Source organism: Pleurodeles waltl, chromosome 2_2 (genome assembly GCF_031143425.1).
Source record: "Pleurodeles waltl isolate 20211129_DDA chromosome 2_2, aPleWal1.hap1.20221129, whole genome shotgun sequence".
Taxonomy (NCBI): domain Eukaryota; kingdom Metazoa; phylum Chordata; class Amphibia; order Caudata; family Salamandridae; genus Pleurodeles; species Pleurodeles waltl.
The window spans coordinates 1,158,365,180-1,158,437,268 of record NC_090439.1 but is presented as its reverse complement, the minus strand read 5'-3'; the positions used below and the strand labels follow the sequence as shown (position 1 = coordinate 1,158,437,268).

The window sequence follows — 72,089 nt, the reverse complement described above, 5'->3', positions numbered from 1 at the left end:
CCAATACCTTTCAGATGATGCATTATGGGGCCTATTAAATGTCTTACATTTTTTTGCACACAGTTTGAGCTGTCCTTTCTGAACACCATGGGCCATATTTATACTTTTTGACGCAAAACTGCGCTAACGCAGTTTTGCGTCAAAAAAATTAGCGCTGGCTAACGCCATTCTGAAGCGCCATGCGGGCGCCGTATTTATTGAATGGCGTTAGCCGGCGTTAGCCGACCGGCGCTGCCTGGTGTGCGTGAAAAAAACCGACGTACACCAGGCAGCGCCGGCGTAGGGGAAAATGGCGTTTGGGCGTCCAAAAATGGGGCAAGTCAGGCTGAGGCAAAAAAATCGCCTCAACCCGATTTGCGCCATTTGTTTACGACGCCCAACCCCCATTAACATGACTCCTGTCTTAGCAAAGACAGGAGTCATGCCTCCTTGCCCAATGGCCATGCCCAGGGGACTTATGTCCCCTGGGCATGGTCATTGGGCATAGTGGCATGTAGGGGGGCACAAATCAGGCCCCCCTATGCCACAAAAAAAAAATACTTACCTGAACTTACCTTAATGTCCCTGGGGTGGGTCCCTCCATCCTTGGGTGTCCTCCTGGGGTGGGCAAGGGTGGCAGGGGGTGTCCCTGGGGGCAGGGGACGGCACCTCTGGGCTCATTCTGAGCCCACAGGTCCCTTAACACCTGCCCTGACCCAGGCGTTAAAATCCGGCGCTAATGCAGGTTTTTTTGCCCCACCCACTCCCGGGTGTAATTTTTGCCCGGGAGTATAAATACGACGCATATGCATCGGAGTCATTTTTTTAGACGGGAACGCCTACCTTGCATCTCATTAACGCAAGGAAGGTGTTCACGCAAAAAAATTACGCTAACTCCATGAACTTTGGCGCTAGACGCATCTAACGCCAAAGTATAAATATGGAGTTAGTTTTGCGTCGAATTTGCGTCGAAAAAAACGACGCAAATTCGGCGCAAACGGAGTATAAATATGCCCCCATATTTTTATCTTGGCATAGCTACTCAAGATGGATCCAGCTGGAGAGCTGCATCACAGATCTGTCTCTTGGTCCCTCCCAGCTGGTAAACTTCACTTCTGAGTTCACAGTCAGAGGCATAATGTCATATGGATACTAGCCTGGTTACTGGAGTTACATGGACTGGTTCTCCTGGGATTTACAGTCATGCTGCTCTAAGTACTACACACAGTGTACATAGGTCACCTGCATTTCCTTTGCAAGTTAACCTACAAGGATTTTTTAAACTATGCACATTGGGATGGTGATTTGAATTGGGTAGACAGGGCCTTCTGGCATTAGCAAACTTGTGATTCCCTGAACTTCATGGGCTTGTTATATATCATTCCCCTAGGTATGTACTGTTCATGTGTGAATTTCCATACAAAAGCTATTTGTTCAAGTGTACACTTGACTGGTGCTTGGAGTGACAGTAAGGTATCCTGCTGTGAGTTGTAGCCATTAAACTCCTCGTATCACACACACTATACAGATGTGATCCTCTTAGGTGAGTATACTTTGATGGGCGAGTAGAGGGACAAGTCTCATTATAGCAGAATACACTGTGGTGGCTGAGTGGAGTTACACTACTAGTGGCGTTTAGTCTTATCCTTCTTGACAGTACCTGTACTACACCCACACTCTATACAGGTATGATCCTCTCAGGTGGTCACACTTCAATAGGGAGTTCAGGGAGAAGGACATTGTAGCAGAGGACAGTGTTGTGACTGAGTGGAGTGACACTACTGGTGCCTCATGGCCTTGGCATTCCTGTCAGTGCCTGTACTACACACACTATACAAATGTCATCCTCTCAGGTGGGTACACTTCAGTGTGGAGTCGACAAACAAGGTAACTTTGAGTGTGATACACTGTTCTGGTTTTAAGAATGGTTGATCATTGCCTGCTGGGCTCACATGTTAGAGACCAGACAGGGGTCTGTGTACAGGTGGACTCTGGACTGTTGAGGGGGGTGACAGTGTAGGTGACAAACGGTGAGCTATGATCATGCGTGACAATACATTTTGGTGAGATATATTTTTGTGTTGTGACTTACCTGACTCCACTACCCCAGGTATTCCAGTCAAGCCCTCTGGATGCAGGATGACAAAGACCTTCTCCTCCCATGATGTGAGTTGTAAAGGTGGAGGTGGAGGACCACAGCCAGTCTTCTGGACCTGCAGCTGGTGCCTGGATGCCATTGAATGGACCTTCCCCCTGAAGTTCTTCCACCTCCTACTGATGTTGTGCGCGGAGTGGAGCTACAGCATTGACTCTGTCGACTATCCTTTGCCACATTTCCATTTTCCAGGCGATGGACTTGGGCTCCAAATAAATGTGGCTCCACTCTAGTGATTTCATCCACCATGACTCTTACTTAACTCATCTTCAGTGAAACGGGATTTTTTGGGGGTGACATGGTGGTGATAAAAAATAAATTGTTGCTAGGAAATGGACAGGTAACGGGGAGTAAATGGAGTAGGTGCAAATGGATGCAATATGAGTGTGTTAGGGGTGTGGGATATGTGCTTGTTAAAAGTTGGAGGTGTGTCTATTCTATGGTATTATATTTTTTGTAGATGTGTGTGTGTTTGGAGTTGGAGATGCAAAGGATTGCCGTTTGTGAAGGGGTGTGTTTTGTAGTGTGCTTTGTAGGTGTGTCAGGTGTAGGAATGTGTGTGTCAGTTGTGTTATTTTTAAATTCATCCAATGCGGTGTAATGTATTACTGTGATGACCATGAACCGCCGTGGCTTGGACCGCCATGGCTGACTGCCACTGCGACTTTGTACTTGTAATAAGTTTGGTGGTTGGTTGACGGGCGGATGGTGCTGGTGGTTGGACCACCTATTTCCCACCCTCCAGAGTACTGGTGGTGTAGGTTTTTTGGCTGGCTTTTATTGATCCTACCTGTGTAACTCGTAATACGTCCATCTGCAAGACCACCAGCATGGCGGTCTGGTGGTCTGACCGCCAAACTCGTAATGAGGCCCTATGTGTAACTGTTAAATGGTCAGGTATGTGTAGGTCTTGAAATCTTTTTGGGGCAAGTGGGGTTTCACTGATGACTTTTTTAGTGTCTGCAATTAGACATGTTAGAGTGGGGATAGGCGGTAGGTGGCCTATTATGTGTTAGGGACTTTGGGTAGTATGTCTTTTAGGATTTTAGCTGTGGGTTCTTGGGAGCTAGTGCTTACCTCCCTTATAACTGGTTGTGCTCTTTTACATTAATTACAACATTATAGTTTAATCTTTGCATTTTTCTATTAATATTAAAAAAAACTTTTATTATGTTTACTTACTTGTATGTTTTGTTCTGATGTTCTGTACAGCATTACAGCTTTTCCTTTGAGCTCGTTTTGACTTGGAGCGGGTGTTTTCAGTTAAAAGAGGAAAAAAGAGTTAGATTATTGCAAAATTGTAATTTTCTGCTAATTTGAGGAAGTTTAGGGAGTTCGATTTTTTTTGCTCGATGTTTGGGAAAGTTTCTTATTATTTATGTATAGTTATTTGTTTATTTATTCTTAATACTTCGTTAAAGTTGTTATTTTCTGGCACTCATTGGTTTATTAGTCTTTTTTTTCTTTACGGTAGGCTATGTAAAAAGATAAATGTTACAGAGTGTTACTATTTATTTAATCTTTTATACTCATAATGTAGTAACAGTTAACGTTTAGTATTACGTACTTGTTTATGTAGTTGTAGAGATGTATTTTTTAAAATGTTCTTGTTTGATAGAATCTGCAGAGTTTCCTCTTCTTGCAATGTTTGTTATTTTGGGGTATTTTTTGAGTTAATTAGTGTGCCTTTAATATTGTTTGCTTAATTGTGTGTGTGATTTAATTGGTTAAAATTGTTTGTAGTGTTACTGCATTGCCTGGTTTAGTATAGTTTGAACTTTTTCTATCAGTTAAGTCTTTGTTTGATAAACGCTCAGGTTTGCTTTATTTTTGGTTTATTTATTTGTTCATATATAATAATATATAATTGTATTTGTGTTTAAATGTTTATAGTCAATAATAATGTGTTTGGTGTTTTTATTTTATGGTTTGTAGGTGTAGGATATTTTTTAGGGGAATGCTTCATTTTTTGTTAATGTTATATATTTTAATTTAATTGTAGATTTTTTTAGGTTTAGAGTTTAATTTAAGTGATTGTTTTATGTTAAAATAGCTTTTTTGGTGTATTTCTTACAAATGTATTAGTATGTTGATGATAATTTTGTAGTCAATATTGTGGACATGTTACATGTTTATTTATAGGTGGCAATATGTGTCTTTCCGATATTTTTGTTATCGATATATATAAAAATTGATATTTTCGACCATATTTGTGCGCTTGAAATTTTTGATTTTTATAGTTACGTATATGGAGTCGATATTTTTGTTCTCAACTAAATTTCCAATATTTGTGTGTTTCGATAATTGTTGGATCGATAGTATGTCAGTGATCCATACACTAAATTGAACACAAATGGACACGCCACTGAGGCTTTCCTACGTTGATCACATGTCATGTTGTTTCAGCTGTGAAGAGTATACACTGTAATCTGAAGGTTTTACCTTCTCTGCTTAGACACATTACTTATGAACCATAAAGATCTGAAATACATGATTCCCACAAGCGGTATCCTAAGGGGCAGATCATACTGTGGTTCACAGATACACATGCTGTGGCTCCTGATGACAAGATGTTTTACCTTTCTTCCTGTGTGGTGCATCAAACAATGTAGAACATTCCCCACTATTGCATCTGGAGGCTTAGCGTGGCATCTTGCAGAAGTGGGTGAATGGCCCCCTGCACTTGTTCTCTGCCAGCCTTTTCATGGTGGTGAAACTGCCATGAAAAGGCAGGCAGAGAACAAGCTGTGTTCAGCGCTGTCTTGGCTGATTACAACCAGGTCCGCCATCAGCCCATCGGGATCTAGGATCCTGGTGGGGACAGCGGTAGGTTGGCGGGTCTGCCTGCCAACCTCATAATGTGGCGATCTGACTCAAAATCGGACCCTTAATGCACGCAAAGAAAGTATATTGCTTATTTTCCGGTAACTAATGTGAGGCAAACCTACCTGGAAGGAGCACACTCCACTGTACTGCAGATTTAACTACATACCACCTATCTAAAAGCACCATACTGTACTGTACAATATACTACACTATGTAACATGCATCTGGAAGGATAGCACTGTGCGCACTCTACAGCACATACCTGTAAAGAGCACACTCCACTGTACAATAAAAGGCACTGTACAGCATCTACCTGAAAGGACCACAATGTACTGTACTGCTCTAGACAGTACCTACCTGGAAGGAGCACCCTGTACTGTACTCTGCATTATGCAACACCTATCTGGAAGGAGCCCTCTGTAGAGTGCACTGTACAGGTACCTATCTCAAAGGACCACACTAAACACTGCACTAGACAGCACCTGTCTGAAGCAGTGCATTGTACTGTACACTGCACAGCAAATATGGCATTAGGCAGCACCAGTCCAAAGGAAGCACACTGTACTGTACAATATCCTGCACTAGCCAGCATCTATCTGGAAGGAGCGCACTATATTGTACAATACACTGCACTATACCGCACCTCTGTAGAAGGAGCGCACTGTACTGTACAATATACTGCTCTAGGCAGCACCGGCTTGGCAGAAGTGCAATGTACTGGACACTGCACTAGACAGCACCTGGTCTAGAGGGCATGCACTGTGTTGTACGCTACACCAGACAGCAGCTATCTCAAAGGAGCACACTGTATGTTACACTGCATTATACAGCCGCTATCTGAAATGAAAACACTATATCGAACAACATACTGCATTATACAGCACTTTTATGGAAGGAGTACACTATACTGCACTAGACAGCGCCTATCTGGAATGAGTGCACTGTACTGTACAACACACTGCATTATACACCACCTACCTAAAAAGAGCAAATTATACTGCACACTATAATTGGTAGCACGTACCTGGGGGGAGCACACTGTACTGCACTAGCAGCACTTATCTGGAAGGAACACACTGTACTGCACTGGCACCACCTACCTGGAATGATCACATTGTACTGCACTAGACAGGACACATTTGAATGGACTTTTATTTTATACTGTACTAAACATCACCTACCTGAAAGGAGCACACTGTACTGTGAAATATGCTGCAGTGTACAGCACCTACCTGCAAGATGCGCACTGTACTATACCATATACTGCACTATACAGCAGCAAACTCGAAGGTGCACACTGTATTGTACTGCACTAGACAACACATATCTGGAAGGAGCACATTGTAATGTCACTGCAGTAGGCAATATCTGTCTGTAAGGAGTGCACTGCACTAGAGCGCACTTATCTAAACTGCACCAGAGAGCAGCTATCTGAAAGGAGCACACTGTACTGTACAATATGCTGCACTGTACAGTGCCTATCTGGAAGAAGGGTGCTGTACAGTACTACACTAGATAGCACCAATCTGGAAGGAGCACACATTTGTGTACTGTACACTGCACTAGACAGCATCTATCAGCACAGAGCGTACTGTACTTTACACTGCACTAGGTAGCAAACATCTCAATGGACTGAACTGTATCTCAGGAAACGGCAGCTACCTGAAAGGAACACAATTTAATGTATAATATACTGTCCTATACAGCACCCATCAACGTGAAAATAGTACATTGTGCTGTACTGCACTGCATTACACTGCACCCAGCTGAAGAAGCAGAGATGTGCTATACACAGAGTTTTATTGTAGAAGGAGCATCAAAAACACAAGGTGCTATATGTGGAAGATGAGATGTATTGGATCCAGTAGATACACGAACTTGTTAGTGTAGTGCACTACAGAGTACAGTGAAGACAGTGCAGTGTGCTCGAGAGCCTCCTGTACTAAACAGAACACTGTACGAGATTATAGATTGCACTACACAGCTCGCTGTACTACAGACTTTGGCACCAGCACCAACAGAACCAAAGGAGATTTCACCTCACTAGCACCATCCGCAGGACCTCTGCAATACACAGCAGCTTCGACCTTCAACAAACCCATCAGAAATTGACACCCGTCTTTCTAGCTCGCTCAAAGTGACCCTGACCACATGGTCCATCACCACCACAGATAAAACATCAGCCACCATACAGTCAATCTACACCTGGGACCCTTCAGACCCCTGCCTCCACCATGCCTTCATCAAAGGACTTCAAACCATTCAAACCCATACTGGGTGCCTCCATCTTTACAACCACCTTCTGTGGTGCTTGGAAAGACTCCACTGTCCTCCCGTGCTCAAGAAACACAGACCTATCACAGACTTGCTAACTACAGACGGATCTCCATACCATGGTACTAGACCAAATACTTAACGAAACTCATCAACAGACACCTCACCGACCACCTCATTGACCAACAACTCCTCAATGCAAACAGCCTGGATACAGACACAAACACAGTACAGATGCAACCATTATCACCACCACAGATGACATCCGCATAATCCTAGGCTGAAGAGATACGGTAGCCCTCATCCTTCTAGACCTCTCTGCAGCCTCCTATAAAGTGTCCCATTCCATCCTCATCAACACCTGCATGACAGTGGAACCCATGTTCCGCTCTCTGATGGATTTGCTGCACTCAGGTCAATCAGTTTGGCCCCCTACTCTCAACCTCATCTGTGGAGCACCACAAGGATCATCACTGAGCCTGACCCTCTTTGTTGCATACATAATCCCTCTTGCCAGCATCATCCTCGCCCATGATATTGGCGTTCTTTCCTACACCAATAACCATCAACTTCTACTCTCCCCCTCAGACAAGACTTCCAACATCAGCAACAAGTTCACTTTCTGTAGGACTGAATAAGCCTACTGGATGAAGACCAGCTGTCTCAAACTGAACACGACAAGACAGAAGCTGTGATCTTCAGAAAGAAAACCTCATCGTGGATCTCCTCATGGTAGCTGGCTAAACTGGGCCCAACACCCTGGCCATCCACCCAGGCCAAGAACCTCAAGATAGCTATCAACAGCAATCTATAAATGACCACCTAGTACAATGCTGTCATAGCCTCCTGTTTCCACACTCTGAAGATACTGTGGAAAATCTTCAAGTGGCTTCCAACCAGTACCAGAAACAAATTCCACTCATGCCCTTGCCACTAGGGAAGCTGGCCTAAGGGAACACCCTCTATGCTGGAATCAGTAAACATCTCACCAGACGAATACAAACCATTCAAAACGTATTCATTATCAACCTCCCATGCCACACACACATCACAACTTACGGATCTTCACTGGCTCCCCATAAACAACAATCTCAGTTCAAACTTCTCACTCATACCTTCAAAGCATTACAGAACACGAGCCCAGCGTACCCCAACAACTTCATCTTTTTCCACACACCGTCCAGGCACCTTTGCTCAGCCGCATTCCTACTTACACACACATCCTTCGCATCACATTACATACAAATCCGTCAAACAAGCTTTTTCCTACATCACTCCTAAATTGTGACACAACCTTCTATTACACATCAGAGCCTCCTCCTCAATGCTTGAATTCTGCAAGATGTTGAAGACCGTCCTCTTCGTCTAGCTATCCGCGTGCCCTAGATGAGGCTAGACTCCCACTTGTCCAGTGCTCAGGATATCCAACCCCAAACCCCCCACCCCCCCAGGTAAAAGCATTGCTTTACAAATCCTCATAACATAGAGGGGACACTGCAGACAGTACACTTATGCTACATAGAAGAGTGCACTAGGCAATTCCCTGTACCGCAAAACACACTGCTACTAGTACACTGTGCTAGGCACCCACTGTACTACACAGAACACTTCACCAGATGGTAGACGGCACTAAAGAAGGTCACTGTTCTGCAGAACAAACTATAAACAGTACACACTGTGCTAGGTGTCCACTGTACCGCCTACCTGGACGACATTGCTGTGTTCATTTCTACGTGGGAGGAACACTTGTAACACCTCTACAAAGTGTTGGAGGCCCTGCAGAAAAAATGCCTCACTATTAAGGCAAGCAAGAGCCAAATAGGGCAGGGTTCTGTGGTGTACTTGGGACACCAGGTGAGGAGTGGCCAGGTGACACCCCTACAGCCATAAAATGAAACCATTCTGGCTTGGGAGCCTCCCAAGACTCAGACTGAGGTGAGAGACGTTTTAGGTCTCACTGGATATTATATGAGGTTTGTCAAGGGGTATGGCACAATAGTTGCTCCCTTGACTGAGTTAACTTCTAAAAAGCAGCCCAGAAATGTGATCTGGACTGAGTCTTGCCAGACAGCTTTTGATGCCCTGAAGGCTGTCGTGTCCACAGCACCTGTGCTGAAGGCACCCGACTACTCCAAGGAATTTGTTGTGCAAACAGACACCGCAGAGCATGGAATAGGAGCAGTACTCTTAAAGCTTAATGAAGAAGGCCTAGATCAACCTGTAGCCTTCATTACCAGGAGGTTACTTCCCAGGGAACGTAGGGGGAGTGCAATTGAGCATGAAGCTTTTGCTGAGGTCTGGGCACTGAAGAATTTAAGACCCTAACTGTTTGGGACTCACTTCTGGGTTCACACAGACCACGGGCCCCTCAGATGGAAAATGCAGATGAGGGGTGAGAATCCCAAATGGTTGAGGTGGTCCATCTCCCTTCAGGGAATGGACTTTACGGTGGAACACCACCCTGGCACCGACCACGCCAATGCTGATGGTCTGTCCAAATTTTTCCACCTTAGTGATGAGAACTCCCATGAGGTTGGATAGTTGCTCTCCACTTTCAGCTGGGGGGGATACGTGTTAGACTTGGCATCCTTGGCGTTGTCTCTCCTAACTTTTTGCCTCTGCTTCCCAGGCTGTTTCTGTGTGCTGGATCTTCCACTCAAAAAGGATAGGAGGGTAGTCCCAATGCTACTCTATGAAAGGGTCAGGCCTCACAGCAGTAGAAAAAGAACTTAAGAGTTTTCTACTACCAGGAAATATAAACCACACATATACATGTCCTGCCTTTTACCTACATAGCACCCTGCCCTAGGGGTTACCTAGGGCACACCTCAGGGGTGACTTATGTGTAGATAAAGGAGAGTTTAGGGCTTGGCAAGTACTGGTAAATGCCAAGTTGAAATGGTTGTGAAACTGCACACATAGGCCCTGCATTGGCAGGACTGAGACATGGTTAGGGGGCTACTTATGTGGGTGGCACAATCAGTGCTGCAGGCCCACTAGTAACATTTGAGTTACAGGCCCAGGGCACATGTACTAGGGACTTACAAGTAAATCAAATATGCCAATTGGGAATGAACCAATGTTACCATGTTTTTGGGAGAGAGCATATGCACTTAAGCAATGGTAAGCAGTTGTAAAGTGTGCAGAGTTGTAAAGCCAGAAAAAACAGAGTCATAAAAGTGGAGGGAGGCAGGCAAAAAGTTGGGAGATTACCACGCTAAAGCTGTCAGGTCTAACAAAGTGTAAATGAGATTCCTCTTGATATCATCACCCCAGCCCCTCCAACTGGCGTCTGATTCTAGACAAAATATCTGGCTGAGCGACAAAAATGGCCCTACCGCTCCATACTGACATGCGGTCTGACCACCATTGGACTTTGGCTTTGGTCCGGAGGTTGAGTGTGATGAGATCTGAGTATCTCACGCCACTTTGGAAGTGTTGTATCTTCAAGCGCTGTAGAGCACTGTAGTGTAGCGGGCTGGGAAGATCACTTGGATCGAGGAGGCCACGAGACCTATTATCCTGACCAATTTTCTCAAAGAGAATTGGTCTCTGTGAAGGATTGACTTAATTTCCTTCTAAACCGCTTTTAACTTTTGAGAGGGGAGGGAGAAAAGGGAGGAAGAGGAGATGATCTGGAATCCGAGAAATTCCATGCAATGGGAGGGAATAAGGGCCGATTTCTTTTAATTGATGATGAAACCTATATCCTGCAAGAGTTGGATGGTCCAATCCAAGTGAGTCAAGAGGAGTTGTGTTTCTTGGGTCATGATTAGAAGGTTGTCTAAGAAAATATTCAGATGAACAGCCTTGGAGTGTAGACTCCACGGGGCGCATGGCCTTGGTAAAACACCATGGGCGGAAGAGAGTCCGAAGGGAAGACCCTTGAAGTGGAACTACTGCTCTTCCCATCTGAACTGGAGAAATTTCTGGTGTGGTTGCCAAATCAGGATTGAGAGATAAGAATCCTTCAGGTCGAGGCAAACCATCCAGTCGCCCTCGCAAAGAATATCTCTCTGGAGGTGGATTTCTTCCATCTTGAAATGACAATAGAGAATCCAACCGTTGAAATCCTTCAAGTTTGTGACCAGACGGGAGGCTCCTCCTTTCTTCGTTACTATAAAGCTATTACTGCAGAAACCTGAGGGGTCTGGGAGGTCGCTTTTGTTAGGGGTTGGTCTATTTCTTGCTTTTAGAAATGGGGTACTTGGTTGGCTAGGGTAGGTATCTCAGCCAGGCAGGGACCACCACTCTAGTCAAGCCGATTGCGCTCCTGCGGCAAGAAATACGGTAATCCGGGACATATCTGTCCCAATCTAGGGGCTCCTGTGTTCCGAGTACAGCACATGTGGCAATGCAACAATAATGTTGGCAGGACCGGGGACCTCTGTCGACGGACGCCACCCCGACCTGCTACATGTGACGCAAAAAGGGCCCTGCCTCGGTAGGACCCACACTCACTGCCCCGGTGAGAGACCTGAATCGGTCCCTGCGCTCAGCCCTGCACCGTAGGAGCCTGGGGGAATGTGACGCCATTACTATGGGGCAGAACTGCTCCAATCCCCCCCTCACCTAGGAAGGGAAAAGATTGCACAGCAGCCGCCCGCGTGTGTGTGGCACGACTGCCACTTATCTCTGGCCGCTGCATCCATGAGGCAGCATGCCGGGAGCCCTCCAGGGCCTCCTCCTTCCTCCTCAGAGTGCAATGCCCAGGGACAGCCTCAAGTAAAGTGGCTGTCAGCCCACAGCTCCGTAGGTTCAGTCTGGGTCACGGCGGTGAGGATCCCCAGAAGTCAGTGCCTCCTGTGCCCTGGGGTCACTTCCCTAAGTGCTTGTCCACGCTTTCACAAGGGGGGTCCTTACGACCCCTCCTGCTCACCACGTGCCTCACAAGGGCAGAGGACACTCTACTTGGGCCTAACTGCAGACAACAGCACTGCCGTCACAGGAAGGAAGGGGTGCACACAGGGCTGCAGGGCCCAAGCAAGCAGGCCAGCAGAAGGGGTCAGAAGCAGTGGCAGTCCCTCTTAGTGACCTAGCGGGGGACAGGTCAGACAACAGCAAAGCAGTCCCAAGGCGGTTCCTGATGAGTCCTTTCAGCATCTAGTGCCCAGTCCATCAAAGTCCATCAGTGTCTCTGTTCTCCTGCTATGGGGGATAACACCCTGTACTTATACTCATTTTGCACACCTTCCACAAAGGTGGAGAGGGGCTTCCGAGGGGCTTCCAACCAGTTCTAACCAGTTCCAGGAATGTCCCCTTCTCCTCCAACACTGGCTCCAGAGATCATTAGGGGGTAAAGAGCCCTTTCTGTGAGGCCAGGGCACAGCCTTTACAGATGCATGTGTTCCCCGCCTCTACTACCCAGGGAAACCATTCAGTATGCAGATGCAAAACGGTCACACCCCCACCCTCCCTATGTGATGTCTGTCTGAAAAGTATGCACATAGCCCAGCTGTCACTCTACCCCAGACGTGGATTGGAGTCAAGCTGCAAAAGCACCAGAGTTGTAAGCAAAGAGAAATGACCACCTTTTAAAAGTGGCATTTCTGCAATGGTAATAAAAAACCCAGCCACACAAGTAAGCAGCATTTCTCGCTACCATTCCAACCATAGCACACCTCATAAATCAGAAGATACCAGTTAGCCATGTGAAAGGGCATTTCCAATGCAATCCTATGAGAGAAGCAGCACTCACAGCAGGGAGAAACCAAAGAGGCTGTGTGTCACTACTGGGACAGGCCACATGACCATGCACATGTCCTACCTCTTACCTATGCAGCACCCTGCCCATAGGGCTAGCTAGAGCCTACCTTAGGCTAGCTAGGGTGACTTAAGGGGGATATTGTAGGAGGCTGGCCTGGCTTATAGTGGGTACCTGATGGTACTTACACCTTGTGCCAGGTCCAGTTATCCCTTATTAGTGTAGAAGAGGTGTTTCTAGCAGCTTAGGCTGATAGAGGTAGCTATAGTAGAGCAGCTTAGGCTGAACTAGGAGACATGCAAAGCTCCTACTATACCACTTATATCATATAGCTCTATATCATAAGAATCACAATACTCAGAGTTACTAAAAATAAAGGTACTTTATTTTAGTGACAATGTGCCAAAAATATCTCAGAGGATATACTCCCTTAGGAGGTAAGTAAAATACACAAAATATACACACAAACCAAGAGCAGGTAATTAAACACTTAGAAAAGTAGTGCAAACACTGTAGATTACAATAGGATGCAATAGGCCCAGGGGCAACACAAACCATATACCAAGAAAGTGGAATGCAAACCACTTATGGGCCCCATAGTGTAGTGTGTAGAGGGTTGCTGGGAGTGTAAGAAAACACCAAGGGTGCCCAAGATACCCCACCCAAGACCCTGAAAAGTAGGACTAAAGTGACCCTACTTCCCCAGAAACACACTAACGTCGTAATAGGAGATTCTGCAAAGACCACAACAGACTGCAAAGCACTGAAGACGGATTCCTGGACCTGAGGACCTGCAAAGGAAGGGGACCAAGTCCAAGAGTCACAAAAGGGTTTAGGGGGAGCAGGAGCCCACTAAACCCCGAATGAAGGTGCAAAATGGCTGCCTCCGGGGGGAAGAAGCTGAAGATTCTGCAACAACAGAAGGTACCAGGAACTTCTCCTTTACACAGAAGATGTCCCACGGAATGCTGGAGGATGCAGAGTTGTTTCTTTGGAGAAAGACCGCAAACAAGCCTTGCTAGCTGCAAAGGCCACAGTTGAAGAAAAAGGGTGCTGCCCGGGCCCAGGAAGGACCAGGAGGTTGCCACTTGGAAGAGGAGACCGAGGGGGCCCTCAGCAACACAGAGAGCCCATGCACAAGAAGGCAGCACCCGCAGAAGTACTTGAACATGGGTTCAAGATAACTGAGCACGGCGGTCGTCTCAACACTACAAAGGAGGGTCCCACGAAGCCAGTGGTCAACTCAGCGAGTTGAGCAATGCAGGACGGAGTGCTGGGATCTGGGCTGTGCTGTGCACGAAGGATTCCTTGCAAAAGTACACAGAATCCTTAGCAGCTGCAGTTCATGCAGTACACAGGATTACTGTCTGGCGTGGGGAGGCAAGGACTTACCTCCTCCACATTTGGACAGATGGACCACTGGACTGTCGGGGTCACTTGGATCCAGCACCTGTGTTCCAGGGACCATGCTCGTCACAATGAGAGGGGACCCAGAGGACCGGTGAAGCTGAAGTTTGGTGCCTGTGTTAGCAGGGGGAAGACTCCGTCAACCAACGGGAGATTTCTTCTTGGCTTCCAGTGCAGGGTGAAGGCAGACAGACCCCAGAGCATGCACACCAGGAAACAGTTGAGAAAGCCAGCAGGATTAGGCGCTACAATGTTGCTGGTAGTCTTCTTGCTACTTTGTTGCAGTTTTGCAGGCGTCCTGGAGCAGTCAGCGGTCGATCCTTGGCAGAAGTCGAAGAGGGAGTTGCAGAGGAACTCTGGAGAATTCTTGCATTCGTTATCTGAGGAAAAGCCCACAGGAGAGACCCTAAATAGCCCTCAGAGGAGGATTGGCCACCTAGTGAGGTAAGCACCTATCAGGAGGGGTCTCTGACATCACCAGCTGGAACTGGCCACTCAGAGGCCTCCATAGCGCATAGCATCCTCTCTCCACTTCAGTTCCCACCAGTTCAGGGGATCTATCCTGCCACTGGTCTCCCTGTCTGAGGTCTACACCCATAGACTGGACAGGGGTTAGGGGGAGGAGAGAGGGGATAGGGGCGAGGCTCTCCTCCCCCTATCCCTCCTTCTAGGGTCCACAGCCTTCTCCTAGGAGTGGTGCCAAAAGAGTCCAGAGCAGTCAGGGTGCTGGCAACAGCTGTCCTGCACAATTCTCCCACCAGCCCAGGGTCACCACCCTGCAACTTGCCTCCCAACCCAGGATCTGCACCATTGGATTGAACTGGGGTCCGAGGTGAGTCTCTCCCTCGCCGGCCCCCCTTCCAGAGTTCTGCACCCCCCCCCCCACCATGGAGAGTACCCCTAAAAACCACACCGGGTGGGACGATTGGGCAAACCGATCCCCCCACCTGGACAAAGTTTACCCCCGAACCTGACCATCCAACTTAGGGTCTGTACCCTTGGACTAGACCACTGCCTGACAACCCAGGCCTTCCTGGGGAGCATGTCTACCACCCCTCAAGGGAAACACCATCCCTCAGAGCAGCACAATGGTATGTCTGGTGCTGGTCTCCCAACCCCTGCCCATCTGGCAGAGCATGAAGCCTCACTAGATGAGAAATTGTATCACCAGGGCCACTCCTGTGGGGACTCTGGCCTCAGAGCTGACCCTTGACCCTTCCGGTTCTCCACTGGGGACACCAACGCCCTCTCAACCCCTCTTATGGCCTCCCACCTCCTTTACTCTGGAGTGGTACTACCCAACACCAGGACTGGAAACGCTGGTGACAGCCACCCGCCCAAGTCCTCCTGACATCATGGGGTCCCTCTCAGCAGATGGCCCTATGGTACAGGCTAGGCTCCCTCCCTGGGGTTCTCTCATGGAACATTCCAGGCTCTGGGTATGGGTCTCGGGCATATTGGGACTCAACCAACCCGCATTGTCTCTCGTCTGAGACAAGACATGGGATCCCTCACCCATCCCACTACACTGGGACCTACCTAGGACACTGGAAGCCGAATACCTAAGCCACTCCCTTCAGGAGCATCCCCAATTGCCTTACCAGACCCTCTGGCACTCACCCAGAGGTCTGCCTCCTGAGCAAGCTCCCTGGGGTCAGAGAGCTCACATACTGACAAGTGTTGGCATAGACCTGAAAAACAACAATGAAGCAGGTGCTCTCTGACAATCAGATTGACAACCCTTCAAAACTGTCTACTGTGCTACCCATCCACCCAGTGCCATGCAGCAATTCTCCACAAAGTGCCCCCAAGACTGGTGGGACAGTTTCTTACTGCCCCTGAACCTCAATATGTAGTCCTCAGGAGTGAAGCAATACTTCCTTATCAGCGCCTCCTTCATAGGGGGATATTCCTTCCTGTCACTCCCTTCCAGGGCCAGTAGGGCATCCCTCCCCTCCTCAGGAATATATCTCCCCAGGCCAGTCCCCCAATCCTTCTCAGGGATTGTGCGCACTACCAGAGCCTCCTCAGATTCCCTCAACCACTGATATATGTCCTCTGCCTTTTCGAACCCAAGCGCCAGGTCTGTGGGCATTGTCCCTGCCACTGCACTCAACATTGCTGCCACCACTGGACTCCACTTCCAGCGCTGGGGAGTCCAGACTTTTCAGAGTGCACTCAGCAGTGAGTTTCTCCCTGGCAAAGGCCCTCTCTGCCTCTGCTATCCTCTACTGGACTTAGTGTGAGAAAGTAGCCTCTTTCTAGCATGGTTACCCCCATTTCTGGCCTGTGTGTGAGTGTGTGTCAGTGTGTTTTTACTGTCTCACTGGGATCCTGCTGGTCAGGACCCCAGTGCTCAGTTTGTGGCCTATGTGTGTGTTGTCAGTAGTGCTTAACTATGTCACTGAAGTCCTGCTAACCAGAACTTCAGTGCTTATGCTCTCTCTGCTTCCAAATTAGTCACTATAGTTTAGTGACTTCATATTCCAATTCCAATTGGCACACTGGATCCCCCTTATAAGTTCTTAGTATATGGTACTTAGGTACCCAGGGCATTGGGGTTCCAGGAGATCCTTATGGGCTGCAGCATTTCTTTTGCCACCCTTAAGGAGCTCAGACAAACCCTTACACAGGACTGCCAATGCAGCCTGCATGAAACAGTGCACACACTATTTCACAGCCATTTTCAATGCACTTAAGTACCTTATAAGTCTCCTATATGTCTAACCTTCATTGACTGATGGCTAGGTGCAAAGTTACTAAGTGTGAGGGCACCCTTGCACTAGCAAAGGTGCCCCCATGTTGTTCAGGGCCAACTCCCTGGACTTCATGAGTACAGAGATACCATTACACGCGTGCACTACATATAGGTCAATACCTATATGTAGCTTCACAATGGTAACTCCGAATATGGCCATGTAAGGGCTATTTAGGGTCTCTCCTGTGGGTTTCTCTTCAGATTCAGCTTGCAAGTTTCCACCAGGAATCCTCTGCAACACCTGCGTCATTCTCTGACCATCGGATCAACCGCAGACTGCTCCAGGAACCGCTGTAACTGCAACAAAGTATCCAGAAAGGCTACTATGACTCTGCAACCTCAGCTCCAGCCAGCAACTGCAACACTTTCCAAGGTGTGCCCGCTCTGAAGACTCCCTGTCTTCACCCAGACCCAGAGGGACTGAAGGAATCTCCTGTGAAGTGACAGAGTCACTTCCCTGGTCCAGCATGCACCCTTCTTCATGACTACCAGTACTCTGGGACTCCTCTCCTGTCAACGAGCCTGATCCCTGGAACCCAGGTGGTGGACTGAAGTGACCCCTACTGTCCAAAGGTCCAGCTGTCCAACTTTGGTGGAGGTAAGAGCTTGCCTCCCCGTGCTGCGACAGTACCTCTGTGCACCGCATCTTTGCCAGCTCCTGGTCTTCTGTGCACTTTTTCCAAGAATCCTTCGTGCACAGTGTAGCTCAGGTCCCAAGCACTCCGTCCTGCGACGCTCCACTCACTGTGTTGTTCTCCGGCGACGTGGGATCTTCCTTTGTTATGCTGCACCAACTGCATTTTGCATCTCCTTTGTCCCTGTGTCCTGGGACACTCGTGGGTGTTGCCTGGTCATCTGTGGGCTCTCTCCGGTGTTGGGAGCCCCCTTTGCCTCCTCAGTCTGAGTTGAGGCCGCAGCGCCATTTTGACACAAACCGCAATCTTGCTTGAACCAAGGCTCGTTGGACAAGTCCAGCGACGCACATTGCCTGCATCCAACAACTCGAGGTGGGACACCTCCTGCACCATGCAAGAACCTGCAGCCATCTTCTTTGGTGCTCTTCTGCAGACTTCTTCTAACCGGAGAATCCTCTTTTGCACCATCTTCTAGGTTGGCAGGAGCTCCTGTCCTTCCTGGAATCTTCTGCGACTTCTGGACTTGGTCTCCTCTCTTTACAGGTCTTCAGGTCCAGGAATCAACCATTTGTTGATTGAAGTCTTGCTTAGTTCTTGCAAAATCTCTTATCACAACTTGTAGTGTGTCCTAAGGAAACTTGCAGTACTTTACTCCTACTTTCTTGGGCTCTTGGGTGAGGTACTTTACTTACCTTTGGTATTTTCTTATACTCCCAGCGCCCCTCTACACACTACACTTGCCTAGGGGGTAATTTGAGATTCACATTCCACTTTCTTAGTATATGGTTTGTGTTGCCCCTAGGCCTATTGCATTCTATTGTATTTTCTACTGTTTGCATTATCCTATGCTTGTTTACTTACCTGATTTTGGTCTCTAGTGTATATATTGTGTATAATACTTACCTCCAGAAGATGTATTGCCTCTAAGATATTTTTGGCCTTGTGTCACTAAAATAAAGTACCTTTATTTTTGGTAACACTGAGTATTGTATTTTATTGTTCATAAGTACTGTGTAACTATAGTGGTATTGCATGAGCTTTGCATGTCTCCTAGTTCAGCCTAAGCTGCTCTGGTACAGCTACCTCTATCAGCCTAAGCTGTTAGAACACTACTACATTTCACTAATAAGGGATAACTGGACCTGGTGTACGGTGTAAGTACCCAAGGTACCCACTACAATCCAGGCCAGCCTCCTACACTAAGGCCTTCTCTACCTTGGCCTTTCTCTTCTCCACAGCTGGACGTGCCAGCTGCAACTTCAGGTCCCTCTCTTCCTGGTTATATCTGAGCTCCTCAGGCGACAAGGAATGGGAGGTGACGTTGCTCCCAACATTGGGCCCAGCAAAGGATTCCCTAGCTACGGGGACCTCCCTGTCACCTGGCGTCCCCGCTCGGTCATTCCCTCCTTCCAGGTCAGTCTCTTCACTGCGTACTAGCACCATCACTCAACTCGGGGTCTTCCTCTGGGTACCCTCAGAAGCACTACCCCCCTGGGTATCTGTTGGCAATCTTATGCCACCCTTGACAAAAAATATAAGGTTTTCATGAGGTCCCCACTCTCTGGTAGTCCCCTCTCCCTACAGAAAACCTTTAATTTCTCCTGAGTGTAATCAAACAGGTTGACTAGGACAAAGGTTAAACCCATTTTGGCAAGGTATCAGAGAACAAGTCAATAACAAAACACCCAGGGGTAAGAGCTGAAACCAGGAAAAACGACCAATGATAGAAATCAGGAGAACATAAAACACGTAGTAGTCTAAGTGCAATTTGTGGTGCAATAATCAGTCGCAATGGTGTTGTGCAAGAGCAAGTCCGATCCTCACCGCTGATCACCAATGTTAGAAACGGGGTTCCTGGTTGGCTAGGGTAGGCACCTTAGCGAGGCAGGGACCATCACTCTCGTCAGGGCAAGAGAGCTACACTTCCAAGATAACCCCTGCTCACAACGTTTGTAGCTTGGCACGAGCAGTCAGGCTTATCCCAGAGGCAATGCGTAAAGTGTTTGCATAACAAACATGCAGGAAAACGGCCTTCTTGGCATGGTTGCCCCCCACATGTTGCCTGACTTTGATTGAGAGTGTGCTGGGACCCTGCTAACCAAACTAGCAGTAGTCAGATTGGTACAGTTACTGGCATTCTGCAACAATAAGCAGGTGTCATATAATCATCATCCCCAAACCGACATGCACAGAGTGGAACATTCCATCCCCAAACCGACATGCACAGAGTGGAACATTCCATCCCCAAACCTACATGCACAGAGTGGAACATTCCATCCCCAAACCTACATGCACAGAGTGGAACATTCCATCCCCAAACCGACATGCACAGAGTGGAACATTCCATCCCCAAACCTACATGCACAGAGTGGAACATTCCCAAATCACAGGTCACCGGTCTCACCCCGATAAATGCACACATTAGGAGAACATTTTCATATGGCGTGAGTCGTAGCATTATTCTGCAATGCCCCCCTCTGAAGATTATACATGTACCCAGTGGCGTAGCGTAGGGGGTGCAGGGGGGGGCGGCCGCACCGGGCGCAACATCTTGAAAGAGACTCGAGTGCTAAAATCCACGGTTAGGGGGCGCAAATTACTTGCCTTGCCCCGGGTGCTGACAACCCACGCTACGCCACTGCATGTACCCCCCTCTTCCTCCCACCCAAACATGGCGAGCACGCGACAGGCAGTAAAATCAGGTCACGAGTAACAGTGCAGCAGGAGTAAGGAGGGCATGAGACAAGACCGTCTCCTTCGAGGGCGCTCGCGCTCCTGCCCTCTGGTAACAAATAAGTAATCGGTGACCACGTGTCCCAGGCTAGGGGCTCCTGTGCTCCGAGTATAGCGACAGTAATGCTGGCAGGACCGGGGACCTCCGGCGAGGGTCGCACCCCAGCCTGTCCCGCCTCGGGAGCACCCAGAGTCACCGCAGGAGACCTGACAGCAGGGGCCGGAGGGTGTGGCGCCCTCACCTGGGGCGGGACGGCTCCCGCCCGTCTCCCAGGAGACCGGACAGCGGGGGCGGAGGGTGTGGCGCCCTCACCTGTGGCGGGACGGCTCCCGCCCCTATCCCAGGAGGGTTAAGGCCTGCAGTGCAGCCCCCCGTGCCTCCGGCAGCAATGGGCCGAGATCGGCGCAGGGACACGGTGTCTACGGGGATTGGCGAGAAATGTGGCTCCGTATTTATGAAAACCTTGCGTCGCATTTGCGTCATTTTTTCACGCAAAAGCGGCGCTAATATATTTTGTAAGTTAGCGCCGCGTTTGCGTCAAAAAGTGACTCAAATGCGGCGCAAACTTTTCATAAATATGGGCCGTAGTCCTCTATAAAGTTTAATTTTGTTGGCTGCTGTGTGTGTGATTGACAACCAACACCAAAGATGGAGCATAAACCGAAGCCTCTGGTGCTGCCTTAGAATCACAGACCCTCCCATCTTAGAGAGCAGCAGGGAGATCCAACACACAGGAGGAGGGGGCACAGACACGCCCACTTTATACACACAGGCACCCCCATCTTAGAGAGAAGCAGGAAGATCCAACACACATGAGGAGGGGGGGCACAGACACCCCCACTTTACACACACAGTGACCCCCATCTTAGATAGAAGCAGGAAGATCCAGCACACACAGGTGGGGGGGGGGGGGGCACAGACACCCCACTTTATACGCACAGACACCCCCATCTTAGAGAAAAGCAGGAAGTCCGAGGACACACAGGAGGAGGGGGGGGGGGGGGCACAGACACTCCCACTTTATACACTTCATGAACGGAGACACTCCCACTTTATACACACAGAAACGCCCACTTTACACACATAGGCACGCCCACTTTACACAACCGAGAAAAGAAACTGAACTTTCCCTCCCTGCATTTCCGGGATCATGGCTGCAGCAGCTCAGGGCGCGAATCTCAAAGATGAGGCCACTTGTTCCATCTGTTTGGAATATTTTACTGATCCTGTGACTATTGACTGTGGGCACAACTTCTGCCGCTCCTGCATCACTCAGAGCTGGGAGGGGAGAGATGAAAACTCCCCCTGTCCGCAGTGCAGAGAAATATCACCTGGGAGAATCCTCCGACCCAACACACAACTGGGAAACATTGTGGAAATGTTAAAACAGCTTCACCTGCCCCCCGTGAAGCCCCCGGAGGGGAATCTGTGCGAGAAACACGAGGAGAGACTGAGGCTGTTCTGTGAAGATGATCAGTCACTGATCTGTGTTGTGTGCGACAGATCCGAGGAGCACAGGTCCCACTCGGTGACTCCCATCGAGGAGGCTGCCCAAGAGCACAAGGTGAGTGTGTGGCAGCGCCTATGTTACTACTGGTCACCTTCAGGGATTGCTGCTTAGGAGGCTCTGGGAGGGGCCAAGCTGAGTCTCAGTCACCGAGTGAGCCCCATAGTGGTGAGTGCAGAAACATAGACTGTCTCAACCTGGGATCCCAAGGCACCGGGTGACTCAGTGGCAATCAGGGATCTAAGGTCAGTGCACCCCTTGGACCCTCACATTCAGCTGCAGAAGAGCACAGGATCAGTGTGAGATTGTTGTGGGAAGCACACGACACTGGAGAACATATACAAGGTCTGTCTATAGGAATTCAGGCCGAACCCCGTGGAAAGGATGCCCAAGAGCACACGGTGTGTCTGGGGGAATAGGGGATCACTTGCTGCATTCCGAGGGCTCCATAGATAGTTCTGCCCCAAGTTGTGGAAACCGCATAGAAGGGACCTCAGAAGTGCACTTGGCATGTCTCACATACCTGGGGTCACAGGTTCCCACCCCACGACCCACAAGAGGTTCCATAAGTGGACAGGGTCTGTCTGTAGAAATCCAGGCCTGACTCATGGCACTACGAGAGCTCTATGCAGAGTTGTGCCCTTGAGCGCAGGGCATGGGTGGATGGATTGACACAGCACTCGTTGTAATCTGGAACTCGTGCCCACGAGCATTAGGTACCAAGTCCACAGAGAAGGGGCTTCCAATAGTCACAGCCCTGGGGTCTCATACCCACACCTCGAGACTCCTAGAAGAGGCCGCAGGAGTGTGTGAGGGACGTTTGTGGGTGTTCCTGGGTGTTTGAACACATGAAGACACTTCATGCGTCCATACAGGAAGGAGGCTGCACACGAGCACACTGTGCGTCTGCAGGAGTTTAGCGACCACTCATATCATTCTTTGGGTTACACAGAGAATCTGGCCAGAGTTGTATTGGGATCAGATGTTCCACATCGCCAACCCCACAGAGGAAACTGCAGTAGAGCACAGGGTATCTCGGTGAGCATGTTAGTATCACATGGCTTCCAGGTGAACAAAAAGTGAGGACTGCCCAGGATCATAAGCTGTGTGTGGGTCTTCAGGGATCATATTCTCATAAGCCTGTAGAGGGGGCTGTGGCTGAGCACAAGAGGTCTGTGGGTTTGTATTTTAACTTACAAGGCAACTTGGGCTTCCGTTGAGAGGACAGACAAAGATTACCAAGTATGTCTGTGAGTACTCAGGTAGCAAAGGTAAGAGCATCATGGGAGGCTGCAGAAGAGCACAAGTGTGTCTGAATACTCGGGTATCAAAGGTAAGATCATTATAGGAGGCTGCAGAAGAGCACAGGTGTGTCTGTGAGTACTCGGGTATTAAAGGTAAGAACGTCCTAGGAGGCTGCAGAAGAGCAGAGCTGTGTCTGTGAGTACTAGGGTATAAAATGTAAGAGCATCCTAGGAGGCTGCAGAAGAGCACCGGTGTGTCTGTGAGTACTCAGGTATCAAGGGTAAGAGTGTTGTAGGAGGCTGCAGAAGAGCACCGGTGTGTCTGTGAGTACTCGTGTATCAAAGGTAAGAGCGTCGTAGGATGCTGCAGAAGAGCAGGGCTGTGTCTGTGAGTACTAGGGTATCAAAGGTAAGAGCGTCGTAGGAGACTGCAGAAGAGCACTGGTGTGTCTGTGAGTACTCAGGTATCAAAGGTAAGAGTGTCCTAGAAGGCTGCAGAAGAGCAGGGCTGTGTCTGTGAGTACTAGGGTATCAAAGGTAAGAGCGTCTTAGAAGGCTGCAGAAGAGCACAGGTGTGTCTGAGTACTCAGTTATCATTGGTAAGAGCGTCATAGGAGGCTGCAGAAGAGCACCGGTGTGTCTGTGAGTACTCGGGTATCAAGGGTAAGAGCGTCCTAGGAGGATGCAGAAGAGCAGAGCTGTGTCTGTGAGTACTAGGGTATCAACGGTAAGAGCGTCTTAGGAGGCTGCAGAAGAGCACCGGTGTGTCTGTGAGTACTAGGGTATCAAAGGTAAGAGCGTCATAGGAGGATGCAGAAGAGCACCGGTGTGTCTGTGAGTACTAGGGTATCAAAAGTATGAGTGTCGTAGGAGGCTGCAGAAGAGCAGAGCTGTGTCTGTGAGTACTCGAGTATCAAGGGTAAGAGCACCCTAGGAGGCTGCAGAAGAGCAGGGCTGTGTCTGTGAATACTAGGGTATCAAAGGTAAGAGTGTCGTAGGAGGCGGCAGAAGAGCACCGGTGTGTCTGTGAGTACTCGTGTATCAAAGGTAAGAGCATCATAGGAGGCTGCAGAAGAGCAGAGCTGTGTCTGTGAGTATTCATGTATCACAGGTAAAAGAGGCAGCAGAAGAGCACAGGTGTGTCTGAGTACTCAGGTATCAAAGGTAAGAGCATCATAGGAGACTGCAGAAGAGCACGTGTCTGTGAGTACTCGGGTATCAACGGTAAGAGTGTCGTAGGAGGATGTAGAAGAGCAGAGCTGTGTATGAATATTCAAGTATCACAGGTCAGAGTGTCTTAGGAGGCTGTAGAGGAGCACAGGTGTGTCTGAGTACTCAGGTATCAAAGGTAAGAGCATCATAGGAGACTGCAGAAGAGCACATGTGTCTGTGAGTACTCCGATATCAAAGGTAACAGAGTCTAAGGAGGCTACAGAAGAGCTTAGGTGTTTGTGAGTACTCAGGTATCAAAGGTAAGAGTGTTTTAGGAGGCTGCAGAAGAGCACAGCTGTGTCTGAGTTTTTGTGTATAACAGGTAAGAGCGACGTATGAGGCTGCAGAAGATCACAGGTGTGTCTGTGAGTACTCGGGTATCAAATCAAAAGTAAGAGCGTCGTAGGAGGCTGCAGAAAAACAGAGGTGCGTCTGTGAGTACTCGAGTATCAAAGGTGAGATCATTATAGGAGACTGCAGAAGAGCACAGGTGTCTGTGAGTACTCGGGTATCAAAGATAAGAGCATCCTAAGAGGCTGCTGAAGAGCAGAGCTGTGTCTGTGAGTATTCATGTATCACAGGTAAAAGCGTCGTAAGAGGCAGCAGAAGATCACAGGTGTGTCTGAGTACTCAGGTATCAATGGTAAGAGCGTCATAGGAGACTTCAGAAGAGCACATGTGTGTCTGTGAGTATTTGGGTATAAAATGTAAGAGTGTCATAGTAGGCTGCACAAGAGCACAGGTGTGTCTGTGAGTACACGGGTATCAAGGTTAAGAGCATCGTACGAGGCTGCAGGAGAGCAGAGCTCTGTCTGAATATTCAAGTATCACAGGTCAGAGGGTCATAGGAGGCTGTAGAAGAGCACAGGTGTGTCTCTGAGTACTCGGATATCAAAGGTAACAGCGTCTTAGGAGGCTACAGAAGAGCGCAGGTGTCTGTGAGTACTCAGGTATCAAAGGTAAGAGCGTTTTAGTAGGCTGCAGAAGAGCAGAGCTGTGTCTGAATTTTTGGGTACAAAAGGTAAGAGCGACGTAGGAGGCTGCAGAAGAGCACAGGTGTGTATGTGAGTACTCGGGTATCAAAGGTAAGAGTGTCGTAGGAGGCTGCAGAAAAACAGGTGCGTCTGTGAGTACTCGAGTATCAAAGGTGAGATCATTATAGGAGGCTGCAGAAGAGCACAGGTGTCTGTGAGTACTAGGGTATCATAGGTAAGTGTGTCGTAGGAGGCTGCAGAAGAGCACCGGTGTGTCTGTGAGTACTCGGGTATCAAAGGTAAGAGCGTTCTAGGAGGCTGCAGAAGAGCAGAGCTGTGTCTGTGAGTATTCATGTATCACAGGTAAAAGCGTCGTAAGAGGCAGCAGAAGATCACAGGTGTGTCTGAGTACTCAGGTATCAATGGTAAGAGCGTCATAGGAGACTTCAGAAGAGCACATATGTGTCTGTGAGTATTTGGGTATAAAAGGTAAGAGTGTCATAGTAGGCTGCACAAGAGCACAGGTGTGTCTGTGAGTACACGGGTATCAAGGTTAAGAGCATCGTACGAGGCTGCAGGAGAGCAGAGCTCTGTCTGAATATTCAAGTATCACAGGTCAGAGTGTCATAGGAGGCTGTAGAAGAGCACAGGTGTGTCTCTGAGTACTCGGATATCAAAGGTAACAGTGTCTTAGGAGGCTACAGAAGAGCGCAGGTGTCTGTGAGTACTCGGGTATCAAAGGTAAGAGCGATTTAGTAGGCTGCAGAAGAGCAGAGCTGTGTCTGAGTTTTTGGGTACAAAAGGTAAGAGCGACGTAGGAGGCTGCAGAAGAGCACAGGTGTGTATGTGAGTACTCGGGTATCAAAGGTAAGAGTGTCGTAGGAGGCTGCAGAAAAACAGGTGCGTCTGTGAGTACTCGAGTATCAAAGGTGAGATCATTATAGGAGGCTGCAGAAGAGCACAGGTGTCTGTGAGTACTAGGGTATCAAAGGTAAGTGTGTCGTAGGAGGCTGCAGAAGAGCACCGGTGTGTCTGTGAGTACTCGGGTATCAAAGGTAAGAGCGTTCTAGGAGGCTGCAGAAGAGCAGAGCTGTGTCTGTGAGTATGCATGTATCACAGGTAAAAGAGGCAGCAGAAGAGCACAGGTGTGTCTGAGTACTCAGGTATCAAAGGTAAGAGCATCATAGGAGACTGCAGAAGAGCACATGTGTCTGTGAGTACTCCGATATCAAAGGTAAGAGCTCCATGGGCTGCAGAGGAGCACATGTGTGTCTGTGAGTACTCGGGTATCAACGGTAAGCGCCCCACAATGGAGAGAGTCACTCACCTGTGTATACCATAAGGGATGGGTGAATATCAAGCTTCAATAAAATAGGTTCCCTCTTATTTCCTCTAATCAAAGTTGAAATCCTTAGAAACGCTCAACATTGGTATCATTACTTAGCCCAGGAATAGAATGCACTAAAACACTCACAGTAATATCATTACATAAAATTGAAACACTCCGTTTCTAATGTATCAAAAAAAACATTTGTTGTCTTTTATTCATTTTCCACCAGGATCTTATTTTAAAACCAATGTCATGCACATCCAAATGCGATCAATAAAAATCCACTTTATTTGTGTAAGAAAGTACCATCTTGCCTGGCATGTTACCCCATTTTTACTTGTGTGTCAGTTTGTTTTTGGCTGTGTCACTGGGATCCTGCTAGCCAGGACCCCAGTGCTCATAAAGTGTGCCATGTATATGTTCCATGTGTGGAGCCTAACTGTATCACTGAGGCTCTGCTAACCAGAACCTCAGTGTTTATGCTCTCTCTTCTTTTAAAATTGTCATTGCAGGCTAGTGACTAATTTTACCAATTCTTATTGGCACACTGGAACACCCTTATAATTCCCTAGTATATGCTACCTAGGTACCCAGGGTATTGGGGTTCCAAGAGATCCCTATGGGCTGCAGCATTTCTTTTGCCACCCATAGGGAGCTCAGACAATTCTTACACAGGCCTGCCACTGCAGCCTGCGTGAAATAACGTCCACGTAATTTCACAGACATTTTACACTGCACATAAATAACTTATAAGTCACCTATATGTCTAACCCTCACTTAGTGATGGTTAGGTGCAAAGTTACTTAGTGTGAGGGCACCCTGGCACTAGCCAAGGTGCCCCCACATTGTTCAGGACAAATTCCCCCGACTTTGTGAGTGCGGGGACACCATTACACGCGTGCACTACATATAGGTCAATACCTATATGTAGCGCCACCATGGTAACTCCGAACATGGCCATGTAACATGTCTAGGATCATGGAATTGTCACCCCAGTACCATTCTGGTCTTGGGGGGACAATTCCATGCATCCCCCGGGCTCCAGCATAGAGCCCGGGTACTGCCAAACTAACTTTCCGGGGTTTTCTCTACCGCTGCTGCCAACCCTCAGACAAGTTTCTGCCCCCCTGGGGCCTGGGCAGCACAGTCCCAGGAAGGCAGGACAAAGGATTTCCTCTGAGAGAGGGTGTTACACCCTCTCCCTTTGTAAATAGGTGTTAAGGGCCTGAGAAGAGTAGCCTCTCCTGGCCTCTGGAAATGCTTTGAAGGGCACAGATGGTGCCCTCCTTGCACAAGCCAGTCTACACCAGTTCAGGGATCCCCCAGCCCTGCTCTGGCGCGAAACTGGACAAAGGAAAGGGGGGTGACCTCTCCCCTGACCAGCACCTCCCAAGGGGAAGTGCCCAGTGCTCCTCCAGTGTGTCCCAGACCTCTGCCATCTTGGATGCAGAGGTGTGAGGGCCCAATGGACACCTCTGAGTGGCCAGTGCCAGCAGGTGATGTCAGAGACCCCTCCTGATAGGTGCTTACCTTTCTCTGTAGCCAATACTCCTCTGAGGGCTATTTAGGGTCTCTCCTGTGGGTTTCTCACTAGATAACGAATGCAAGAGCTCACCAGAGTTCCTCTGCACTTCCCTCTTCGACTTCTGCCAAGGATCGACCGCTGACTGCTCCAGGATGCCTGCAAAACCACAACAAAGTAGCAAGAAGACTACCAGCAACATTGTAGCGCCTCATGCTGCCGGCTTTCTCGACTGTTTCCTGGTGGTGCATGCTCTGAGGGCTGTCTGTCTACACCCTGCACTGGAAGCCAGGAAGAAATCTCCTGTGGGTCAACGGAATATTCCCCCTGCCAACGCAGGCACCAAACTTCCGCCTCACCGGTCCTCTGTGTCCCCTCTCATCTTGATGAGCGTGGTCCCTGGAACACAGGAGCTGGATCCAAGTGTCCCCGACAGTCCAGTGGCCCTTCTGTTGAAATTTGGTGGAGGTAAGTCCTTGCCTCCCCACGCCAGACAGTAATCCTGTGTACTGCGTGAACTGCAGCTGCTAGGGCTTCTGTGCACTTTTGCAAGACTTCTTTCGTGCACAGCCTAGCCCAGGTCCCCAGCACTCTGTCCTGCATTGCCCAACTCGCTGAGTTGGACTCCGACTTCGTGGGACCCTCTTTTGTTGTGCTGAGTCGACTGTCGTGCTCAGATCTTCTGAATGCCTGTTCAGGTGCTTCTGCGGGTGCCGCCTTCTTCTGCTTAGGGTCTGTGTGTTGCTGAGTGCCCCCTCTGTCTCCTTCTCCAAGGGGCTACCTCCTGGTCCTTCCTGGGCCCTAGCAGCACCCAAAATCCTCAACCACAACTCTTGCAGCTAGCAAGGCTTGTTTGCTTTCTTTCTGCATGGAAACAACTCTGCATCCTCCAGCACGCAGTGGGACATCTTCTGACCAAAGGAGAAGTTCCTGGCACCTTCCGTTGTTGCAGAATCTTTGGCTTCTTCCACCCGGAGGCAGCCCTTTTGCACCTTCATCCGGGATTTAGTGGGCTCCTGCCCCCCCTGGACACTTGCATGACTCTTGGACTTGGTCCCCTTCCTTTGCAGGTCCTCAGGTCCAGGAATCCATCTTCAGTGCTTTGCAGTCAGTTGTTGTCTTTGCAGAATCCCTATCTCGACTTTACTGTCTTTCTGGGGTAGTAGGGTAACTTTACTCCTACTTTTCAGGGTCTTGGGGTGGGGTATCTTGGACACCCTTAGTGTTTTCTTACACTCCCAGCGACCCTCTACACACTACACTAAGCCTGGGGTCCATTCGTGGTTCGCATTCCACTTTTGGAGTATATGGTTTGTGTTGCCCCAGGCCTGTTGTCTCCTATTGCATTCTATTGTGTTCTACAGTGTTTGCACTACTTTTCTAACTGTTTACTTACCTGATTTTGGTTTGTGTGTATATATTGTGTATATTACTTACCTCCTAAGGGAGTATATCCTCTGATAAACTTTTGGTATATTGTCACTAAAATAAAGTACCTTTATTTTTAGTAACTCTGAGTATTGTGTTTTCTTATGATATAGTGCTAAGTGATATAAGTGGTATAGTAGGAGCTTTGCATGTCTCCTAGTTCACCCTAAGCTGCTCTGCTATAGCTACCTCTATCAGCCTAAGCTGCTAGAACACCTCTAATCTACTAATAAGGGATAACTGGACCTGGCACAAGGTGTAAGTACCACAATGTACCCACTATAAACCAGGCCTGCCTCCTACAATTTGCAACACACATAATAACATATATCATATCTACAGCTGGTACTTACGGTCTGGAGATGTGTGGTTGGTACTTATGATCTAGTTATCTACGGCTGGATATGTGTTGTCTGGTATTCACAGTCTGGAGATGTGTGGCTGGTACTTATAATCTCGTAATCTATGGCTGGTGCTTAAGGTCAGGAGATGTGTGGCTAGTACTTACGGTCTGGAGATGTGTGGCTGGTACTTACAATCTAGTAATCTATGGCTGGTGCTTAAGCTCAGGAGATGTGTGGGTGGTATTTATGATCTAGTTATCTACGGCTGGTACTTAAGTCTGGATATGTGTGGCTGGTACTTACGGTCTGAAGAAATGTGGCTAGTACTTATGATCTATTAATCTATGGCTAGTACTTACGGTCTGGAGATGTGTGGCTGGTACTTATGATCTAGTTATCTACGTCTGGTACTTAAGGTCTGGACATGTGTGGCTGGTACTTATGGTGTGGAGATGTGTGGCTGGTACTTATGATCTAGTTATCTACGGCTGGTACTTACGGTCTGAAGATGTGTGGCTGGTACTTACGGTCTGAAGATGTGTGGCTGGTACTTACGGTCTGGAGATGTGTGGCCGGTACTTATGATCTAGTTATCTACAGTTGGTACTTACGGTCTGGAGATGTGTGGCTGGTACTTACAATCTAGTAATCTACGGCTGGTGCTTAAAGTCAGGAGATGTGTGGCTTGTAGTTAAGGTCAGGAGATGTGTGGCTGGTATTTATGATCTAGTAATCTACGGCTGGTGTTTACGATCTGGATATGTGTGACTGGTACTTATTATCTAGTTATCTACGTCTGCTACTTAAGGTCTGGACATGTGTGGCTGGTACTTTCGGTGTGGAAATGTGTGGCTGGTACTTATGATCTAGTAATCTACGGCTGGTGCTTAAGTTCAGGAAATGTGTGGCTGGTACTTACGGTCAGGAGATGTGTGGCTGGTACTTATGATCTAGTAATCTATGGCTGGTACTTAAGGTCAGGAGATGTGTGGCTGGTACTTATGATCTAGTAATCTACGGCTAGTGCTTAAGGTCATGAAATGTGTGGCTGGTACTTATGGTCTGGAGATGTGTGGCTGGTACTTATGATCTAGTAATCTACGGCTGGTGCTTAAGGTCAGGAGATGTGTGGCTGGTGCTTATGGTCTGGAGATGTGTGGCTGGTACTTATGATCTAGTAATCTACGGCTGGTGCTTACGATCTGGATATGTGCGGTTGGTAGTTATTTTCCGGGTGAGGGTGACTGACATTTCCAGTCTGGGTAGGTGTTGATGAAACGTCAAGAGATGTGTGACTGGTGTTTACAATCTGGATAAATTTGGATGGTGCTGTAGTGATTATTATTGTATGAACTTCACTTTACACATCTACATTTGACACTTTTGTACTTTGCTCTCTGCAGGTGAAGCTCCAGCACTGGCTGCAACCTCTGAGGAAAGAGATGAGACATATTCTGGAGTCTAAGCTCAGGAAAGAGGAAGAGTGTAACACATTGAGGGTGAGTGGCAGCCAGGGGTCCTGTGCAGGTAAAGATCTGTCATTGTGTATGTGCAGCTCTCTGCATGCGCCGGTCTAGGTTAGAGAAGCAGAGAGGCCAATGGTTGACCCTCCAGCCTGGGTCTCACCCCCACCAGGTAAATATACTGATGGGAGAGTCACTGGAGAACCCCCCAACCTTCAGTTACTAATCACATGGTTACATAGTCTTTGTCAGAGGGTGTATGCACAGATCATAGTCATCTGGCTGTGGGTGTGTGCCTCTATATCTGTGCATTTGTCTGTTGATTTCTCTGTGTGCACAGACTATGAGAGTGCACACACCCGTGTGCGTGTGTTTTGGCTGATCTCTCCCTATGAGCGTTTGTGTGTCTATCTGTAGGTCTGTGCATGCTCTGGTGTGCAGGAATGTGTGGCTATATGCATGCATGTGTGAGTGTATGATTATGTGAGGTTGTAAGTGCATTCGTGCGGCTGTTTTTGAGTTTCTGCATGCATTTAGCCATGTGTCTTTGTGCTGTTACTTTGCAGTTATAATCTGAACCACCAAGAAACGTGAAGTTGATCCCAGAACTTGTCTGTCACACAGTCGAGGCGTATTTAATATCAACTTGGGACTAGCCTAATATGTGCTGGAACTAAAGTTGGAATAGTAAATTACAATATTATGACATTTTGGTGTGCCGTATTGTAGTTGAGTTTTTTGCTTTTTGGGGTCGAGTTTGTGGCGTGGAGCCTTGGGATGGTGCGGGCGAGTTTTAGGATTCCCTGTGGATATGGAATTTAACTCTTTGGTTAGGAGATTATGGTGGTCATTATGACATTGGCGGTCCTGCCCTGCTCCCTGGTAGCCCTGCAACACTTCTGGGTGGCCACAGCACTCATGATCCATGAGATGACACTGACTGAGGCTGTTGCATTGTGTGTTCAAGGAATCAGACAGATGGTAGGTAATAAGCCAAATCCCATGCTGGTACACCCTGCCTCAGTGTCTCAAAGCTGAGGGATGTGTGGGCTGGGCATTGCTAAGCACAGTGGGGTCTGGGTGATTGGGTGGTGCACAGCTGTGTGGTGGAAAGTGGATGTGTAGGTCACAGCTGAGAGAGGGCTGAGTGACTGACCAGTGTATAGATGAGATGGGGCTGTGTACAGTGCACAGCCCGTTAGGGGTCTGTGTGTGGGGCACCACACAGCTCATTAGTCTGTGGGTTTGTGCGCTCTTCCATTGCACAGCTCACTGGGGGAGGTGGATGGTCAGTGCACAGCTCAGTGAGAAAGTTTGTACAGTGCTCCGTGCCCACAAACACAAACCGCTGAGCTGTACACTGCCCACACACACAAACCGCTGAGCTGTGCACTGCCCACACACACAAACCGCTAAGCTGTCCACTGCCCACACATACAAACCTCAGAGCTGTGCGCTTCTCACACACACAAACCACCTTTGAGCTCTGCAAGGCCCACACAGAAACCGCTGAGCTGTGCACTGCCCACACACACAAACCGCTGAGCTGTGCACTGCCCACACACACAAACCGCTGAGCTGTGCACTGCCCACACACACAAACCGCTGAGCTGTCCACTGCCCACACATACAAACCGCTGAGCTGTCCACTGCCCACACATACAAACCGCTGAGCTGTGCACTGCCCACACACACAAACCGCTGAGCTGTCCACTGCCCACACATACAAACCGCTGAGCTGTGCGCTTCTCACACACACAAACCACCTTTGAGCTCTGCAAGGCCCACACACAAACCGCTGAGCTGTGCACTGCCCACACACACAAACCGCTGAGCTGTGCACTGCCCACACACACAAACCGCTGAGCTGTCCACTGCCCACACATACAAACCGCTGAGCTGTGCACTGCTCACACACAAACCACCACTGAGCTGTGCACTGCCCCCACACACAAACCGCTGAGCTGTGCACTGCTCACACACACAAACCACCACTGAGCTCTGCACTGCCCCCACACACAAACCGCTGAGCTGTGCACTGCTCACTCACACAAACCGCCTCTGAGCTCTGCACTGCTCACACACAGTGTGTGTGAGAAGCGCACAGCTCAGCGGTTTGTATGTGTGTGGGCAGCGCACACCTCAGTGGGAGGGTACATTGGAGGGCAGCGCACAGCGCAGTGGGGGGGTTGTGTACAGTCAGGTTGATGAACTGTGTTTGGCGCGTCTGAGAGGCTGTGCCCTGTGAGGCTTGTATTTTAATTGTATTTCTGGCTCTCCTGTGGCTGGTCCCATTCTGAGAACATTTAGGGAGGAATAAACAGAACAGAAAGGATGTGTTCAGCAGGTGTCGCCAGAGATGACAGAGCCTGACTGGATTCATGGAATTAACACGAGCCCTGGTGGGAGCCCCGCGGGGACCTGCTTGCGTATGTAGGGTTTGGTGGTGTAAGTGTGTATTGGATTAGTGTGCTTCAGTATTTGCATCCCTACTCTCAAGGTAATTGGCCATTAGAATTCCTTGATCAATACTGAACATGCAACAGATTTGCATCTGCCCATCTGTATTTACATCTTAGTCTAACAGTCGTGTCACTGTAGTCTCCAGACATCCCCCTCATCCCCAACCCAGAGATCGCTGATTCTCTGCAGTTCATCCTTCCGACCAGTGGGTGGACTCGTGGGAGCCGAGAACAAAGGAGAGGATCGGTAGCAAGTCTGCAGTTGAAGAAAACACTTTTTTCTTGCTTAGCACCTCCTGTGCCCCCTAATATAGCACCTGTCATTATTTTGGTTTCTGTCAGAATGCCTTGTGCCCACTGCCATCCCTCACCCACCTTTGCATGCACCCTAATGTTAGCGGCGCTCATTGACAGCATCCCAGGATCTAACCATCATTGCTTTGATGTTGACAGAACAAGGTGAGAGCTGAGAAGCAGAAAATTGCATCTGAGATTGAAAACCTGCGCAAACTCCTGAGTCGTAAAGAGCAGACACTGTACGAGAGACTGGAGGAGATGGAGAAGACAATTACCATGGTAGAAAATGCAACTATCTCCAAACTGTCCAATCAAATCACTTCTTTCAATGCCCTGATAACAGATCTAGAGAAGAAATGCAGGGAGCCAGCGTTGGACCTCCTGAAGGTGAGACACCACTTAGTAAATACAAGACAACACAGAAGTGATACATTCATATTGTGTGTGATGCGTTGAATGTAAGTGGCGAACATGCATGATCAACATACAGGGTTAATTTACAGTGACCTCCTGTAATCTGACAAGTTATCAAGTTATATAAACAAGTTAAACTAACAGCAAATTCTTTTGGTCTGAGAACCCGATGCAGTGTACAGACTGATTCAGTACGGAGGAGCCTACTTGTGTACTGAAAGTCCAACACATTGTAAGGAATATGGGTCATGTAACCCCATTCAGAATATCAGACTGTTCCGCGTCAGATGCCCTCTTTGTGACTATTACAGGCTGGTGTGCGTCATGTGTTTCGTTTCCGAGTATCGGACTGTGCTGTCATGTTACCAGATGCAGAATATCAGATTTAGCGGTGTCCTCTGACCCATTGAGAAAATCAAAATGTATAGGCTGCTTCCAGCAGAAAACCAATCACATTTATGGGGTACAGAAAGCAGAGAAGGGGTATCACATGACTGCCTTCTTACAGTCCTTTCTGCCGAAAACTGTGGACATCCAGTTTGCTGCCCCTCAAGAAAAACATTGGCCACTCAGACTGTGCCCTCAAAGTGCCCCACCACAATATTGCTCCACACGACACACCACACCACAGGAAATCAGACAAAGCCGCCTTAAGAACTGGTAGAAACTTTGATGTGGAACAGAGACAAATCCTGCCCCCTTAGGACAGGAAATGTCACAAACTAGTCGGTAGAACGACTTTGACTGCCGACCGCTTCATCCGGGGGTTCAACGTGAGAATTGTAATAACATATGTTTATTGTGTAATTCTTGAACGTAGGTGCTTAAAAGGGTCTCCATACCTGGGTTTGTTCCTGAAGTATGTTACTTGTTGTTTGTTGTTATATAGTCCACAAGCTGGCGCCCATTTTGAAGAAACCCCTGAACCTGGCCTACATAGTATTCACACCATTCAGGGCTGTAGGACGTGCCTATGCTAGCCCGTGGGGGTCGGGCGTCTGCAGCACCCGCCCCCCATGTAATACACGGTATACAAGCAAAACAGCCGGGCTAGCCCATCGTCCCCGTACCGTCTGCTACACATCTTGAGGTGAGATCCCAGGATGGCCTCCTTGGCGGATGGGGAAGGAGGCGCGGCTTGCAGGTTAAAGGTTAGGGTCTTCTAGGGCGGGGTACGGCTTGCTCCTCTGGTGGCCCCCGAGGTTACTGCTCTTCTCTGGCCCCGGGCAGTACTTAGGCCTCTTTTCATAGCTCCCCACCCCACTGCGACAGTGCTGTGTGCACACCGTGGGTATACACACACCTGCCACATTGCACTGCTCCTTTGCTGTGACGTTATGTGGCCTCCACCCCAGCAAGGACCTTTCCAACCATCACTTAACTGTCCCATCGGCCCTAGATAAGCTATACCCGAGTGCTTGTGCCCTATATTCCAGTTACAACCGAGAAAGGAGTAACTTGTGATTCATGTAACCTGATGCCACCAGGGCTGAGTCCTCACAAACCCAACAGGCATCATGGAGGCTCTCCTGTCCTTGTAGGACATCCTCTACAAGGATTCCGACACAACAGATCATGAAGCAGAGAATACATTGTGGTGGCTTAACTTGAGCCACATAGCAACCTCCCCCCCCCCCGGGCCCTGATGTCCTTTCTTTTTTATCCACCTTTATAGACGGAGAATCATTGATTCTCTTCTAGGCTTTCTTTAGGTGTATTTTGTTGCTCTATGTACACACAAGAAGGGACGAGGTACAACACCTCAACAGTCCTCCCAAACTCTAACCTTACACACACAAAAGAGATGAGGAGGTAAAAATCAAAGATTAACACGCTCCCTGGGGCCCCATATATTGGATAAAAGTGCCCTCACCCACTGAGGCATACTTCATCACAGGGCATGTTCTACCACCCCCTGGGTAACCAGCACTAGGGGTGGAGCAATGAGATTTTTCAGTTTCAAAAACACTCAAAGGGATCCACCGTCCAATCTCTCAATAAAACTACCTTAGAAGTATCCCTGATAATTCATTCTGGGTCACCTAGGTTGGGTTAAAAACACTCAGTGAGATGGTCTTGGGGTATCATCGCCCTATCATCTCTCTACACTCTCAACATGTTTCGACCAATCTATTGCCACTTAGGCTTTACGCATGTTCCTTAGCATAAGCCATGCTGCTTAACGCCACAGGCACCCAGGGCTGGGCGCGGTTCAATAAACAAAACCTACTGATCCTAAAGGGGTTGGTAAGTGTATTACACACTGAGGTCGCACAACCGCACCATATAATACACCCCATTGCCGCTCGTTGAGTTGTACTTGCTCTCTGTAGTATTTAACGGTCTAGCAAACCTAATGTCATAATAATAATCAAAAGGGAGTTGATTAAAATATTTTTAATAACTGGTCTTTTTAGTGCATAGTCCGGAATGCCATTATTGGCAATAAACAAATATATGAAATCAACAAACATTGAGTTGTTACTTAAATGTAATTCTGCCTTGTATGTCTGAATGGCGCCTGCGTCCACCCTTCCTGGAAGGCCTTATTCATGCGTCCATCAAGGGCTACCTGTTTTATATGTTCCACTGTGTTGGAATGAGGCGGATCAATAGAAGAGCAGAGGCAGGTTTTCTATTGGCTCCTCTGTGACGTCACAATGTGCCAGGCTGATTTCAATTTAGATTTGTTCCATGTTCACCTTCAGTGTTAGTTATTGTAGTCAGTACCTCACAGCTGCTGATGGCATATTTACTAAATGTGAGCATGTGTGATGGTTTCTTGTGATATGTCTTATATTGCTTTTGGCCTTTCTTTTCCTATATTTTTTGCTTTTGATTTCTAGTTCACTTGGATGTTATGAAATAATGGGTAAAATGGTTTAGAGTTAATTTCTATTTCGGCAGATGTATTTATATAAAAGGTTTAATTTGTATGTAAGTGTTCAGTTGTATATGATTGGGCCTGATGTTTTACGAAATATTTAAAAATTGTTCGCTGAATATAGAGCTGCAGCAGAATTAGTGTGAATAAGTTCATGGCTCTTTACCTGCCCTGGTTTTTCTGCGATGGCTGCTCTAATGTTGGAGTGTTTTTGTACCTTTATCTTAGTGTCATGTGACACCATTCAAAATATCAGACTGTCATGTAATCTAGATTAGAATATTACAGACTGTAATGTATCCCCATTTATAGTATCACACAGTGCTCCAACATGTGACACCATGCAGAATATCACAGATTATAATGCCACCGCCTGATTCAGAATTTAAAACCTCCACTACCTTGTGGTGCCATTTGGAATATCACAAGCTGTGTTGCGTCACGTGACCCTGTTCAGAGCACCACAGACTGTGTTGAGGTGTGAGATCAGCATCCTAGTGTCTCCTGGATTGAGATACTTGCATGTGTTTAGTTTCACTTGAATTTCACAATTTATACCTAAACTTCTGCCAGAGTTTAACATCTGTTGTGTAAACTAAAGTCCTTCTGCCTGTTCTTCTGTTTTGCAGGATGTTAGAAGTGCCCTGGACAGGTAAGGTTGGTTTATTGTCCTCCTCTCAGTGTGTAAGAAGCAGGTCTGGCTGCAGTGTGGAGATGTCAGTACTGAGCTCACACAGATCCACTCAGCAGTACTACCTAATACAATTATTATACGTAGACCACCTCATAGCTACTCACCCGTCTTTCAAAAGCTCCAAACACTGTTGAGGCCCCTCTGCTTGTTCTCAAAACATCCGCACAGTCTTTTTTCATTTTGAGAAGCTATAGTTGAGTTCTCAGAGTACGACCTCGAAACTGTAGTAAACTCCCAATCTTAGGAAAATACCACATGAGCCTGGATACATTTATTGTGGTATGGTTGCCTAAGACACGTGTGACGCACTGCACGTCAGTCTGTTCCAGTCACAGTGAGTGCGTGAAAAGTTCAATGTTAATTAGAATGAGTGTGTGTGGAGTGCAGGACTTGTTGAAAAAAGAGACAAGATACAATGAGCATGGATTGCGTCAGTATCCTTCAGTGTCAAAAAGATGGACGTAAAGGAACGGCACTTGTTCAAGTGCGATGCCCTGCGTGTAGCAGAACACTCGGCACGGAAGGGGGCTTGTAAATAACTGTGAGTCCCAGTGTCTTGTACTTGTCCAAAATGTAGGGATAAATTAAACCAAGGGTCATTCTGAAAAAAGTGCACTTCATAGTTTCTTCCCCATTTCGCTCCTTGTCTCAGATTTAGTTCCTTTAATGCATATTTTGATTTCCCTGTGATAGACCTGGCATCCTTGGTGTGGTTTCCCCTGTCTTTTTGCCTCTGCTTCCTGTGTCTTTGACTGTGTGCTGGACTCAGTTTTGCTGGTTGTGGTACTCTGGGCACTTTACCACTGCTGACCAGTGCTAAAGTGCAAGTGCTCTCTGTGTAAACTGTATGTGTAGTTGGCTTTCCATGATTGGCATATTTGATTTACTGGTAAGTCCCTAGTAAAGTGCACTAGGGGTGCCCAGGGCCTGTAAATCAAATGATACTAGTGGGCCTGCAGCACTGGTTGTGCCACCCACATGAGTAGCCCTGTAAACATGTCTCAGACCTGCCACTGCACTGTCTGTGTGTGCAGCTTTAAACTGCCAGTTCAACCTGGCAAGTGTACCCCAAGGATGTCAAGTCTAACACCCTGTACTTACAGTATTTTATTTCCTATAGCAGGGTGTTCCTGCTGTTCCTGTAGCCTCGGAGTGTTCTATAACACTAAAATGCTTTGTGTGCCCTTCAGGTGTAAGAAGGTGAAGTTTCAGGGCCCAGAGCAGGAAATGAAGAAAAGAAAAGAACAAGGAACAAATATTGGAATTGTGAAAATTCAGAAACCAGAAGAGGATATAAAGAAATATAAAGGTAAATAGACTTGAGCCTCTGATGTGAGTGTGTGTGTGTGTGTGCGTGTGGTTAAAATGAGTGCATTCGTGTATCAGGAGCCAGTGTAGTTCCCTGTGGTGTGGTGTGATGTTACTTGTGTGCGGGAGACTGAGGATGAGTTTAGTTGCAGAGTTTTGGATGGTTTGTAGTCTTAGTGAGTTGTGTGGTGATACATGTGCTGGGGGTGTTCCGGTAGTCTAACTTGTGGGTGACTAGGGCGTGAGTGATGGTTTTTCTAGTGTGTTTGTGTAGCCATTTGAAGATCTCCCTCAGCATCGTCAGGATGTGGAAGCATTATGCAGTAACTGCTTTGACTTGTGTGGTCATGTCCCGTTTGCTCTCAGTGATTATTCAGAGGTTCCCGGTGCAGGTGCTGGGAGGGTCCGAGTTTGGTGACCACAAGTTAAAGTTCCATGGTGAGGTGGTCTTACCAAAGATCACTACTTTTGCCTTGTTGTGTTAAGCTAGAGATGGTGGCTTTCATCTAGTTAGTGACTTTGGTCATGAGTGCGGTGAAATTGTTTCTTGTATTGGGGGTCTTGTCTGAGAGGGAGAGTATGAGTAGCATGTTGTTCGCATAAGAGAAGCACTCTACAGATGATTTTCTGGGCTTCCCAGGAGTAAAGTGCCAGGCTTACAGCTTGTGTTCTATCAGTCAAGAAGGACCAGATGAAGTGGGGAGTGGGTCCTTGGATGGCAACCTCGTGCAAGCGACAAATGAGTATGGGGTGTGAGACCGTGTCAAATGCTGCAGAGAGGTCCAGGAGGATGAGAGCTGCTTGTCTCCTTAGTCAAGGATCATGTGAATGTCACCTCTGGCAGTGGTGAGCGCAGTTTCTGTATTGTGGTTGGGCCTGACTCCACACTGTGTGGCATCATGGAGCTGGTGGTTGCTGAGGTGATTGGTGAGGCGACGGTTGATTAGTTTCCTTCGCCAGGTATAGTAGGAGGGAGATGGTCTGTAGGCGGAAAGCATGTTTTTGGAAAAGCATGGCTGGGTTCTTGCATACTAATGGAGGACCTGAACATTCTCAATCAGTGACTCAGTGACGGAGGCAATGGTACAGTGACATAGGGCCTGATTTAGACCTTGGCAGTAACGGTCCCACCGTAGAGTTTTCGACTAAAACCCCGCCCGCCACCATAACGGTCCACCTACCAGATGTAGATGTTGGTGGTCCCGTATGCAAGAGGCACATTCGTCCTGCCAAGAAACACCGGCCTTCTTGACATTGCCATCCGTAATAGTGGCTGACGGAGGGACTCCAGTCACATTTTCCACTGTGCAGAGTTGGATGTACCTTACCACCAAGCAAAAAGTAGCAGTCCAACCTTGTGGGAGGCTGGTCTGGTTTGTAGTGGGTACCTAAGGTACTTACACCTTATACCAGGTCCATTTATCCCTTATTAGTGAAATGTAGACAGTGTCTAGAAGCCAGGCTCTCTAGGGGTAGTGTGGATGAGCAGCCAAGGCCTAACTAGGAGACATGCACAGCTCATGCAATACCAAAGTAGTCATGCAGTACTCACACACATGAAGGAAAATACTCAGTGTTACAAAAATAAAGGTACTTTATTTTGGTGACACAAATGCCAAAAATACCTTAGAGACTTTACTCCCTTAGGAGATAAGTAATATACACAGTATATACACTAGAATAGCTGTAAAAACAGTTAGAAAACAGTACAAATTGTGAAAATCACAATAGTTAGAAATGGGCCTGGGGGAACACAAACCATATACTAATATAGTGGAATGCGAAAGTAGGTTTCTCACCTAGGCAAGTGTGGCGTGTAGAGGGGTGCTGGGAGTATTAGAAAACACCAAAGGTAAGTAATAGAACCCACCCGAGAGCACAGGAAAGCAGGAGTAAATCACGGTAACATTCCTATAACGCACAAGAACACGAGAAAGAAGATTATGCAAGAACCAGAAGAGACTGCAAGACACAAACGATGGATTCCTGGAACTGAAGACCTGTGGAAGAAGGGGACCAAGTCCAAGAAGCACTGAAGAGTCCAGGGAGAACAGGAGCCCCCCAGCTAACCCGGATGAAGGTGCAAAAGAAGAACCACCGGTGAAGAAGAACAGTCAGTACTTCACCCAAAAAGATGGATGCGGGTTCCTGGTTGGTGCAGATGATGTCCCACGCCAGATGGATGATTGCAGTCTGGTTTGCGTCGCTGTATTCCGCCAACAAGCCTTGGCACACGCAAAGCTGGCGGTTAGTGGAAAATGTCACTGCCCGGGACCAGAAGGGACCTGCTGGACTCTACCCAGGAGGGGGAGGCAGAGGGAGCTCTCAGCAACTCAGAGAGCCCTCAGAAGACCAGGCAGGGCACACAGGAGTCCCACAGCACAGGGACAAAGAAGGTGCAAACAGAGGCCCACGCAGCACTACACAAATAGATCCCACGCTGCCGGAGAACCACGCAGGAGGCTGCGCATTCCAGGAAGGAGTGTTGGGGGCCAGAGCTGCACGATGCACAAAGAACTTTGTGGAAGGATATCAACAAGTCCTGGCAACTGCAGAACACGAGGTGCACGGGGCTACTGTCTTGCTTGGGGAGGCAAGCTCTTACCGCCACCAAAGTTGGACAGTTGAACGTCTGGACCGTCGGGACCACTTTAGTCCACCACCTGTATTGCTGGATACACGCACTTGTTCAGGCGAGGGGACCCACATCACCGGTCATACCAGAGGGTTGCCTGCTGAAGCAGGGAAGTGACTCCTTCACTTCAAGGGAGAGTACTTTGTTCTTCTGGTGCAGGCTGAAGACAGGCTGTCCTCTGAGGATGCACAACCTGAAAACAGTTGTAGTTGCTGGGAGGAGCTGAAGATACAATATTGCAGAAGTTGTCTTTGCTTCTTTGTTGCAGTTTGTCGAGTTTGTGGAGGGTCCAGATGCAGTTTCTTTGGTAAGAAGGTGAAGTAGAGGATGCAGAGGATTCTTGCTGGAGTTATGCAATCCGAGTCTGATGAAACAGCCAGAGTAGGGACCCTAAATAGCCCTGAAAGGGGGATTGGTCAGCTACACAGGTAAGCACCTATCAGGGGAGGGCTCTGACGTCACCTGCTGGCAACTGGCCACTCGTATACTCCCAGAATGCATCTGGAATCCAAGATGGAAAAACCCAGGGTCACTCTGGAGGAGCTCTGAGCAACACCCTTGGGGTGGTGATGGACAGGGGAGTGGTTACTCCCCTTTTCCTTTGTCCAGTTTCGCACCAGAGCAGGGACTGGGGGGTGTTCCCTGAACCGATGTGGACTGGATTATGTGAGTAGGGCACCATCTGTGCCCTTACAATCATTTCCAGAGGCTCTGGGAGGCTACCCCTCCCATGCCTTGAACACCTATTTCCAAGTGGAGAGGGTGTAACATCCCTCTCCCAAAGGAAAATCCTTTGTTCTGACTTCCCGGGCTTGAGCTGCTCATGCAACAGGAGGACAGAAACCTGTCTGTGAGGTGGCAGCAGCTGGGGCTGCCTGGAAAACCTCAGAAGGCTGTAATGGCAGTACTGGGGCTGCTCTAAGGAGGTCCCAGAGTGCATGGGATCATACAACCAATGCTTGCAAAAGCCTTGAGGGTATGATTCCAACATGTTTGATACCAAACATGGCCATATTCAGAGTTACTATTGTGAAGCTGTACATAGGTAGTGACCTATGTACAGCGCACGCTTAAAATGGCACCCCAGCACTCACGAAGTCCAGGAAAATGGTCCTGGACGACGTGGGGACACCTCTGCTAGTGCAGGGGTGCCCTCACACCCAGGTACTCTGCACCCAGCCTTCAGGGTTGGAAGGCCTAACATATAGGTGACTCATAAGTGACCTGGTGCAGTGTAAATGGCAGTGAAAGGCTGCATGAACCATTCCACACAGCTGCAATGGCAGTCCTGTAGAAGCCTTTGCATGGGCTCCCTATGGGTGGCAGAAGAAATGCTGCAGCCCATAGGGATCCCCTGAAACACCCGTGCCCTGGTTACAAGTACCATATACTAGGGACTTATAAGGGGTGACTAATATGTCAATTTTGGGTGAAATACTGGGTTACTAGTATGCAGTGACAACATTTAGGGGAGAGAGATCATAAGCACTGAGGTCTTGGTTAGCAGGATCCCAGTGACACAATCAAACACACTGACATCAGGCAGAAATTTGGGGTAACTTGACAAAAAGAGGGTACTTTCCCACCAACCTCCATACTTGAGTTGGTGCATTGGGGTGGGGGTGGGAATGAGGCAAATAAATTACCTTTTACTCCAAATCCAGTTCTGGTTTTGATTAGACAGGACTGGAAAACACCTTCCGTCGCTGGTGCCATGGACCCACGGAGAAAAAGCAACCCTTCTCCCCTCCATTCCCCCCACCCTCGGTGACTGTCTCGAAGGTAGGCATTGCCAGTGTACATTGGGTAGGCACTGGACATGAGGTGGGGGATCACTGCACGCATATACTTATCATGTGCGGGCTTCCTTCACTCTGAACATGTCCATGAGATGCAGAAGTGCAAGCTTACCTCACTCTGAACATGTCCATGAGATGTAGAGGTGCAAGCTTCCCCTCACTGTGAACGTGTCCATGAGATGCAGATATGCAAGCTTCCCTCACTCTGAACATGTCCATGGGATGCAGAAGTGAAGGCTTCCCTCACTCTGAACATGTCCATGAGATGCAGACGTGCAAGCTTCCCTCACTCTGAACATGTCCATGAGATGCAGACGTGCAAGCTTCCCTCACTCTGAGCATGTCCATGAGATGCAGAAGTGCATACTTCCCTCACTGTGAACATGTCCGTGAGATGCAGAAGTGCAAGCTTCCCTCTCTCTGAACATGTCCATGAGATGCAGACGTGCAAGCTTCCCTCACTCTGAACATGTCCATGAGATGCAGACGTGCAAGCTTCCCTCACTCTGAACATGTAAATGAGATGCAGACGTGCAAGCTTCCCTCACTCTGAACATGTCCATGACATGCAGAAGTGCATACTTCCCTCACTGTGAACATGTCGATGAGATGCAGAAGGGCAAGCTTCCCTCTCTCTCCGGACATGTCTGTGAGATGCAGAAGTGCAAGCTTCCCTCACTGTGAACATGTCGATGAGATGCAGAAGTGCAAGCTTCCCTTAGTTCAAATAGTTCATACATGCAGAATACAAGCTTCAGTTACTCAGAATCCATCCAGGACATGTAGGGTGAATGCGTCCCTCACTCAGAACTGATCTAATTCATTAAAAAGTGCAAACTTTCCACACTTTGAGCATGCACACACATGCAGGTGTGCAGCCTTCCTTCACTCAGAATAGGTCATACATATGCGTTTGGCTTAACCAGTCAACCAAGATCACTGACCAAAAAAGGGACCTTGCAATTTCCCCGCTGATAACTTTCATTTGAACTTAATTCAAAATTGGAGAAGTTTTCTGTATGAGATGAAGCCCCCACCTAGACCACCACAGTGTGAGGCGTTGAACGGTTGGGAGCGTGCTGCACATGCAAAGAGTAAGGAAAAGCATCAGGACAAAGATAAAAGGACAGTTCATAGTTGGATGGATACTAAGTGGGATGCCGAGCTGCAGGTGTGGAGAAGGGATATGGTTGAGGAAGTTACATCGTGCCCTGTATTGACAAATGATAAGTCCAAGAACAAGAACGCTCAAGGAGGAATGGATACTGATGCTCAGAATGAAACAAATTCCGATAGTGACTAGTGATTATTTTCTGGAGGGTTTGATGTAATTCCATTCACCTCCCTAATATATAATCCAGCCTGTGGATGGAGGTTCCCTAGGTTACGGCAATAATGTGAATGCACCAGTAAACACCACTCTAACTCAAACAGGGGGAGCTACCCCGACAGCCCCAGGTGGGACTGCCCCGACTCAGGACCTGTCACAGTGGAAGCCACCTATCACTACAGCTTCAATCGTGCCCATCCCAGCAATGTCTACGGCCATGACGGCGACTGATCCTCTTGCGACTGCCTCGATGTAAATGGCCCGGTCCTGGTAGTTTCAGTAGCTACTGCTGAGGTGTCTGCTGCCACTACTGTTCCCACGACACAGAACTCGCAGGTAGCTGTATGAATCCTAATCGGCTAACAGGAGTTCCCCCCCCACAGAACAGACTTCAGTGTTCACAACTCCAATTGATTAGGATGCTACTGGGTTCTTGAATTTAGGAGCAATGCCCCGAATGGAGGAAGGGTCCCCAGAAAGTGGATCCACAGAAGAGGTGGATGATACCCTGATAATTCGATCATATTTAAGGCCCCTAGGTATTCCCAGGTTGGTTGTGGAATTTGATAAGCTCATTAAGGGCAACTTGGATTTAGAATATATAGGCAGGTTAGAAAAACCTGTCATGGTCTGGTTGGTCCTGGTGCAATGCAGCAGAATTGTCATTTTAATGCAGCATGAACTGCAGTAGCAAAAAACGATCTCTGCTCCTGTACGGTGCGAAGATGGGGGTTACCCAAACTGTGCGAGTAGACCAGGAGCATTGCAAGCTTGGTTTGTGCACTAACCCCTTTTTGGGCATAAAGCCCAAAAATATCCAACTCCTCTAGTGAGGTGGGAGTTCACCGGTATGCCCTAGATTTAGGTCCTAGAGCACCTCCATGCTTCTTCAGAAATTGTTGGGCACAAAAATGTGTTAAAAGCACAATTTGCACAAGAAAGTAAACATCCAAAAAGAGATGGACATAGTCAATCGTCCAAAAATTGGCTTTATCGATTCTGCATCCAACATTGCCAGTGAGTGGGCTGGACTAAATTGTGGGGCTGCCAAGAGAGTACGCCATATGTGCTGGCTGCTGCACATGCCCACTCTCTGGGTTGGCCTACCCTAATATGGTCATTTCACTGCTCAGACTGTGGTTGCAAAGGTACACGATGACTGCCATCATCGTTTCCCTCAGAATTGCTGGAAGACAAGCCGTCGGATAGAACTTCGCTGACTGAAAAATCACTTCCAGGTTCTGCTGCATTTTCCTCTCCCCTAAATACTGTCTCAGTATCTGATCCGGCCTTAGAGCTGTCCTCCGTTACTCGAGTTAGGGCCTGGGCACTAGTCATCCACTGAGACGCGAACTACGGTGACTGGCTAACACCTCCCAGCTGACGCACTGTCCCACATAGAAGGCAGAATTATTGTTCACATCAGTTGGTGTGTGTGTGTCTGTGAGATGTGTGCAACAATAAATAAATAAATAAAGACTGGTCTTTCTAGTTGAAGCTGCAGGTTCTCCAAAAACACAAAAAAGACACAATATTACGTCACCTTGCCACATACCCAATGCCACAGCATACTTTTGGCCGACACTCATGTGAAAGGGGGCAAACAAAACACATTCTAACAACAAGCAGCAATGTCATTGGTGGAGCCTCTTATGATGTCATCGATGATGATATGTGGAAGGTTATACACAGCACAAGTGGGTTGCCTGAGTTATGTGCAAAAAGTGCAAATTTCAGTGGTTTTACACGTTTGAGTCAGAACCATAACTCTGTTTCTGAAGACATTTGTGAGCTCGTGCCTCCTACATTAACTAATATTTACTAAACTATGGCATCTAGTGCAGCGTTTGCTCGAGTGCAGTGTTCCATATAGTACTTTGTTCTTGCTAATGCTATGTTGTGTACTGTACTACCTAGTACAGTGTGCCCTCCAGGGCCATGTGCTGCCCTTGCAGTGTACCTTTGAATAGAGTGTGATACCTCGTACAGCACACTGCGATCCTTCCAGAACCGTGCAGTCTAGTATGATTCATTACAGTGTGCTCCTTCCAGATAAGAGCTGTCTAGTGCAGTTTTCAGTACTGTGCGATCCTTCCAGGTGGGTGCTGTATAGTGACTATATTGTATCTCATGCCGTGTACAGTACAGCCTGCCCCTTCAAGATAGATGCTGTCTAGTGCTGTTTAAAGTACAGTGTGCTCTGTCCAGATAGGTGTTCTCTTGTGCAGTACAGTGCACTCTTCCAGGTGAGTGCTGTGTAGTTCAGCACACTCTTTATGGATACGTGCTGTCTAGTGCAGTGCACAGTACTCTTATGTAAGCTCCTTTGAGATGGGTGCAGGCTAGTACAGTACAGTGTGCTGCTTCCATATGGGTTCTGTTCTGTGCAGTAGAGTCCTTCCAGGTAAGTGCTGTAAGTGCAGTATATTGTAAAGTACGGTGTGCTCCTTTGAGACAGGTGCTGTGGAGTGCAGTGTAAAGTACAGTGTGGGCATTTGAAATGGGTGCTTTCTACTGCAGTGTGCAGTATGGTGTGGCCCTTCCAGATAGAGGCGGTGTCTGGTAGAGTGTACAGTGTAATGTACATCTCTAGATACAATACAGTGTGCTCCTTCTAAGTAGTTGCTGGATAGTACAGTATATTGCACTTCTTCCAGGGAGGTGCTGTATAGTGCAGTATATTGTACAGTAGATGTGCCCCTTTTAGATATGTGCTGAGTAGGGCGGTGTAAAGTACAATGAGGGCTTTTGTGACGGGTGCTGTCCAGTGCAGTGTAAAGTACAATCTGCCCATTCTAGGTAACTGCGTATAGTGTGGTATTTTGCACAGTATAGTGCACTTCTTCCAGGTAAGTGCTGTATAGTGCAGTATATTGTGCTCCTTTCAGTTTGGTGCTGTTTATTGCATTGCAGAGTGAAGTGTGCTCCTTGCTACGTGCTGTATAGTGCAGTATATTGTACAGTTCAGTGTGCTCCTTCCTACGTGCTGTGTGTAGTGCAGTATATTATACAGTTCAATCGCTCCTTTCTGGTAGGCGCTGTGTACTGCTTTACGTGCTATCTGGTGCAGTGTAAAGTACAGTGCACTCTTTCTGGATAGTTTTGCCTCATGTTAGTTACCTGGAAATAAATAATAACAATGATACCCTTTATTTGTGGCATTAAATCTCTAATTCTGGGTCTCTTCTCTGCAGTGATGGTGAGACTGGATTCAGACACAGCGCATCCGAAGCTCCGCCTGTCTGAGGGTCGGAAACGTGTGAGAGTCACACAAAACGAACTGCCTCTTCCTGACACCCCCAAGAGATTCAGCTTCATTTATCTCTGTGTGCTGGGGAAGGAGGGGTTCACCTCAGGAATTCATTACTGGGAGGTGCAGCTGCCGCAGGAGGGGCATTGGGCTGTGGGGGTCGCAACAGAGTCTTTGGAGAGGAAAGGACTGATCACATGGTCTCCTGAGGGGGGTGTCTGGGCTGTGCAGGGGTGCAATGGTCAGTACTGGACACGCACCAACCCTGACACCCCTCTGTCCCCTCGTGAGGAGCCCCTGATACTGGGGGTGTATCTGGACTACGAGGGGGGGCTGGTGTCCCTGTACAATGCGGACTCCATGGAGCTTCTCTACACTTTCCAAGAGACTGCCTTCACAGAGAGACTCTTCCCGTTCTTCTGTCCCTTCTGGGGAGAGCTGAGGCTGGTGTAGGAGCTGCAGCTCCCCTCATCCTACCTTAATTCCCCCCGCTCCCCCCTCAAGAAAGCCCTACCAAATACCACGCATCAGGGATTATTGCAACACATTTTATTACAAGTTACCACATTTGAGCCCTAAAATGGATCTTTCATGCATATATTTTGCTCTGGGCTTGCTTTAGCACAGCCATGAGTGTTTTTTTTTTTTCCAAAACATCTCTAAGCAGTGTGATCCGGACCCAGACAATAGTTGACTGTGGTTACCATGGAAACCTCCTCTGTGTCCAGTTTGTTACAATTTATATACATTGTTTCTGACGCAGGTCAGGAAATAACATCAGCGTGTCTCTGAGCTGCATATTGCGCTCAGAGCAAGGCTTCTATGCGCTGCTCAGCCCTCAAATCCTGGGACGGACTGGCCTTTAGTGCTATCTGTCAGTGCCGGAAGGGCCACTCTGGCAAAGTCGGTGTCGGACAGTTTTTTGGCTGTTTGTGGCCTGTTGTACAGACTGCTTGGGACGTTTGTTTTACTGTTGGTGTCCTTTTTATTACAACTTTGCCTGCCACAACAAAAAATGCATGTTGTCCCCTTTACCTCACAAAACACCTATACAGATTTTCTTTAAATGTTTAAAACTGTCCTGATTTGCACATGTGAGACACTTTTTTTTTCCCTATCTAATTTGCTAAGGGGCTCCACTTATTTTGTTGCCTGGGTGTATTTTCCATCCCCGTCCAACTCTGCCCTAGTCTGAGACTGACGGAGACTGACAGAGACTGACGGATCACTCACACTGAAGCAGTCAGGCCGGGGCACCAGACTGTAGATTGGATTTTTAGCCACCAGCACAGCAGCCCCAGGTGGATTTTTCAATGTTTAAAGCAGGTAATCCTTATTACTTAATCTTGCATTCCATAGGAATATATATGTTTACCAGGTGTGTCTCTAGTTCATTTCCATTCACCGTGTGACTCTCGTATAGCGCTTTAAAGGTGAACTGAGCAGCACCTAAATGCCTGGGTAAATTTACTGTATCTGTGATGTACATTGTGAAGCACAACTGAAAGATCTAGTGTGAGGATAAAGACCGTGATAGCTTTTCACAGTGCCTGCTGGTGCCTCATAAAGGCGTTCAACCCACATATTCATCCAATCATTGGCCTCTTTACAGAGCACACAGATAAACGCAAAACTCTTCCCTTAATCCATGTCAGTGATGCAGTCTCGGTTTACATTTCACATTTTTTATTGATCTTGCTTTCCCTAAGAGTCCCACTTTTTCCAGATGTTGTGTTTCTGTAGTTTTAGCTTTTATATAACATTTGACTCTTGTATTGTGCATACTCTGAACAGAGTTGCCTCTAGGTATCTGGGTAAGTAAAGGTTAGGGATGGGTGTGCATGTCGGTGCACAATTGATGGCTCTGCGGTTGAGTCAGTAAATGTTTCATAAAGTGACTCTTGAAGGGTCATTTACCTGTTTCGACTACATGTTCATCCAAGCTGTACCCTTCTGCAGAGTGCACAGACCGAATGTCACACGTGTGACAGTTGTAATTACCACTGTCTGGAAGGAGGTCAACAGCTGTTGTATTGCTGCCATACTTACTAGTGAGGGGGAGAGAGTGAGTAATAGAGAAGGAGAGTGAACAGACTGGTGAAGAGGAAGAGCATGACGTGAAATGAGCAGATGGAGGATTTCTAAAAGATGTGAGGAGTTAGAAAATGAATGTAAGTGATGTGACGACTGAGGAACTGCACATTAAAGTGGCGCGAAAGAAGGAACAGAGAGACTGACACTATGGGCCTAATTACGACCTTGGCAGATGGGATACTCCGTGACAAACGTGACAGATATCTCGCCTGCCGGTTTATCAATAGGACATAATGGAACTTGTAATACGGCGGACAACATATCCGCCACATTTTGTGACTGAACATCCCATCTGCAAAGGTCTTAATCAGGCCCTGACTTTCTGTATCCTTTCTACAGTCCAAAGAGTTTTCAATTCAAAGTCTAATGTTCTCAGAATTGAAATATTTGTATTTCTTTTTATTCACAACACAGTCATTGTTACTACTTATTGATCTGATACTGCGAACAAGCATTAGCAAAGCTAATAAGGCATGCTAGTTCTAGGCATATGTTCATTGCTGTGCGATGTCTGGATTCAGGAGCAGAAAAAAACAGTCACTCTAATACCGGTTATTGCTTTCATTTTCTCCTGAGAAAGTGTCACTGGAAGTGTCACTCATTTGACATAAGAACATCACTAATAGCTACATTGAAACCATGGAAATGTCATGCATCAGCAGTCTGAAACCTTGGCGGCTATGAACAGGTATCAGAAAAAAAAATTGTGTTACAAAAAAAATGACATCCTGCGGCCTCTCCTTACAGACTCCCTACATCCCAGCAACATTGTCACATAGTTCATTTTACAAAATCTTCTTGCTTTGCATTCAGAGAAAGAAACGTGAACACCAGTCCCCATGCTTAAAGTATAAGCAGCAATTTGTCAGAAGACATAGCCTGACCTTTGACCGGTGTCCTTGAAGCACAGCAAAGGAGACAAGATAAATACAAAATGTAACATCATTATTTATTGCTCTCTCATGACCCAGCAGAAAGTGGCTGGCGACCTGCCAGTGGGTCATGACCCTAAGTTTGGGAACCGCTGCTCTAGAGTCAAGTTAGCTATTACATGATTGCATAGTGTAGCGCCTAGAAGTAGCAGTAAGATAGTAGGAAGTAGGATGCTAGGAACATTGTGAACCATGTTATAACTGTTGAGCTTATTCTCCCTGCTAGCAACATGCATACGTTCTTTTTTTTTATATGCTGTGTGGTTATTACTCGTACTGAGCAACAGAATAAGACTGTTGAAATAAACCCCTTAAAATATACAGTATTCTTCTTAGTGCTCTGCTTCAGTGTGCTACTTTAAGAATGAATAGGGTGTGATTTACCACTGTTCCCCTGAACCCTTTATGGTACTGTTAGTAACCCAGAAACCACAATCACCAGCCTCACATGACGCTCCGTGGCTTGTGTGGGGCTGCAGTTAAACTGGACTTCCTTCCTCAGTGATGGTGTATTGAATGTCCTTACACCTGTGGGCTAGGAACCACACGCCTGCAGACCTGGGGTCTAGAACCTGGGACTCATAACACTGGACCCTGCTTGGCCAGGCTCAGAAGGGGCCACCTTAGACAATGGTGAGCGGACAGTGCTCTAAAGGGACGAAGATGCGGCTGGAGGAGGTGTAACATTACCTGTAACAGTGAGATGCACAAGCACACTGGAACAGTGATGGCGTCCTCAGCAGTGGTATTACGGATGGCTTCTATGACTGAGGGAGGCATATTGGATGATCATGAAAGCATAACATCCCTTCTACCACGGGAGGAATGCTGACCTATTACTGACAGCCGCTTTGTTGCTGCTTCAATGTTGTGTAAATATAGGGTGTTTTAACCCCATAATGGATGGGAGTCGACTACTAACAGCTAGGACATATATCTGAGAGTTTGGTCCTTGATACCAAAACAATTTCCATTATGAAATATAAAACTGAACAACACTTGGAAGGTGAAATTGAAATAGTGCTGCTGTCCCAACTGCAGCTAAGAATCTTTTTATAGTTTTTTTTTTTGAAGGTGTAAAACATGGACTGTGTTTTCTGTTGCACTTTAAAGTGTGATGCTGATAAGGCACGATGGTGCATAAGCATAGAATTTACAGTTTGTCTGATGCTTGTTGACATATTGTAAATATATAGCGCAAACCATGGTGTATAGAATGCCCATGAGCACACCAGCTGCAATGATATGTAATCTTCATCATTTTCTTAGTTATCTCGATTATATTTTATGTATTCATTGATTTAAATGCATATTCTTTCAATTATAAATGTGTAGTTGTTGATGTCATTTAAGTAATGAGCTCATTGCTAATATGATAATTCAGCTTTGTACGAATATGTTTATGGTGCCTTATTTTTATACTTAGTGTGACTTAATATTTAATTTTTCAAATTATTGTTTACTAAACAATTAACAAGATTTCACTAAAACCTATGTAGTGGACCCTATTTAGTTTTAATGGGAATCAGGACTTTAGCTTAGCTTTCTGGCTTGCAGGCCTGTGTCCCCGTCACCTAGAGACTTTCAACCTACTTATCCTGCTCTGTCTTAGCACATTGATTTAATTATTTCGTCCAAGATGGCTACTATGTTTAGAGTTAGGAAGGTGCTTTAGTTTCACAATATCAGTGCCACTCTGTAAAGACGTCACTATCGCCCTTCAAAGATAAATGAGATATGTAGGTATTCACATCATGTACTTTCCCACTTTCGAGTGACAGTAACATAATGTAACTTTTCAGGGAATTGTTTATACAATTGCCACCCCAAGCATTCCTTCTTATCTATTGTTTGGGAACATACCTGCATCAGTGGTCCTACAAGATATGTATAAATACATCTCACAGACAAGATAGTCAGAGGAATTCCTACCAGATGCCATCAACGCTATCTATGCTACACGTCGCCTTGATGCCGACCCAGCCACAGTCACCACGGAGTCTGCTCTAGAGACCTCATTCCAAGGCAACGAGGGTTGGGGGCTCCCGCCATGGACATGGTACTGGCAGATTAGGTGTAATACACCTAGCTCTCTTTAGGTTAGAGATTAGGTTCATCATGCTAGGGTATTAGGGTTTATTTCACACCTGCTTTACATTTCATGTTATTGCAAGATGGTGGGGGTCTTGGTATTCATGGCTAGCGTATTTACCATTCTGTTTCTTGCATTATTCATTATCCTAATCATTGCAGCACATGCAATTTATATCAGATTGCAGTCTTGTTAATAAAACCTATTGAAAACTTCACTGCATCTCTTTCATTGCCTGTGTGTGACCGAGACATGTTGCACATGTGAGAAAAGGATAATCTCCGTTTAACCACAACTCCTCTGAGATATCGCGCTCTTGAGTCCTTGCGTAAAGGCTGCCACAAATCACCTTTTACTGTTTGGGTTTCTGGTGACGTACGGCTTGTGAGCCGGGATGGTTGGGACGACAGTTGCGACTTGTTGTAGGATTGGCCTAGTAACCTACAAGCAAAAGTGCTGTCATCCCTAAACCAGTAGTCTTCCCTAGAGCAAGAATCCAACTACAACACCTAAATAGGCGAAAAGGCAACGTGGGGCTTATTTTTAATTTTAGAAGCATTCCACAAAGGAGAAGCAACCAAGAGGTATGCAAGATGTCTACTTACATCATTAGACAGAGAGGTGTCCTCGGTCCAGAGAGAGCTAAGAGATCGCACAGACGACCAAGGATGGCAACCTCCAGATTACCTAACTAGCCGTCTGGTGACCCATAGCTGTTGAACACAGAAATAAAGACAACATTTGGCTTGAAATGGAAGAGAAATTCCATTGTTCCAGTAAGGCACGCAGATGCGGGAAGTCCATCTAAGAAATGTGGAGGGTACTTCTAGTGCTAAAATCAGCCGAGAAGGAGGGTCTGGAGGAGAGTTTAGAAAACGAATTGCCACTGTTATTATGTTACAATATCTTCGATTACTCTACCTCTTATTAAATATTGCCACCACTATCCTGTTTATTTTTTATAACACATTGTGTGCACTGGAATAGGGTTTTGGTTTTAATAAAATCTTAAAGGCACGTTTCTAGTGTAGTCTGAGGATTTCCCAATATGCACTTTCCTCATGTTAGTGTTTGGTGGGTTGCTATCTTGGGAGGTCGAAACTTTGGGATGAAATGTTGGAATATATGTGGGGTAGACTTCTACTGGGACAGTTGCTGCCAGGACTCTTGCCCGTGCATAAAGTCTGGTTTGTTTAGCTTCTTTTCGTTGATGATGAGCGCCGTTGGTCCCTACCGTTCTGCAGTCACTGAGGCCTGCTGTCTGGATGTAGTTTTGGCATTTTCCCTGAGGGGATGCTGTGGGAACTATTAAAAGCATTTGTGCTGCGGTTATAGATTTTCTGCTGTGGTGAGTTCCATTGCCCAGTCCAGCCACCCAACCTTGTGCCATCTTTATTGCCCTTGCCTCCTGATCGTCCATCTGACGACCTCTGTTGTGCTCTGCCAGTTAAATTGCTCATTTGTCATGCACAGCTTGAGGCAATTGTGAGTCTGCAACGGTCAGTGACGGAGGTGCGTCACAACGTGTGGAGAAGTGTGGCTCAATGGGGAGAAGTGTGGCTCAATGGTTAGAGCGGCAGACCCTGAAGCAGAGATCTGGCTCAAGACCAGGGTTCAAGTCCCGCTTCGGCAGGTCTTGGGCTCAATTCCCCTTGACCAGATCATTCTCGCCTCGGTGCCTAATCTAATTCATGGGTCCCACTCTGCAACTCTGGGCAATAGCTTGCTTAATCTCCACAACGGCCCCAACAGCGCTTGGATGCCTGGCTTCACCCTGCTCAGGAGTGGGCGCCTCACAGGGAAAAGCCAGGAGGGGTTCCATAGCGGTATGAGTACAGCGCCTTGAGACCCTAACGGGTGAGTAGTGCGCTATACAAGTGCTAATTTACATTTTACATTTACGCAGTACCACGCATGTGGCCGACATTTTGCAACTTTGGGATTGGTTACATTCACTTGTATTGTCTCCACGGAACATTGATTGTGTATGGTGCCTGCATCATCATAGGCACAAATCTTCATCTCAATTTAATCCCAAATACTAAAGTACATTTACAACATAACTGCATTTATTCTACCAGGTCAAGTTATTAATAGTCATTTCAGTTTAGGTTGAGCACACTGTTTCATTATTCTAAGCATCAACATCCACAGAAACGTCACTCTTTGTTTTACAAGGTTACAAATAAGGAACAGTAAAATTACTATGCAGTGGAAATAATGTCGCCACTCCATCCCTTTTTACCAATCCCAGGAAAACTGGCATTAAAATGGGAGGAATGGCGTGATGCTTTTGAAGCATGTTTAGAGGCCACTGATGTAGGTGTTTCAAATGTGGGGGAAAAGGAAATTTTGCAAGTGTGTGGAAATCAACTGGGGGCAGAAAGGGTGAAGTAACCAAACTATACAACACATTGGATGATGATGTATCGGAGGGAACAGGCTGGGTAAGGAGTAAAAAAAAAAAAAAAAACCTGCTATTTTCAAGAAAAGTTTGTAAAGATTTTCTGACCCTGAGGTTGTGGGCGTGGGACATGGTGGATGCACTCCAGTGAGCTCCCAAGCTGGCCCTGTCACTGCAGACTTTACACAACTTAGGAAGGGTCTCCAAAATTACTCAACTAGCTTCTACGGGTCTTTTGAGCACCCGCTAGAGAGGGGAGATCTCAAATTCTGCAGAATTATCTCCTGGGGTGCATTGGTGGGGAGCTGTTGTCTGCTACACAACCTGGCTGCACTCACAAAATTGTGGACGGGCGCTGAATAGGAGGTCACTGATAGTGGAGAAGCCTTCTCCCCCCGTCCCCTCCGACCCACATGTGCCTGATACTCGGATAGTGATGGGGTGCCAGTGCATCTGTGATCCCCAGCAGTCCTGTGTTACAGAGCATGGATGCTGGCTCCCAACATGACCTGGTCCCTGGGGTGGTGGCGAGTCAGTGGCATGGTGGGAGGGCCAGCGACATCACTGTGAGCAATAGCAGCACATGAGTGACCCTTTTGTGCCTTGGGATCACTGGCGAGCGCTTGGGGAGTTTAGTACAAGTCTCCATCCATACATATAGGGGGGCTTAACCTGGCACTAAAAACTGCTGCACGCCCAGCCCCTGCTCAGGAAATGTCAGCCAGGCGCTGAGTAGAGGGTAGGTGGTGGTGGAGAGACCTATTCCAGGGAAAGGTGCAGGAGCCTGGTGGATCTGGGGAGCCCCTGCTGCACTACATTACTGAAGTGGAGAGACCGCAAGAAGAGTGGTGACACCACCAGGATTATGGTGAACAAATGGGTGGCCCATGGAAGCACTAGGCTCCCTGGGAGTGCTTGGGACATCGATTTTTGGGCCCCCATATATGTGGGGAGCCTGGGCCAAAGGCTCTAAAATAGACCGGAGCCTGCCAGCTGCCCCACTCATAGCCCCTCCCTCTCTGAACATTTTTAAACTGCCTTCAACCCGTCATTGGAAGACCCACCTTGACCTTGTGGTTTTAGGCTTGAATTCCAGCTGCTCGTGCCCACTAGTCTAACACTGCTCAAACACTCTTCTTTATTATTGACTGAGCAAGGTAAGATTGCACCCAATGGAGCACTCACTAATACCTGTGAGATCAGGGATCCCTTCCAGTCAGACGTGCTCGTGGCTGCAGCTGGACCTCACCCTTCAGGAGTGTCGGAGCTACACATGAGAGCCTCCTCCTCACTTCTTGAATTCGGCAATACGCGGAAGACCTGACTTTTTAAGTAGTCCCACTAGGGTCTAAATATGCCTAGACTCACACCGGTTCCGCACCAGAATACCCTCCTGGATTATAGTGTGCTCTACAAATCTGCATTACAAAATAGGCACCGAACCACCTTCATTGACAGTAGAAAGTATCTTGGCAGCCATTATGGATACTCAGACCGTGCAGGCAGCAAAGGTGAACGGATGGCTATAGACCTTTGCTTTGTTAGGGAGGATCAATGCAAATTATCGGAAAGAGTGCAAAACATGGAAACAACACTCCAAGAACTACAGCCCCAGACACTGGATCATCAGAAACAGTTGCAAGAACTCAAATCTCCTGTACTTTTTCCGGAAGGACAAGTGGAAGACATTAAGGGCAGATCCCGATGAGATAATATCTGTATTATTGGTTCACCTGAGGATTTGGCAGGTGACCACCCTACTCGTTGCATAGAAAACTGACTAATCAAGACAATACCCTGATGTGAGGTCAAAGCCTGCTTCACCATGTAGGGGGGCCACCTCATCCCTGCAAGACCACCCCCGCTCAGAGCCCCCCCGGTCAATTGTGGCGCAGATACTTAACTGCCGAGATAAGGATGTGGTCATCCAGCAGGCCCATCAGGAGAATCACTTTGAAGTGGGCTCTGGAAAACTATAGATATTCCTAGATTATACACTCGTGCAACATCGCATGGCAAGCTTGATAGAGGTTAAACAAAAGTTGCATGATTTTGGCCTGCAGTATGCATTCGTCTTTCCTGATGGGCTGAAGGTCATGGTTGGTTAATCAGCAATCATCTTTCTTCACTAAACCTAAGGAGGCCTGGGACTGGGCTGAACAACTCCCCATGACAGCCGTGACTGCCGGTCAGGACTCTTCACAATATTGAAAACACGGCTTGACAAAACAGCAATGGAGGAACAGCCACAAGAAAATTCACTGATCTGGACATTCCTCACCATTGGAAGCCCAGTGCAATCTCCAGGATGCCATTTTCAGCATGGCGTATTTCAGACTAACACTGACTTCTTCCTTGACTGACAGCTTTGATGCACACCATTCCTGAAATGAAACTGACTTTAAGCTTGCTCTCCCACCAAATCAGACACCACAAATAGCGGAAGGCCGGACTCACCACAGTGGGGCCTCGATCTCCTTTGACACATTAATAGCAATCTTGGGCCTCTCCCCTGGTAAGCTCTAGACCCACTGTGCGGTCTTGGCCCTGAAGTCTCCTCTCTGTCACACAGCAAACACTAAACCACAACCACACAGTGACACCCAAGCCCTCTTCAACCAGGGGACGGGCCACAAGCTTGTTACATGGATACATACATCCTTGCTGGTCTGTTCATTTCCCCCTTACCCAAACTGAGGTCCCGTCGGGGGACAGATGTAGGTCTGTCTCTAAGTGAGAAGGACTTGAATAACTATTGAATACCCTAAAGCTCTCTGGTGAAGCCAACTAGGAGACATGCAAAGCTCCTACTATACCACTTATGTCATATAGCACTATATCACAAGAAACACAATACTCAGAGTTACTAAAAATAAAGGTCCTTTATTTTAGTGACAATATGCCAAAAAATATCTCAGAGGCTAGGAGGTAAGTAAAATACACAAAATATACACACAAACCAAAATGAGGTAAGTAAACAGTTAGGAAAATAGTGCAAACACTGTAGAATACAATAGGATGCAATAGGCTTAGGGGCAACACAAACCATAGACTAAGAAAGTGGAATGTGAACCACTTAGGGACCCCTGGCCTAGTGTAGTGTGTAGAGGGTCGCTGGGAGTGTAAGAAAACACTAAGGGTGTCCAAGGTACCCCACCCCAAGACCCTGAAAAGTAGGAGTAAAGTGATACTACTTTCCCAGAAACACTAAACTTGTGATAGGAGATTCTGCAAAGACCACGACAGACTGCAAAGCACTGAAGATGGATTCCTGGACCTGTAAAGGAAGGGGAACAAGTCCAAGAGTCACAAAAGTGTCCAGGGGGGCAGGAGCCCACTAAACCCCGGATGAAGGTGCAAAATGGCTGCCTCTGGATAGAAGAAGCTGAAGATTCTGCAACAACGAAAGGTGCTAGGAACCTCTCCTTTGTGCAGAAGATGTCCCACTGAGTGCTGGAGGATGTAGCGTTGTTTCTTTGGAGAAAGACCACAAACAAGCCTTGCTAGCTGCAAAGGTCGCGGTTGAAGGAAAAGGGTGCTGCCCGGGTCAAGGAAGGACCAGGAGGTTGCCACTTCAAAGAGGAGACAGAGGGGGCCCTGAGCAACACAGAGAGCCCACGCACAAGAAGGCAGCACCAGCAGAAGTACTTGAACACGGGTTCAAGAAAACTGAGCACAGCGGTTGTCTCAACACTACAGGAGAGGTTCCACGAAGCCGGTGGTCAACTCAGTGAGTTGAGCACTGCAGGACGCAGTGCTGGGGACCTGGGCTAAGCTGTGCACGAACAATTCCTTGCAAAAGTGCACAGAACCCCTTGCAGCTGCAGTTCACGCAATACACAGGATTACTGTCTGGAGAGGGGAGGCAAGGACTTACCTCCTCCAAATTTAGACAGTTGGACTACTGGGCAGTCTGGGTCACTTGGGTCCACTACCTGTGTTCCAGGGGCCACGCTCGTCAGAATGAGAGGGGCCCCCAACACTTAAGTTTGGTGCCTGCTGGAGCAGGGGGAAGATTCCGTCGACCCACAGGAGATTTCTTCTTGGCTTCCAGTGCAGGGTGAAGGCAGACAGCCCCCAGAGCATGCACCACCAGGAAACAGTCGAGAAAGCCAGCAGGATTAGGCACTACAATGTGGCTGGTAGTCTTCTTGCTACTTTGTTGCAGTTTTTCAGGCGTCCTGGAGCAGTCAGCAGTCGATCCTTGGCAGAAGTCAAAGAGGGAGATGCAGAGGAACTCTGGTGAATTCTTGCAAGTCGTTATCTGAGGAAAAGCACACAGGAGAGACCCTAAATAGCCCTCAGAGGAGGATTGGCCACTTAGTGAGGTAAGCATCTATCAGGAGGGGTCTCTGACGTCACCTGCTGGCACTGGCCACTCAGATGCCTCCATTGTGCCCTCACACCTCTGGATTCAAGATGGCAGAGGTCTGGGACACACTGGAGGAGCTCTGGGCACCACCCCTGGGGTGGTGATGGACAGGGGAGTGGTCACTCCCCTTTCCTTTGTCCAGTTTCGCACCAGAGCAGGGACCAGGGGTTCCCTGAACCGGTGTAGACTGGCTTATGCAAGGAGGGCACCATCTGTGCCCTTCAAAGCATTTCCAGAGACTGGGGGAGGCTACTCCTCCCCAGCCCTTAACACCTATTTCCAAAGGGAGAGGGTGTAACACCCTCTCTCAGAGGAAATTCTTCTGTCTTCCTGGGACTGGGCTGCCCAGACCCCAGGAGGGCAGAACCCTGTCTGTGGGTTGGCAGCAACAGTAGCTGCAGAGAAAACCCCAGACAGCTGGTTTGGCAGTATCCGGGGTCCATAGTGGAGCCCCGGGATGCATGGGATTGGCACCCCAATACCAGATTTGGCATGGGGAGGGACAATTCCATGATCTTAGACGTTACATGTCCATATTCGGAGTTACCATTGTGAAGCTACATATAGGTATTGACCTATATGTAGTGCACGTGTGTAATGGTGTCCTCGCACTCACATAGTCCGGGTAAATTGCCCTAAACTATGTGGGGGCACCTTGGCTAGTGCCAGGGAGCCCTCACACTAAGTAACTTTGCACCTAACCTTCACTAAGTGAGGGTTAGACATATAGGTGACGTATAAGTTACTTAAGTGCAGTGTAAAATGGCTGTGAAATAACGTGTGTGTTATTTCACTCAGGCTGCAGTGGCAGTCCTGTGTAAGATTTGTCTGATCTCCCTATGGGTGGCAAAAGAAATGCTGCAGCCCATAGGGAGCTCCTGGAACCCCAATACTAGGGAATTATAAGGGTGTTCCAGTGTGCCAATCAGAATTGGTAAAATTAGTCACTAACCTATAGTGACAATTTTAAAGGCAGAGAGAGCGTAAGCACTGAGGTTCTGATTAGCAGAGCCTCAGTGACACAGTTAGTCATTATTTTTTATATATACACACACACACACACCCACCCCCACCCCCACCACCACTGGGGTCCCGGTGAGACAGGCAAAAATAAACTTACGTACATGTATAAATGGGGGTAACATGCCAGGCAAGCTGGTACTTTCCTACAGAGGCAGCTGCCCAGAGCTTCACGGCTAGTGAAAGTTTATCACCCGGAGGAGGCCCGAGGCCTCTGTACATCCTCAACTGATACAGACTGGGATGACCTTTGTGCGGCCCTAGCTGAGGACAACACGATCTGATGCTTGGAGACTCAGACCTCACCAGGCCAGGTACACCACAATGGCCACCTTTCTGGGGGTTCCAGGAGCAGTTGGGGTATTGTGTGAATGCCTTGATGTGACCCTTAGACCGTGACTGATATCCCTGATAGATCCAGGCTGTAACTGCTGCCCCCCAGCATAATACGGAGATACTGACTGATATCCCTGATAGACCCAGGCAGTAACTGCTGACCTCAGCATAGTATGAAGACACTGACTGATATCCCTGATGGACCTAGGCTGTAACTGCTGCCCCCAGCATAGTATTCAGATATTGACTGATAGACCCAGGCTGTAACTGCTGTCCTGACGTGCTATTGAGAAGTATTGACTGATATCCCTGATAGACCCAGGCTGCAACTGCTGCCCCCAGCATAGTACTGAGATACTGCCTGATAGACCCAGGCTGTAAGTACTGCCCCCAACATAGGATTGAGATACTGACTGATATCACCGATAGATCCAGGCTGTAACTGCTGCTCCCAGTATAATATTGAGGATTCGATGTACTAACCCAGGATTAGTAAGCACACCTCTGATATCAGTCCAGGGGCGTCAGTCACTCCGTTCACCAACAGGGGGTGCTTTATGTTTCTTGCTCTGTCATCAGTTATCCAGACAGTATTCATGAAGACTATTAGCCACACCAAAAGCTCTACGATAAAACAAGTTTTACACAATCTGTAATATGAAAGTAACATATATGCTGTAATAACATGCCTAACAAACGCATGTCTTAAAATAATCCCTTGCTAGGATACCAGCAGCCACAGTAATACTACACTGGGCCTTGTCAAGAGATTCACAGAAGAAGCGCTAAGACTACATTGATTAAAGCTGAAAGCTGGGCATTGTATGCTTTGCCTGTATGTAAACACCATTAAAAACAGATTTTTTTAAACAAAAGATTTTCTGGGCTTTTCTGGTCGAAGACCCCATGGTAACATTGGAAAAAACCAAACCATGGACTATGAGCCTGGTGGCTATTGTCCCTAAGTCCGCATCTGTCTCTGTATGTGAGAGGATGGCTGTGCATAAGAGCTGGTGGCCACTGTCCCTAAGTCCACATGTTCCTCTGTGCACGAAAGGACGGCTGTGCATAAGAGCCTGGTGGCTATTGTCCCTAAGTCCAGGTCTGCCTCTGTGCGTGAAAGGATGGCTGTGTTTTAATGGTAATGTAATATTAATGGTAATGTAGTAGTGGGTCTTTAAGGAATATTAGAATGCTAGCTGAGAGTAGAATGTATGATGTAAGGATGCAGTTGAGTATCTTTGGAAATCAGCTTGGCACTGAGAAGACGCTGTATGGTGTTGGGGCTATTAAAGATTCATCTGCTTACAAATACGTGAGGAGTCATCATTACAGACTTGGCGACGAGCCAAAACAGCGATTTAAAGCCCACACACCACTGCGCTACAGAAGAAGAAATACAACAGACATTACAGGGAAGAAACATTACAAGAGGATATGCCAAAGTAGTAAGGAAATCCCTGAGGATATTATTCATAGCATCAGAGAAGCCCAGGTACCGATCGGATTTATTTATTAGTGATTACACATTAAAATAGACTTTGGAACACAGCCACAGGTTGGGCTTACTAGCGCGAGTGCAGTTGGAATCGTGCGCAAGGTGGAACAAGTACCGTGTGGCGTCACAAGTTCAGCGTAAGTGAATCACCCGTCGGAGTCCAGAATTGTGGAATCGTGGGCATGCACATTTAACTGGAGTCATGTCAGGATTTCAGCGTCACGTACGTGCCCTCGCATGGGTGCTGCTGCCATTTTGGTTTTCATTAACTTATTTGGTTTCTAGGCAACAGCAGCAATACAATCACGGTGACCGCAGTAATAACATAGCTGTTATGAGTTTCAGAACATTACATTTATGCAGCATTTTCAGAAAGTGTACCATTTACACAACTAGAAGTAAAGATGAAGAATTATATAGGAATATTAAGTGGTAAAAGGATTGTTGTGTGCATTTAAAGGTAATTATCAACCACATTTGTTCAATATGAATACTATACATTTGTCCGCGCCATAGCCATTTCTTCTAGCTAAAGGTGAACCATCAATGAGGTGGCAAGAACGGAAGGAATATTTTTGTAATTATATTGAGAATTTTGAAGAAGAGGAATTTTCAGCAGAAAAGAAAAATAAATATTTTTACACTATATTGGTCCAGGTGGTTTGAAAATTTACAATGAATTGGACAAAAAAATGTAGACGGGGAGAAGAGGATGGTGATGCACTCACTTAAGCATTAGAGAACCTAGGCCCATATTTATACTTTTTGACGCTAAACTGCGCTAACGCAGTTTAGCGTCAAAAAATTTAGCGCCGTCTAACGCCATTCTGAAGCGCCATGCGGGCGCCGTATTTATGGAATGGCGTTAGCCGGCGCTAGCAGACCGGCGCTGCCTGGTGTGCGTGGAAAAAAACCACGTAGACCAGGCAGCGCCGGCGTAGGGGGAAAATGGCGTTAGGGCGTCTTAAAATGGGGCAAGTCAGGTTGAGGCAAAAAAATCGCCACAACCCGATTTGCGCCATTTTTTTCGACGCCCAGACGCCATTTAAATGACTCCTGTCTTAGTAAAGACAGGAGTCATGCCCCCTTGCCCAATGGCCATGCCCAGGGGACTTATGTCCCCTGGGCATGGTCATTGGGCATAGTGGCATGTAGGGGGGCACAAATAAGGCCCCCCTATGCCACCAAAAAAAATAAAAAAAAATAAAAAATTATACTTACCTGAACTTACCTGAATGTCCCTGGGATGGGTCCCTCCATCCTTGGGTGTCCTCCTGGGGTGGGCAAGGGTGGCAGGGGGGGTCCCTGGGGGCATGGGAGGGCACCTGTGGGCTCATTTTGAGCCCACAGGCCCCTTAACGCCTACCCTGACCCAGGCGTTAAAAAGTGGTGCAAATGCGGGGTTTTTTGACCCGACCACTCCCGGGCGTGATTTTTGCCCGGGAGTATAAACACAACGCATTTGCGTCGCCGTCATTTTTTTAGACGGGAACGCCTTCCTTGCATCTCATTAACGCAAGGAAGGCGTTCACGCAAAAAAATGACGCTATTTGCCCATACTTTGGTGCTAGACGCGTGTAACGCCAAAGTATAAATATGGCGTTAGTTTTGTGCCGAATTTGCGTCGAAAAAAACGACGCTAATTCGGCGCAAACGGAGTATAAATACGGGCCCTAGATTCTCACTTTTCTCCAATTGTATGAGTTGCAGTGAATCGTTATAAATGTTTTCATAGGAAATAAGGTAAAATGGAAAGTGTTGAAGAATACATGGCTGCGCTCAAGGACTTGGCAACAACTTGCAGTTTTGGAATATTACAAGAGGAGCTGAATCGTTACCAAATAATTATGCATGCAAGTAACTCAAATATCCAAGATAAGTTATGGGTAAATGATGAAGCGCCGTTAAAAGGTGTCATAGCATTAGTGAAGAAAGCAGAGCCTACGGGACGGTGTGCTAGGGTTGTGGAAGGACAGTTACAAGAGTTTAAAAAATTGAACATTATTAAAAAAGGGAAACTGAAGACTAGTACAGATAATATGAAAAGCAGGGATGGTGGTAGACAGTAATCACAGTGACTGTAAGAAATGTTATCGATGTGGAAGTGTGGAGCATTTAGCCGACAACAAGAGATGTCCAGCAAAAAATCAGAAGTGTTCAAATCGTATTGGACATTTTTCAAGAGTGTGTAGAAATAACACGAATGTTAAGGTGAAATACATTCAAGAAGAAGAGCTATGTCAATCGAGTTCCTATGAGAAGGATGGTGCCAGAGATGATAATGGAGTATTTTGCATAGGATATGATATGTTAGATATCGAACAGGGTGTCTGAAAAAAACCTGTGTGAGAAATTGGAATGGGAGAAACTAGCGTGAAGGTGATTGCGGACTCAGGGTCTCCATTTACCATTATTGACAAGAGTGTGTGGTTTAATAAGTGTGTGAGAGAGTTTGGCAAATATTTAGAAAAAACAGACATAAAGGCAAAGAGTTACACAGGTGAAAAAAATGAATTATTAGGTTACAGAAAGACTGAGTTTGAATTTAAAGGGAGGAAAGCCTTGTGCAAATTGTATGTAGCTGAAAGAGGACCATCAGTGTTCGGATGGGAGGACCAAGGAAAATTGGGCATTATTTTAAATCCTAACAGCCCAGATCTGGTATTATCCATTCAATCTGAGCAGTCATTCTTTTGGAATGGTGGATAAGTATCCAAAAGTATTTTCAGGGAAGGTTGGATGTTTGAATGATTTCTGCCATAAAAATGAATTAAAAAATTATGCAAAACCATGCATTCATAAAGTACAATATAAACCATTTTCTATCAGAGATGAGGTGTCGAATGAACTTAAAAAACTAGTGCAAGAGGGTATAAGTGAGCAGGTGGAGTCAGCAGAATGGGTTTCTTCATTGGTGGTTGTAAGACATGCGAATGGCAAAGTTAGATTGTGTGTGGATTTAAGAGAAATGAATAAAAATATTGTAATTGATCAATACCCTACGACAAAAAATAATGAAATGTTGGCCAATACCAGAGAAATGAGTTGGTTTTCTACATTGGATTTAAAATCTGCTGATCATCAGGTGATGTTACACCCTGATAGTAGAAAATGAACAACGTTTATTACACTATTTGGATGTTTCCAATTTTTGCGAGTACCATTTGGTTTAGCTTCAGTGGCTGCAATGTTTCAGAGAATAATAAAACTTGTTGGAAAACATCAAAGATGTAATGTTCTTTCAGGATGATGTATTGATTATGGGAAAAAAGAAAGAAGAGTATGATAAGAAATTAAAACAGGTGTTAGATATTTTTTAAATAAAAGGCCTTACAGCAGAATATGCAAAATGTAAAATAGCTGTGAGGGAGGTAAAGTATTTAGGCCATGGAATAAGTGGGAATGGAGTAAAACCTAAACGTGAGTTAGTGAGAGCAATTCAGAATGCTCCATCTCCACAAAACAAAGATGATGTGCAAGTGTTTTTGGGTTTGATAGAATTCTAGTCAAAATTTGTAAAAGCTTTTGCTGAAAAAACATATGCAATATGCCAACTTACTAAAAACAAAATAAAGTATATGTAGAGTGTGGAATGCCAAGATGAGTTTGAGAAATTAAAAGAAGAATGGAAAGACAATGAAAGGGGATAAGGAGTTACAGAAAATTCTTACATTTGTGAATAATGGTTGGCCGGAGAAGAAACAATTAACTCAAACAAGCCGTTATTTTTGGGAAGTCTATGATGAGTTAAGCGAAGAACAAGGACTTTTGTTGAATGTGGTAAAGTTGTACCACCGACTTAGTTATGGGAAAAAATAATGGAATTATGTCATGAAGGACATCTGGGTATTTCAAAAACAAAGTCAAGGATAAAAAGTATGCATTGGTGGCCAGGTTTAGACAGAGATATTGAAAGGATTGTGTGAGAATGTATGGATTGCAATAGTTGAGGTAAGACACAGAAAACCTATAAGCCACCATTATGTGCCGTGTCCAGATATGCCATGGGAACAAATTGGTATTGACATCATGGGAACAATTGAGAATAATGATTTTGAGAAAAGGTATATTATTGTGTGTTAGAAATGGGGTCTTCGGTTGGCAGTCAGGTTACCCCCTGTCCAAGCAAGGACCCTCACTCTAGTCAGGGTAAGTCGCACACAATCCAAATTATCCTGTGCCCACCCTCTGGTAGCTAGGCACTGAGCAGTCAGGCTTAACTAAGAAGGCAATGTGTAAAGTATTTGTGCAATAAATCATACAATAACACAATATAGCACCACAAAAATACACCACACAGTGTTTAGAAAAATATATAATATTTATCTGGGTATTTGCAGGTCAAAACGATAAAAGATGCAATAAGAAATTGTAGAGATATCACTGAAAAGTGATATGAAGTGTCTAAAGTCTTTAAAAAGCAAACAAAGTCTCTTTCAAGCACAAAGTACCTTGTTTGGAGTGAAAAATCTCCGCAAAGGCCCGCAGAGGAAGAGATGCGTGGAAAAATGGTGTGTGCGTCGGTTTCGCCCCTTCACACACGGACTTTCACGGGGGAAGACGTGCGTCGATTTCCAGCGCGCGGACAGGTCTCCTCTGTGGGTCGCGGCGTTTTCAGACGCCCCGGGGTCTGTGCGTGGAATCCTGGGCTTGTCGTCCGGCTGCGCGTCGTTCCGGTCGGCTGTGCGTGGAATTTTCTTCCTCACGGCAGGCGCTGCGTCGATTTCCTCTCTGGAAGTCAGGCGCCGTTGTCCAGGCGGGCCGTGTGCCGAAGTTCCGGTCGCACCGCAGGCGTCGCATCGATCTTTTCCTTGCGGGGTCGAGCAGCCTCTCTCCGGATCGGCGTGCAGTTAATTTTTCACCGCGGAGCAAGCTGTGCATCGAATTTTTCGGCGCACAAGGAGTCCAGTTGAAAGATGGACATCTTTTTAGTCCTTAGACTTCAGGGAACAGGAGGCAAGCTCTATCCAAGCCCTTGGAGAGCACTTCTGCAGCAAGGCAAGAGTTCAGCAAGGCAGCAGACCAACAGCAGGGCAGCAGTCGTCTGTAGAAAGCAGACAGGTGAGTCCTTTGAGCAGCCAGGCAGTTCTTCTTGGCAGGATGCAGGTTCTGGTTCAGGTTTCTACTCCAGCAAGTGTCTAAAGTGGTAGGGCAGAGGCCCTGTTTTATACCCAAATGTGCCTTTGAAGTGGGAGGAACTTCAAAGAGTGGCTTAGAAGTGCACCAGGTCCCCTTTCAGTTCAATCCTGTCTTCCAGGGTCCCAGTAGGGGGTGTGGCAGTCCTGTGTGTGAGGACAGGCCCTCCACCCTCCCAGCCCAGGAAGACCCATTCAAAATGCAGATGTATGCAAGTGAGGCTGAGTACCCTGTGTTTGGGGTGTGTCTGAGTGAATGCACAAGGAGCTCTCAACTAAAGCCAGCCAGACGTGGATTGTAAGGCACAGAAAGATTTAAGTGCAAAGAAATGCTCACTTTCTAAAAGTGGCATTTCTAGAATAGTAATATTAAATCCAACTTCACCAGTCAGCAGGATTTTGTATTACCATTCTGGCCATACTAAATATGACCTTCCTACTCCTTTCAGATCAGCTGCTACCACTTCAATAATGTATGAGGGCAGCCCCAATGTTAGCCTATGAAGGGAGCAGGCCTCACAGCAGTGTAAAAACAAATTTAGTAGTTTTACACTACCAGGACATGTAAACTAAACAGGTACATGTCCTGCCTTTTACCCACACAGCACCCTGCTCTAGGGGTTACCTAGGGCACACATTAGGGGTGACTTATATGTAGAAAAAGGGGAGTTTTAGGCTTGGCAAGTACTTTTAAATGCCAAGTCGCAGTGACAGTGAAACTGCACACACAGGCCTTGCAATGGCAGGCCTGAGACAAGGTAAAGGGGCTACTAAAGTGGGTGGCACAACCAGTGCTGCAGGCCCACTAGTAGCATTTAATTTACAGGCCCTGGGCACATATAGTGCACTCTACTAGGGACTTATAGGTAAATCAAATAGTCCAATTGGGCATGATCCAATGTTACCATGTTTAAAGGGAGAGAGCATATGCACTTTAGCACTGGTTAGCAGTGGTAAAGTGCGCAGAGTCTAAAAACCAGCAAAAATGGGGTCAGAAAAAGAGAAGGAGGAAGGCAAAACGTCTGGGGATAACCCTGCAGAAGGGCCATTTCCAACAATGTGGTAATGGATAATTTCAGTAAAAGGCCGGAAATAAAAATTACAAATAGAGTATATTGTGAAGATATACAATTTGTGGATGGAATATTCATGAAGGAAGGTTTACCAAGATGTGTAATTTCAGACCATGGTCCACAGTTCATAGCTGAAGCTTTCAAGAAATTTCTAGATAGAAATGGGATTACTCATAAGTTAACGTTGGTATATCATCCTGAAGGCAATAGTTTGGTGGAACGCTTTAATCATGTTATAAAGGGAACTATACAATTAGCTAATAGTAGTGGATTGAAGTTGGAAGCAGAAGTGAACAAAATGGTTTGGGCTTATAGAATAACGCCTATTGGTAGTACTGGAAAAAGTCCCTTTATTATAATGAGAGGTAGAGAGCGTAAAAGTAAAGATGTGGCATGGTTACCGGCAAGTAGAGCGGTAGAATGGTCTCCTGAAAGTGTAAAAAAAAAAAAATTGCTGTCAGCTAAACAGGCTTGGTACAATAAGAAACAGAAGGTCAAAATTGTACCAATAGGAATTGGGGAATGGGTAAAAGTGAAGAAAGATTGTAAGGTGCGAAAGGGTGAAAATAGATTTTCAGAACCAATGAAAGTATGTGAATTATTTTGTAATTCTTTGTTGCTAAGTGATGGCAAAATTTGGCATCTGAGTCGTTTGGCTAAATGCAAACAAACAAGTGTAGTTGTAAACAAAAGAAATTATGATTGGATGGATGATGTCAATGGAGCTCAAACTGATAACAAAATGGGGGAAATGCAAGAACAAAGGAGTGAAGTGGAGAGTGGACAGGGTAATGATGGGAAGCATAAGGAAAGTGAGAGGAGTGGCAAAAGAGGCAGGTATGGTAGACACATAAAAGCCCCAATGAAACTAAAAGCCTATGGCCCTCATTACAACCCTGGCGGTCGTGATAAAGCAGCGGTAATACCCGCAACAGGCCTTTTAGGAAGGTAGCCTCCTTCTAGCCTTGTTACCCCCACTTTTGGCCTGTTTGTGAGTATATGTCAGGGTGTTTTTACTGTCTCACTGGGGTCCTGCTAGCCAGGGCCCAGTGCTCATATGTTTGAGGCCTGTATGTGTTCCCTGTGTGGTGCCTAACTGTCTCACTGAGGCTCTGCTAACCAGAACCTCAGTGCTTATGCTCTCTCTGCTTTCTAAAATTGTCACTGCAGGCTAGTGACTAATTTTACCAATTCTCATTGGCACACTGGAACACCCATATAATTCCCTTGTATATGGTACCTGGGTACCCAGGGTATTGGGGTTCCAGGAGATCCCTATGGGCTGCAGCATTTCTTTTGCCACCCATAGGGAGCTCAGACAATTCTTACACAGGACTGCCACTGCAGCCTGAGTGAAATAACGTCCACGTTATTTCACAGCCATTTTTCACTGCACATAAGTAACTTATAAGTCACCTATATGTCTAACCCTCACTTGGTGAAGGTTAGGTGCCAAGTTACTTAGTGTGTGGATACCCTGGCACTAGCCAAGGTGCCCCCACATTGTTCAGGGCAAATTCCCCGAACTTTGTGAGTGCGGGGACACCATTACATGCGTGCACTACACATAGGTCACTACCTATGTGTAGCGTCACAATGGTAACTCCGAACATGCCAATTCCATGATCCCCCGGGTCTCTAGCACAGAACCCGGGTACTGCCAAACTGCCTTTCCGGGGTTTCCACTGCACTGCTGCTGTCAACCCCTCAGACAGGTTTCTCCCCCCCTGGGTTCTGGGCAGCCAAGGCCCAGGAAGGCAGAACAAAGGATTTCCTCTGAGAGAGGGTGTTACACCCTCTCCCTTTGGAAATAGGTGTGAAGGGCTGGGGAGGAGTTGCCTCCCCCAGCCTCTGGAAATGCTTTGATGGGCACAGATGGTGCCCATCTCTGCATAAGCCAGTCTACACCGGTTCAGGGATCCCCCAGCCCTGCTCTGGCGCAAAACTGGACAAAGGAAAGGGGAGTGACCACTCCCCTGACCAGTACCTCCCAGGGGAGGTGCCCAGAACTCCTCCAGTGTGTCCCAGACGTCTGCCATCTTGGATTCAGAGGTGTTGGGGCACAATGGACTGCTCTGAGTGGTCAGTGCCAGCAGGTGACGTCAGAGACCCCTGCTGATAGGTGCTTACCTCTCTTAGTAGCCAAGCCTCCTTTCTCAGTAGCCAAACCTCCTTTTTGGGCTATTTAGGGTCTCTCCTCTGGGCTATTCCTCAACTAACGAATGCAAGAGCTCACCAGAGTTCCTCTGTACTTCTCTCTTCGACTTCTGCCAAGGATCGACTGCTGACTGCTCCAGGACACCTGCAAAACCTCAACAAAGTAGCAAGACGACTACCAGCAACATTGTAGCGCCTCATCCTGCCGGCTTTCTTGACTGTTTCCTGGTGGTGCATGCTTTGAGGGCTGTCTGCCTTCACCCTGCACTGGAAGCCAAGAAGAAATCTCCCGTGGGTCGATGGAATCTTCCCCCTGCTAACGCAGGCACCAAACTTCTGCATCACCGGTCCTCTGGGTCCCCTCTCATCCTGACAAGCGTGGTCCCTGGAACACAGGAGCTGGGTAC

The 72,089-nt window shown here is 47.2% G+C and overlaps 1 protein-coding gene across 1 annotated transcript; it reads left to right on the top strand.

The window, feature by feature from the left end:
• The first annotated feature begins 21,540 nt into the window (after window positions 1-21,540).
• Window positions 21,541-53,904, top strand: LOC138282990 (E3 ubiquitin-protein ligase TRIM39-like). Its single transcript, XM_069221083.1, has 6 exons — window positions 21,541-22,036; window positions 31,437-31,532; window positions 34,412-34,642; window positions 38,183-38,205; window positions 39,438-39,556; window positions 48,514-53,904. Exons 1-6 carry the CDS (start codon window positions 21,623-21,625, stop codon window positions 49,020-49,022), a joined length of 1,392 nt encoding a protein of 463 aa, XP_069077184.1. The 5' UTR covers window positions 21,541-21,622; the 3' UTR covers window positions 49,023-53,904.
• Window positions 53,905-72,089: the final 18,185 nt, after the last annotated feature.

Bases quoted from the DNA above. Each gene is read 5' to 3' on its own strand.
- LOC138282990 (XM_069221083.1), top strand. From the start codon at position 21,623: ATGGCTGCAGCAGCTCAGGGCGCGAATCTCAAAGATGAGGCCACTTGT. The intron at 38,206-39,437 runs GTAAGGTTGGTT...TGTGCCCTTCAG, and splicing joins GTTAGAAGTGCCCTGGACAG to GTGTAAGAAGGTGAAGTTTC. The intron at 39,557-48,513 runs GTAAATAGACTT...TCTTCTCTGCAG, and splicing joins GGATATAAAGAAATATAAAG to TGATGGTGAGACTGGATTCA.